Here is a 72,089-nt window from a genome sequence, read left to right as displayed (position 1 = left end):
GAATACAGTAAAAAGACCGTCTTTTCCTTAAGTAAGAAGGAACTCCTGCTGCCTTGATTTGGAACATTAATTTTGTTCTGCCCTCTGACACCAGCTCTCCTGGGCCACAGCTGGCTGTCTGCAGATCTTAAGACTGTCAGCTTCCATAACCATGTGAACCAATTCTTTACAATAAATTAATCAATCTTATTTTTCTCTCCTCTGTTCCTTCTTCCCTCCCTTCCTCTCTCTCTCTCACCCTGTTTGAGATAAATGAAGCTATTACATGATCCACAGGAGAGAATCAATATGTTCCCAGCTTTATACCACAGTGTAGTATCTCTATCTCCTGTGGAAGAAGGTGCTACTGTTACACATTCCTTCATATTCTAAAGATGAAAACACGCTTTGGGGTGGTGATGGCTAGATAAAATAGAGATCCTTTTTTAAAAATATTTTTTAATGTTTATTTATTTTTGAGAGAGAGAGAGAATGAGCTGGAGAGGGGCAGAGAGCGAGGAAGACACAGAATCTGAAGCAAAGTCCAGGCTCTGAGCTGTCAGCACAGAGCCGGATGTGGGGCTCGAACTCAGGAACCACAAGATCGTAACTTGAGCTGAAGTCGGATGCTTAACTGACTGAGCCACCCAGGCGCCCCAAAATAGAGATCCTTAAAATCATGTAAATCCTAGTAGTCTGAGCATCTTCCTGTTCAGTTTTGAGAAGTGCAAAACCCTGGGAAGTTCTCTCTGACTACATGTCAGTAAGGTTTCTAATATGACTTTGTTGTGGCTTCTATCTTAAAGTTTCCCATACAGAACCCTGGTAACCTTCACTTCTTTGAGAGAGAAGGGATTGTCTTTTTAATTGGAATTTTCTGCCAGGTATGGGAGAAAGGAGTTAGATAATTTGGGAAGGCTTGATGTTTTGCTCATGAGATAGACAATTAGCAAGCAGAGTAGGAGGAGGTCCTTGGCAAAGTGAATACCTGCTACAATGGAGGGAAACCCGGTCAGCTGTAGAAGAAAAAGAAACAAAAATATTGCAGCTGTGCATAGAGGCATGCTCCCCCACCTGAAACTGACCTTTTACCACTTCTGGATTTGTGACCCAAAGGTCACATACATCAATAAAACAAGCTTCATTCCAACATATTTAGTTTACCAAGAGGTTCTGAACATTGGCCTTCCCTCCACGTGGATGTTGCTATGATCTCTGAGAGAAACTGGCACATTTAATGGCAGAGCAGAACAGAACACGTCCCCCTATGCTGGTTGCTGAGGTCCTTGGAAATGCGTGATTCTGATTCCCATAAAGTAATTATTCAATTATTTATTGGATTCAAAAAGATACCCCAGTACCCTTACTTATTTGCCTTAGGATGGTTTCTTTTGTGACAAAGAAACAAAAAACAAAACAAAACCCTTTAATATGCATTGTTTAATATACAGCTTTTGAATAACTCCTGAAGATTTAAGCTCGGCCTCTGTCTCCAAGATTTGAACATTTTTCTTCTCAAATCCAAAACAGTGTTAATGATGATACTTCCTCCGTTAACAATAATACTCTGTGGATATTTGGTTTGAAAAATAATGTTGACAATTTTGTAACTTATTCTTTATTCACATTTTGTTGGTTTAAATCAGTATATCTCTTTTCTTTGTATTTCATATTACTTGAAATGTGAAGAAAATACATTATGATTGCTTCAGAACGTTTTGTTCTTACTTTCTCCACTCTCTAATTATCAATAGCCACATAACTAAGTTCAAAAGAATTTCTACGTAGTTTCTTCCTTTCTTTTCCTGAGCTTTTCTAGACAAGGTAAAATTATCCAAAGGGCGCAAGCAGGTAAGTGTCACGGTCCCTCCCTTCCACATCCTTCAGAACAGAGCCGGCTGTAACACGTAATTAGTTACTCAGTGCACAAGGATTCTGCAAAAGTGACTGATAACACTGGGCTTTCTTTTTTTCTCCTTTTTAAAGATCATTTTACTCTTGCAATTAAAGTCTGTGATCCCAGCTTACCAGCAAACATCTGCTGTTCATTGATAGCGGTGTCAGGCACTCCTAAGTCTGCTAGGAAAGCGTCTGTGCAGCTTCCTCCCAGAGAATGTTTATTCTAAAATGACACGCTTCGAGTCCAGGCCTAATAGTATAGGTTTGCTGAAACCAACAAATTAATTTGCCCTTTCCGCATTTCTGAATGGACTCTCATGGCTTCGCGTGTTCATGGTCGAAGTACAGTTGTTTTCTGTATTTAAGAAAATACATATTAATGTGCCTCGTGAGCACCTTGAGAATAAATATGCTTATCAGCATTTCTCCTAAAGCCAATGGGCATGTAATTCCTCATCTAAATAATTTATTTTGAGGGATGACTATGACAAGGTAGGGGCAGCTATCACATGACCTTTGGCAGTGCTCCGTGGAGAAGCAATACCTTTAAATGAATCCATAAATGTTGCCCCTTTCAATTAGTAGCTCCTTGAATTATTGATCGAACACTTAAACTTACTAAAGTACCTTGATGTCGCAATCATGTTGGAGAAGCCAAATTAGAGTGGTGTAGTCAAAAGGCCACTGGATAGGATAATTAACTAGCTGTGTGACCTTCAATGAGTCACTTGACCACACTGAGCCTTGCTTTTTTCATTGGTAATGGAATACCTGCCCCATCCTGCCTCTAGATTACTGTGATGTTCAAATGAGACAAACGATATGAAAATAGATAGAGTAAAGTGTATAAAATATATGTTTCATATTACTCACTGTATCTTTTACTTCCTCATAAGAATTTGATAAAATAATGGGGACTATTTTGTGAATTTGGAGCAAATTAATTATATATTTGTGGTAGGTATGTCTACTATATTTATGCAGTAAGTTTATATCTGTAAATATGCAGATATAATTGTATATCAGTTTTATGGAGAGATTTACTCATCAAGCTTACTCCCAGTAAATTCCCACCCAAGAGCAGCATATTTTCTGAAACTGTACACACCTTCTAAGGTGAGCCATATAAATTCCCCCAAGATTTCCTGGAAGGAGCACCACTATTTCAGGCATGTTGGTCTTGAGACCCATACTGGCTTGTCATTTCAATGGTAGAAACTATGGTATGCTTTCCTTCTGCATTACAAAGCGAATGAATAGAAACTTTTATACATAGGCATAATGCATATTTTGATTGCTTTATTGTCAGAGGGGAAACAGAGAGGATCTAAAAGTAGCTTTAGTTTTGTTGAACGTATTTAACATTACCACACTTGCAGTCACAGACCACGATCACATTTATATGGGATACGAAGAGCATTGCTCATTTGCTTCTAGACCACATGCTTTTTTTTCTTTCTTTTTTTTTTTTTTTTTTTGCAAGCAGCTTGTGGAGCCAAACACCTTAGATATCTCATTTAAAGGATAGACATGTTTGAAATGAGGCATCCCATTTATTTCAAGGCTCTAAGAATAAAGCTGTGCCTGGAAATGTTGGTGCCTTGGTCTCATTTTTGAAAAGATCAGTGACAAAGCTCAAAACTCGAAAATGGAGTTTCATTGGAATGCTGAATAGCTTCACAGCATGAATCCAATGAGCAGAATAGAAACATCCCACAGGAGTGGCCTGAAACACTTGAACAGTGTGAGGAATCAGAGGTCATTCCTTTCAGGGTCAAAGAGGCAGTGATGACTGATTCTGAGGAGAGCACAAGTTCGAAGTTCAACCACTGGAACACACATCCATGATCAGTTTCATAGAGAAATAATCTAACCTTAACTAAGATTCACTGAAATAGAGAGTGGAACACCAGTTAAACATCTGACGTCGACTCAGGTCATGATCTTATGGTGCTTGGGTTCAAGCGCCCTGTCGGGCTCTGTGCTGACAGCTCAGAGCCTAGACCCTGCTTCAGATTCTGTGTCTCCCTCTCTCTTTGTGCCCCTCCCTAACTTGTGTACTCTCTCCCCAAAATAAATAATTATCATTGAAAAAAGATTCACTGAAATAGAGTAGCAGGAGAAAAGCTGAATTATTTAGCTATTTTCTTCCCTAACCTAACCGTGATATAAAAAGAGGGGCAGGGTGGGAAATAATGGACCCTGACCTGGGGAACTGGATTCAGCTGAGTCAGGTGAAATAAAGTGCGAAGAAGGGCATTGTGGCTGGACCGAGCACACATTACGCTGAGAGCTTCTCCAGTGAGATGAGTGCCAGCATGATTTAGAGCAGACAGGCATTTTAGTGAACATAAGAGGCAGAGATAGAATTCATATACCTGAGCACCCAGTATACGCTGGACAAAGGAACAGAGAAAATACTGCTGTACAGAAGGAGGGGCAGACTAGACTCATGGTTCCCTGACAGTCCTTGGCTCAGAGATAAGCTGCAGATATACAGGACCGCACACTACAAGGCCTCAAAGGGAGTGGCTTCTGTGTGAAGGGATCTTGAGAAACTCCCCAGAGCTTCGACAGTGTTGAAAGACACTGACTTGCAGCCAAACCAAATTGAAGAGACCTCACTAAGCACTTCAGTCATTTAGTTGAGACTTCAGAAAAGCCAAATGAGAAGGAAAAAGCATGCCCAGAATATGAGGGAAGAATTATGACTAATAAAAAAAGGAAAAATAAAACCACAAGAGCAAAGAAAAAAAAGTCTATTAATGACAACAGGTTTGCCATTAATTAAACCATGTATTTAAATAAAATTTAAAACCCTCTAAAGGAAAACATATGTTGCATTCTCTACCATACATAATACATAATATGTGATACGCAGCAAAAATGATTAAACACGGGAAGAAGCAAGAATATATGGCCCAAGAATAAAATAAAACAAAACAAAATAAAGTAGCCAATTAGAAAAAACTTCATTTTACAATGAGAAGACAAGGAATTTAAAGCAATTATTGAAATTAGGTTCAAAGACTTAGAGAAAATGTGCTAATAATGAATGAACTGCTAGGGAACCACAGCCAAAATATGAAACCTAGAATACTGTTCTGGAAATTAAAGTCACAGTTCCTCAAAGAATGAAAAAAAAATCATTGAATGGGCTGAGCGATATTTTGAAGACTGTACTTGATGGGGTCTAATAATATGAAGTTTAATAGAAATTACCCAATCTGCAAAAAAAAATTGTTTAAAAAATAAATCTAGGCTTAGAAAATTGTGCTGTAATATTAAGCAGTCTAGATAATTGGATTCCTACTAACTTAGGAGAGAAAAACAGGTCAGAAAAATTATTTTAAGGAAATAGATAAAATATTCAAATTTGGTGAAAAACATCAGACTACATATCCAGACCATGTACCCAAGATCTTGACATCAAAGGAATCAAAAAGAAAAAATACAAAGACAGTTTTATACAGGCATATCAAGTATAACTGACGAAAATCAAAGATAAAGAGAAAATCTTAAAAGCAATCAGAAAATAGATGCATGACAGAGAAGCAATAATAGTCTGAATGATGGTGGGCATCTCATTAGAAATATATATATATATATATTTAGATAATTATTATTAAATATTTAAGAAAGAAATAATACCCATCTTACCAAAATGTTTAAATAAATAAAGGAGGGCACACTTCCCAATTTGTCTAACGAGGCCAGAAGTGACTATTACCAAACCTGACAAGAGTAGTTATAGTAAAGAAAATTTCAGATGAATATCCCTCATTAATATAACTGTAAAAAATTCTTAATGAAATATTAGCTAGAATAAATTCAGGAACATATGAAAAAGATAGCGTATTATTACCAAGTAGGATTTATTCCAGAAATATAAAAATCAATCAGTATAATTCGCCATTTCAAGAGAATTTTTAAAACATATACAATCATCTCCAAAATGAAATAAAAAATAAATGGGCATATGATTAGATAAATTAATGGATAGATAGGGAGATCAGTATTAAAGCTCATATATTAAACATTAAAGGTAGACACTATTTAGTTCTCATACAGGTATTCACTGTAATATTCCTTCAAAATTTCTATAATTTTAGAGATGTTCACAATTAATTGTTGCAAAAGATTGCTGCAAGCATTTGGAGATATAATTTTTTCTTCTTTCGAATTATTTTCTAAAAATAAATTCCCAGGAATGGGATGATTAGGTTAAAAGGTCTGAGCAATAAATGCAACTTGTAAATTAATAGAATTTTTCCTATAAATATTAGTCTTTAATTTTCACATGTGCCTAGTGACTGAGCATGTCAAACATGACTTCCTTATTTAATGGTTATAGAAACTGAATCTCCAAAAGGAGAGTAACTGGGGCCGACCCAGAGGAAAAATCTTTGGGACTTGGGAATTTTCTATAAAGTAGGATAGCAAAGGGAGAGTATATCTTTTCTCTTTGTTTTAAAATTGCTGTTGATTCCTTTCCAATTTTTATAGTATTTTTTATCGCTAATTACAAGATTTGGGGGGAATATGTCAAAAGAAGAGAGAAGAAATTCATTCAGTGACTTTGATATACATCATTGAATTGTAATAAAAATGAAATGTAAAAATAATAAAACTGGTTTTATTGAGTAATAAAGCATACTATTAATTGTTCTTTGAATTATATCATTGAGTTCCAGCTAAAGTCATATGATGTTTTCACTGTAAGATGTGAGGGAAAAGAAACCTGGAAAAGTGGTATAATTTCCCAATACTAGGCAGTCTGTAGGTGCCAGAATTAGGCTTTGAAGCAGGATAGTTGAGACACGAGGCACTTAATTTAATCCCATTTTTGTATCTCCCTACAGCCATAAAATAGCATTCATGGATTAAGAATATTCCAGACTTATTAGTAACACATTCTGAGTCTTGGGTTTAGCTTTTACCTTGTTTTCTCAGCTACGTGAATTGTGAAGCTCAGTATTAGAACAACAATCATATTTTCTTCTGGCTAAGTCTATTGGATAGGTTAATGGCAATTTTTCCCATTTTTAAAAATATTTTATTTATTTTTGAGAGAGCATAAGTGGGAGAGGGGCAGAGAGGGAAGGGGACAGAGGATCTGAAGTGGGCTCTGTGATGGCAGTAACAAGCCCAATGTGGGGCTTGGAGCCCACAAACCTTTGAGATCATGACCTGAGCCAAAGTCAGACACACAAACAATGGAGCCACCAAGGTGACCCAAATTTTTCCATTTTTATCAATGAGTCTAGTGTCCTGAGAGCTTGTATAATTCACTCAAGGTCACGAAATTTGTTTCCATTTGAGACACAATTGAGCCCTTCTGGTTCCTATGATAAACGAGTTAAGGGCTCCATGCCTTTGGACAAGTACGCAACAAATATAGATGTTCAAACTGTTTCAGAAGATAATTACCATGGAACTTTACCATGGCTCTACCAGTGTTTCTTTTATTTAAAAATATTTCCTCTCTCCTTTAATGATACTGGGGTTTGTAACATTGCTGTTTTGTGACATACTATTTATTACAGTACAGCTATTCAGATGAGGGGTGGGTTTTTTTTTTTTAAATCTCTATTTGAGTTCCAGATGGCTTCCATAATTGGTTTATTAACTTTGCAGATGTTGTAGGGAAATTTTAGGATGTAAGCCAATAATAGATCACAGCAGCTAATGAAAGAAAGCTTTTGAATTGATTCTTTATTGTGAGAAAACAATTATATTACAGACGTCAATGTCAGAAGTATGGATCTTGGGGCCTGAGTATTTGATATTTTAAAAACAAGTTGATCAGGAAGAAAGTGATTGGTAACATAGTGATTTATTTAGGTAACTGAAAGAGACAACAGAACTGGGCACAGATGAAAAGCAAACTAGAAATCCTCTAACTTTGATAACATTAATAAAATATAAAAGTCAACTTACAAATGTAATTTACTTAAGAAAAATAGTAACTAGGATGATGCAATTGAAATCTATTCTTACTCAGTCTAGAGGAAAGGGCTACAGTTTGAGAACATTCCCCAAGCAAAAAAAAGAGATAAAAATCACTAAGTACAAAAAAAGTTGTACTGATTCTGTGTGCAAAGAAACTTCTTAATTTGTTTGTACACCTGCTCTATCTCCTGATGACTTGAGTCATAGTCAGGTAGGTAGTAACACTAAAATGTTCTATGTGTATGTATTTATTCACACCATCTGACTGATGTCATTACTTCATGAAAGAAAAAACATGCTAGAGAAAAGAGTTTTAGTAATTTGGATTCCAAAACTTGTGGCATGTCCAGGAAGCAAATTTTATTTTTTTCATGTCTCAGTTTTAAGACGATTTGGTTGGAATGTAGTGCAGATCAAGTGGTGGGTAATAATTCTTATCCCCACTCTCACTCCCTATGCCTTTCAGTGAGATTTAGAAAATAGAGATAAGAGCACCAAAAAATAGTCAAAATTTTCTCATAATTCATATCCCAGAATGAAAACTGATCACATTTTCTTGTTTATTAATCCAAAGATTTATATGCATGTTTTGCAAAATTGATTCATACAACACCTGACATTTAACCTCCTTTCTTTCTCAATGGTTTGTGTCTGTTTTTATTATTTTGCAATTAATTATTCTTCTAAAATTTGATTTTTATTGGCTGTTGTTAGCCAACAACTAGTTGGTCAGTGCCCTCTTATTGGAATTTAAGTTTTTTCAAGATTTTTATAACTTGTAACATTTATAAATATTTTTATGTATTTGTATTAACACATATAAGACAAATTCTTATATGGAGAACTGTAGGTTAAAGCATATGAACAATTTCTGAAACATTGATAAAGACCTAAGTTCCTTCTCTATGGCCAAGAGTAGTAATGAGCAAATACAACACACATCCACATATATTTCAGAATTTGGACAGACCAAAAGTGTCATTTGATCTTATATTTCTGTGACTACTAGTAGCAATAATCTTTTTCTTTGATCTTTCTTTTTTTTTTTATTTAGATCCCTTTGTTTAAGAAATACTATATATTTACTCTTCACAGAAGAGCAAAAAGTTGTAACTTGTACTGTATACTCAAACATTGCTAACTCAGGATCCTTTTTCTTATTGAAAGAGACAGTGTGCATGAGTGGGGAGTGGGGCAGAAAGAGAGAGACACAGAGAGAGAGAGAGAGAAAGAGTGAGAGAATCTCAGGCAGGCTCTACACTCAGCACCCAGCCCCATGCAGAGTTTGATGTCACAACCATGGGTTCATGACCTGAGCAGAAATCAAGAGTTGGACTCTAAACCTGACTGCACCACCCAGGTGCCCCAAGAGTCATTCTTAATCAATCATAATTCCAGTTAGTTCACCTCTGAATGGAAGGCTGAGCTAGATTCAGTTTTGACATAAATTCTGTAAATTGCTATGTAATTTGGGCTAAGTGTTCCCTTTACCTCTATGCCGTATTTTTGCCAGTAGAGGGGAACAATGATGAAAAGTATGATCTGAATGCTTTGAATTTCATCAAGACACAATTGGAATAAGTGAGATAGATCATAACCCAATGTTATCATGATGTCACCTACCGTGAAAGTAAATTTATACTTTCATGTTTCATCATGCTATTTAAGGGTGACATCAGGATATTTTGTTTTATGTATTAAACTAGACCATCACAGTCCTTAGCTATGTTATGTGTAGCCTCCATGTTAGTAAGAGGGACACTGGCTTTAGAAGTTATTAAACACTTATGTGCCAGATAATATGCTAAGGTTTCCACATGTATCACTTCATTTAATCTTGACATGTTGGGTGTTATAATCACGCTTATATGTTAGATGAGGAACTGAGGGTAAGAGTGTTTTAAATAACTGTCCAAGAACACATAGGTAAAGATATGTAACATGGGAGTCAATTCCTGGAAATCAAAATAAAACTGCAATGTGACCTCTGTGTTTTAAGTCTTAAAAGTGTGATTTGAATTCATTGTACTATAAACCTCTCAAAAGCACAGTAAAATTGGGCTACCTGGGTGGGTCAAGTTAAGAGTCTGACTTTGGCTCAGGTCATGATCTCATGATTTGTGAGTTCAAGCCCCATATTGGGCTCTGTGCTGACAGCTCAGAGCCTGGAGCCTGCTTCACATTCTGTGTCTCCCTCTCTCTCTCTGCCCTTCCCCTGTTTGTGCTCTGTTTCACTCTGAAAAATAAATAAACATTAAAAAAATTTTTTTAAATACACAGTAAAATTAATGGTGGGTTAATCCCTTTCTGACACCCAACATAAGCCTAGGTCATCATTCTCCAATTTCAGTAACTGAGTACTCAGACTATATAAAATAAATTTAATATTAGCCTAAATCAATTATAATGAGATAAATAAAGCAATGACTGAAAAAAATAAAATAACCAAAAATAAGTTCTCTGAAAATGCATTACAGTGAAAAGATGTCAACGAGATGATGGACTAGGAAGTTACAGCCCATTCTTTTTCAACAGAGACATGTAATTAACAACAACGTATAGACAGGAAAACTTCTGTGAGAACTCTAGAGATGAGTTGAGAAGCTACAGGATCCAGTAAAAGAAAAAGAAAAACATGAACCATATTAACTGGTCTTTAGGGAAATGTCACTCTTCAGAGAAACATCAGGAAAAATCCAGGTGTTAGGAGAGAAAATAAAGTGTGTGTGTGTGCGCGCGCACGTGCACGTGTGTGTGTTTGTGTGTGTTGTGGCGTGGGAGATAGAGTAAGTGATTTAATTAGAGAAAGTGATCAGGGAAGACTCCATTTAAGCTAAGGCATGTATGAAGTACTAAAAGGAAGCAGCCAAGTACAAAGGGAAGTGATTCCAGGGTGAAATGGAGCACGTGGCCTGGTGCATAGTGTGTCTACAATAAATAAGTATTTTTTCAACCAATAAACCAGGAAATGTTATTAGTGACCCACTTTGTGGCAGAAATATTGACTCTCAGTAAAATCTTTGGAGATAAGAGTATGGGCCTGAGAATTAAGCTGGGTCAAGTTTCTACCTGGTGATCTGACTCCTTTTCAAGTAAAATATCAATTCTCTGGTTTGGTTTGAATACTATTGCATAGATTTTCAGTGATTGTACATATAGTCTCCCCTTCTGCACTCATTCGACACTCAAAATCCTTGCTACATCTTTGATTTTTTTGGTGGTTTTTTTTTTTTTAATATTAGTAATTTCCTTTGGTATCTGTCTTATCTCCTCTACTAGGTCATGAATTCATTGATCTGTATGTAGGTTTTCAGTTTTAGTCCAGTAATAGCCTAATGCATATTCAAATTATAATTTCACTACAATGTTTTGAGACAAGGAAGAAATGCTTGGAGAGGTCAAGTGATTTGCCCAAGCTAACATTATTAGCATGCTTGGCAGTCACAGAAGTGAAAGAATACTGTGGAACCCAACACTCTTGAGTTGTACATGCTAGACTGTCACCTTTCAAACTAAAGTGAAGGGTGTTTGATCAGTAATAATGACAGATAACATTTAGTATGCACTTACTATGCACCAGGTATTGTGCCAAACCATTCATGTCTTGTCTGAGTTAATTTTTACAATACTCCTATGAGAGTAAGTGCTCTTATTACTACTGTTTACAAGAAATGAGTTATTGAAAAAGTTGACCAAGGACACACAGTTAGAAATGGTAGAGTCAAGACTCACACTCAGATCTATCTGATTATCAGGTCCTTACACCTTGGCATTATCTTACAAGTCTATTTTTTAGTGAACTTTATTTCCTCCTTCTACAGGTAGTGGGTGTAACTGTGACTTATGTTGTGACAGGAAGAAGGGGGACTCTGATTCTGTACCTTAAGATGGTGATTTCAAAGTGAGCTAAGACTGAAGATAGAGATGCTGCATTTGTTAATGGTAGCAATTTGGGATTGTTCTCATTAACTTTCAATTCTGCGTCTTTGTTTTTTTTACCATACTCTGTACCTCTCCTCTCTATCTCTGCCAATGTATTGCCCTCCAAATATGGCTTCCATAAACTCATTTCCTGTTTTTAATGGCTTATCTTAAAGCTTCTCCCTTTATTTTCTATTCTGTTTGTGTTTGTCTCCATACAAAAATCATGCTTCCTTTTCCATTTGCTGTTTTTATCTGTGGGTTTAAAAACGAGTCATCTAAATTTTAACTAGTAATTATTCTGTAATTAGACACTTGGATATTTGACTTTCTTGGCCCATGGGAGATCCCAGCCGGAATTCAGAATCAATTTGTATAATTTGCCTTTTACATTCTCATTTAATGTTCTTGAGTTATTAAAATATACACTGTGTGATAACACTAGGAGACATTTTTTATATGGAACCAAGAGTCCTTCAGCAATTAATGTGGTAAAGTATTGTAAGAAAGAGGACTCTGATGAAATTCATATTTATTTACCGATGAACTCTGGCCTTGCTTAATTGTATAAATCTGGACAAATTGCTTATTTCTGGTCATCAGTTTTGTAATCCATCATACTGTTCTGACTCATTTTTAAAGGTTTTAAAGTCAAATGAAAACTATTCTTGTCATAACACAATCTGTGAGAGAATGTAGGATGATGATACCCATTGTTCATGTTGAATATTTATTGAGTACTTCCTGGGTGTCAGGCTGCATAATATATTCTGTGTACATTATCTCTTTTGGCCTTCCATTTGAGACTTGGAGAAGTTTTGTTTCTCAGGTCATTACATTTAACTGAGAAAAGCAGATAAAAATTTCTGCCTTAAGAGAGCACATTGTCTAAATATAGATGATACGATATGCATTTTCACGTTCCGTGATCACTTGGATTTATGGTATCACATGAGAAATGGACAATTCATTCTCTTCACTGAGTCTCAGTTTCTATATCTGTAGAAAAGGTTATACTCTGAGGACCTGATAAACTAAAGCCATCTATATAAATGAACCACCAAAATACTTTGTGCTTCTTAATTTCTGCCACCAACTTGAATCATATTTATACAACCCTTAATAGCTCTTGTTTTGCTTTGCTTGGCTTTTCTTTTGCATTTTTAAAAGATTGTATCTGTGAATGGCTGCTGAGACAGTTGCAAAGCTTCAATCAAGCTGCTACTGTAATAAGACCTGGCCTGGAGACTTTCAGCAGCATTCCATCAGCACACTCACCTAGCCCTTTGCCCTCTACCTGTGCCGGACAGCTGATGACCTGCCACTTTGCTTGTGAGCCCAAGATGAAAGAGCCAGAAAACCACTAAGGAAATGACGTGTGGTCACTAGAAATTAGCACTGACAACTGTTAGGTGGTCATTGTGAAATGAATTGACCCACACATCTGGGGGCCAGAAGAAATGGTGGATCTATGTGGCTGAGTCTTTATGCAGCATATGATAACCAGACGTTTTGCTGATAACTGTTTGAGCCACTTGAAAAGAATTTTAGGGGTATTAGGACTAGAATGGAAATATCTTCTTATGTGATATTTCTGCAAAAAATACATGTCAAAAGATAGTTTAAGTACCTCGTGCCATTCTAAACTTTCTAATAATGCCTTCCTATTGTCACATCGTTCATCCATATCCATTATACTTACATATATATGGTAAAAATATATATGCATGTATGTATAAATATACAGGCAGCATGTGTATATGTATATAGATGTATATATATATACATACATAGGTAGTGTGTTGTCGGAGGCCGGCTCGGGCAGGTCCAGGGTCCCTGAAGGATGGACGGTGTCAGCGAGACAGTGAGAGAGCCTTGGGATTCTTTCTGATCACCAGGCAGGCATCTCTGCTCTGACTGGGGCTCAACTTTATTTTAAGTGTTTTGGAGACGGCACGGAAGTGGCATTTGCCTTAGACAATGATTTCTGACAACAAACTTCTTTGATATGTAAGAATTTCCCAGAACATAGATTTGTAGAAGACTCATGCATAACGTTTACAATAGTGATTGAGGTAGAGGGTTTAGATGCTTATCTTATGGGGAAGGAAGGCATCTTTAGCATACCAGACAATGTTTTTAGCATAAAAGGGTGAAGTTACTTTCTCTGTGAGCAGGGGTCAAACAGGTCTTTCAGGTGATACCTTTGCTCTCATAATCACAAAAAGAAATTCCTCAATAAGTTCCTTCACAGGGAGTAATCAGCATATACAAGGCCAGAAAATGCTCCATGCAGAAACAAATGGGTGGGGGTAGATATTTGCCCTTAACTCTAAATTATGCTCTTTGTCTCAGGGCCAGACTCAAGCCCCTTTTGTTATGTTAAGTCTTGGATCTGCAAGGCCCTTAGGAAGAACCTTTTAATGATCATCCACAATGTTTTTATCTGAAATCTCTTTGGAAAAGGCAGGGACATGCCTTTCCTTATGAGCAATCTGTGTGGGGAATGTCGGTCTGATCTAGAATATTGTGAGGCCTGGTCAATACCAGCAGCCTCATTTCCAACATGAGCCAGTAGTAGCAGAAGGAGATACCAGTTTTCATTTCTCATGGAAGGAGCTGTACAAACGCTACCATATCCTTGCTGTGACTGCCATCCAGAGAGGCTGGTGGGGCTCCCGGCAGTGTGTGTGTATGTATATGAATGTGTCTGTATACATATATAGGCAGTGCATATATGTATATAGATGTGTTGTTTGTGTATACATACATAGGCAATATGTGTTTGTGTGTATATATGTGTATGTGTGTGTATATATACATTTATAGGCAATGTGTGTATGTGTGTGTGTGTGTTGCCCATTATGTATTAGGCTTCTTGCCAGTTCTAAGAATATAAAAACTATAATTAAGAGTTGATCTTTTCTACAAAAAATTTCTACATGATTTTTAGATATACTGGTTTATATGACTTTAATATTATCCATTTAATGGAATTCTTGACCTGAGTATGTAGAATGTCAGGAAGTCTATACATTTCAGGACTGCATATAGAGAAAAATGGGAGTATAGTTTTGAACTATGTCTTTTGGTAAATATTTCGGGTTTTGGAATCCAATTTCAAACTGTATGTTGGGGCAGCAACAAGCAATTCTTTGTACACCAGCTGAGCGTTCTATAATTCAGCTCAATTCTGACACTATTTACCTGGAGATATCATATTCTGCAGAGGCTGCTTTTAGGTAAAAGATTTGAGCTATGGAATCCTGAGTAAGATAAAAGGGCCCACAGTGACTTCTGGGCTGAATACAAAGGCTCATTAAGCAACCCATCTCAAAATAACCATAAACCCTAGCTGACCAATTGACTACAACTTAACAACCAAGCACAGGAACCAGAAAAGGAAAATTCTGTACTTTCCCATTCCTCCTCACTTTCCCCTCTTAATTATAGCCCCCCACAACTGCCTCCTCATGGACAACCTCTCCTTTGTTATCCTGCCCATTACTTCCTTACAATGTATTTAATAAACTTCAATATCTTTTGTTCTGCCTTGGATGAGTATTCTTTCACTGCCTGCACCACCAGCCTCTATCCTATCTGGTCACACCACAGATTCCACAGCTTATGGTTCAGTTCTACAATCATTCCCCCAACCGCCAAACACACACTTCAAACTGTAAACACAAGCCCAGATTGTTTCCTGTGCTTCTGACCAATTGGTTATAGATCAGAGGTTTTAATAATCCTCTCCTTGGGTTTGATTAGTTTGCTAGAGCAGCTCATGGAACTCAAAAACTATTTTATTTACTAGATTGCCAATTTATTATACAAGAATTTGACTCGGGAACAGCCAGATGGAAGAGATGCATAAGATAAGGAATAGAGATGGGCTAGAGAACTTTCATGCTTTCCCCAAGGATTCCATTCTCCCCATTTCTCAGTGTGTTTACCAACTCAGAAGCTCTCTGAACTAGGTCTTTTTTTTTTTTTTTTTTGATGGAAGCTTCATTACCTAGGCATGACTGATTAACTAATCGGCCATTGATTCACCCTCCAGCCCCTCTCCTCTCCCCAAGGTCAGGGGATAGGAATGTAAATTCCAACCCACTAATCACCGGGTTCTTTCCCCTGGCAACCAACCCTCACCCTTAGAAGACCTTGAGGCATTCCAAAGGTCATTTCGTTAACATAACAAAAGGCACTTTACCACTCCTATCACTTAAAGAAATTCCTAGAATTTTAGGAATTCTGTACCATAAAAGGAACAAAGACCAAATATATATTTCTTATTATAAATTACAATATCATAGGAATCATATTTTGAATTATTTAAAAAATGACTGGTTTAGGAAGAAAACTGAATAATGTTCATATCTATAGGTGGAATTGGGGAAGAGAAGGAGAGATTACTGCTTACTTTGTATTTTAATAGATCTTGTTAAACTTTAGTATTTCAGAATATATTATAAGTAGAGAAGATAATTGCACAGTCTGTTTCCATACAAGATATGCCTTGTAATATCTTCGATGAATCTATTTATTTTGTTATTCAAATAAGACATAGATTTCCAGTGTTTATTTTGCTTTGATTCCGAAGAAGCTGACTTCTTTTTAGTGAATGATTATCTCTTGAATTGCAAATAAGTAACTAGTTTACAAAAGATGAACCTAGGCCTCACTCAAGAAATCTACAAAATTTGAAATTGTTCAAATTCCTTCACATTTGCTTGAAGGCTGTAATGGTTAATTTTCTGTGCTAACAGGGTCTCCAGATAGCTAGTAAAACAGTATACTTAGGTATGTCTTTGAGGATATCTCAGGAAGAGATTAGCAGTTGAATCAGACCAAGTAAAGAAGGCCCTTGCCAGTGCCAGGGGGCATCTTCCAATCTATTGAAGGCCTGAATACAACAAAAAATTGGAGGAAGGGTAAAGTCTCTCTCTTAGATAAAGCTGGGACTTTCATCTTCTGCCCTCCAACCTGGGCTGTCTTGGTTTTCACACTTATGGACTCAGATAGGGGTTTTACCTTCATATCCCTGTGGTATAGCCCCTCCCTGAAGAATGTGGTGTAAACCTTAAGACAAGGGAAGGCAACCTGGCTACGTGTACGTGCACAACAGTCCTCAGGACTCTATAACTTAGACCGCCCCCATCCAGACCATATGTTACCATATATGGGAGACAAAGAAGCAAAAATTGTACCCCCCACCCCTACCCTGCTTCAGATCCACTCTCAGCCTTTTGGGTCTTAGGCTGCAGAGCCCATGCTGGCATGAATAAAGCTGCTTCCTGCATAAAAAACCTCAGTGTCTTGACTCTGTGTGTCACACCACTACACCCCCATTCTCAGGCTTTTGGACTCAGAGTTATACCACTAGCTTCCCTGGTTCTCTAGGTTACAGATGGCAGATTGAAGGCTTTCTGGGTCTCCATAATCACATATGCCAATTACTATAACAAACCTCTTTATTATCTATCTATCTATCTATCTATCTATCTATCTATCTATCTATCATCTATCTATCTATCTCCTATTGGTTTGTTTCTCTGGAGAATCCTGAGTAATACAAGCACATAATAACAAATAGAATCACCAAGCCCTGCCTCAGCCAGAACACTCCCTATTTATTATACCAGTTGCCCCAACATCTCTACTGATTGAGATCTTTCTTTTTAAGTTTATTTATTTACTTTGCGAGAAAGGGTGAGACAATTTCAAGCAGGCTCCACAGTGTCAGCACAGAGCCTGAAATCTGAGGTGAGCTGATTTCACCTGAGCTGAAATCAAGGGTCTGACACTTAACTGACTGAGCCAGCCAGGTGCCCAAGATTTTTTTTTTCTCTTTCAAGTGTCTTGGAAATAAATTATATAGCTTTGCAATTATCTTACTAATGACCAAATTCCTCTGCCCTTCTGCACAATAATAAAGGATCCAACAAGGCTGGGTCACTCCAATACATCCCAGGAAGAGCTTTAGCTAATAAAGGAGACTGCATCGTAAGGGAAAATGTCTCCATTCCTGTTCACTATAATTAGATTCATCTACTCCCAGAAACATTTTCATGTACTCTTAAGCCTAATACGGCATTTGCCATAATGCTATAGAATGAGGGCTAAGTCAAGCTGACAGTCAAAAATAAAACAACAATAAAGCTCAATTGCAAATTTAAGTGGATCCTCATGACCCAGAAAGATGTGATACATTTTTAACAGGCCGTACATAAAAGCCATGTGTCCATAAAGAGTAAGGTGGGTTAAAAATACTAAACCCCTGCTTTTCAGTTTGGGAACTGAGACTGCCTCTCTAAGGCACTGAAGTTCTCAATTTCTTTCTTAAAGCAGGGTCCCAGTTAGAGGATTCAGTTCCTAATTTGACAAGGGAGCAGTGATAACAAAAAGTGGCTTTCTTAAGAGGAGAGCAGAGTGGTTTAAAAGCATGAGCTAATGCAGATTTGGGTATGAATCCTGGTTATGGAAATAAGTAGCAGGGTGACCATGACCTTGTTACTTAATACTCTGAAGCTCAATTTCTTCATCCTTATAATAAGGCTAAGAATTCTTCTTTGATAGGGTTGTTGGGAAGAGTTCATAGTAGAAATTCTGTGTAAAGAGCCAAACAGTACCTGCTACCTAACAGCAACTGGCAAATACAAGCTCCCCTTTCAGGCTGGTGTTGAGGTCCTTAGGCATCCTGTCCTCTTTCTTCCATTATATTTCTGGGATTGGCTGAGTCCAGCCAACCTGCAAATTTAATTATTTCTCTGTTGTGTATACCTCCAAGGTACTCACATCACTTTTGAAAGGAGCCGATGTTTACACTGTCTGCCAGGACAGCATTTCTTCATTCTTGTTCATTCAACACTTCCTTTGACAGCTCAGTGGAGAAGAACAGTTTACTCAGTCAGTGGTTTAAACTTTTTCCCCCAAGAAATTATTCAAACATGTTTTGTGCATGCAGACAAACAGGGCAATATTTCTATATTTCCTCCAGCTCTCTAGTTTTCTATTCTTATGCTTCTATTCAGGAAAATGCTTCAGGCCTTCTGTTTACTTGTTCTTTGTTTGTATTGAATGCAAGCCTGTATCTGTGATCTTTCCTATAGCCACAACAGCACTGAACAGTTTTCTGAAGACTGTCAGCCTAATTTCAGTCTATGCTGAATTCAGAAACCAGAAGCTTCCCCACCTCACCTTGGGTGGAAATGGAGGCATTTTCCATCCCCTCATTAGAACACTAACTTGTTTCTGTGAATCACAATGGATGGGAGGGAAATGTCTGAAGGTTTGATGAGGAAGAAACCATGGAATAAAGACTCAGGGATGACTCCTGAGGAAAGAATGACAGCTTGGGAAAGGAAGATGAAGGGAGAAGGGAAAGAGAAGACTGTAAATATGAAGGTGCTAAAAAGTTAGGATGTATGTCTGGTTTCCAGTCTGGCATATAAGGAGCTTAGAAGTTCTCACTCTTGTTGTTACATGGTGGGGTTGGGGGGGGGGGGGGTGGATTTTCTGAACAAAATAAAAATTAACAACTCTTCTTAGATTCATCAGAAAATTGAGGTCACAAGGCAAAATACTGCCCTGAAAACTGGAGACACAGATAAGCAGAGGGAATCACAACTTACTAGAGCAGAATTCTAGGACCAGAAACCCACCACTTGACCCAATAATGGTGTACAGATACAGACAAACTTCAGAGTTAAAAACTCCTAGGCTTAGGGGGACTTCACACCTTCCTGAGATTTATCTGCAGGAGTCCCATTAGATTCTCAGGGTGAAAATAAAAAAATAAATAAAGTTGTCTCTGCTTCAGGCCTAGGGAGGGGAAAATTAGCCATTTGAAATATGCTCAATGTGTTCTGTTTGTCTTAACAAGAGCATGCCTTAAGGGAAAATATTTCACAAAAGCCTGACTACTTTGTGTTTTACCAGAGACTACGTGACCTCAGGGAAGGGAAACTCCAGCCCCCTCTAGTCTTCCTGTCTCATTTAAGTGTGTGTAAGTTGGAGGGTAGCTGAGAAGCACTTGTGGGTGACAACTAGGGGTACAGGCTCACAGAATGACTGAAACCTAATCATAGGACTATTGAATGTTTCCCATCCTCTCACATCTTACCACCATATCAACAGTGCTTCTATATTAGGGAATTCCAGCTGAAAGAACTACACGTGTCAGAAATTATTTAAGAATTGTCTAGAGAAAAACAAAGACACAGGGGAGACAAAGACAAGAGCAACAGGAGAAACTTCAGCCTCTGAAACCCACAGCTGTGGTGAACAGAAAACATGGTCTGTTTCTTAGTCAGATAAATATAAGATGTCACACTAATGGCCTTTTTACCCAATACATCATGTCCAGACTTCCATCCAAAATTACAAGACATACTCAAAGACAAACAACATAATATGAAGAGACAGAACAAGGATCAGAATAGACATAGTTATGGCAGAAATTTTGTAATTATGGATTGGGAATTTAAATAAATATCACTAAAAAAAACTGGAAAAAGACAAACAGACAGATGGATAATGTAATCAGAGAGATAGAGGAAACTCTAAGGAAGATTCTGACTGGTGTGAGGTGGTATCTCATTGTGATTTTGATTTGTATTTCCCTGATGATGAGTGATGTTGAGCATCATTTCATGTTTCTGTTAGCCATCTGGATGTCTTCTTTGGAAAAGTGTCTATTCATTTCTTTTGCCCACTTCTTCACTGGATTGTTTGTTTTTGCGTGTTGATTTTGAGAAGGTCTTTATAGATTTTGGATACTAACCTGTTATCTGATATGTCATTTGTAAATATCTTCCCTCATCCTGTCAATTGCCATGTAGTTTTGGTGATTGTTTCCTTCCCATGAGTAGCTTTTTATCTTGATGAGGTTCCAATAGTTCATTTTTGCTTTTGTTTCCCTTGCCTGTAGGTAAAAGGTTGCTGCAGCTGAGGTCAAAGAGGTTTTTGTCTGATTTCTCCCCTAGGATTTTGATGCCTTCATGTCTTACATTTAGGTCTTTCATCCATCTTGAGTTTATTTTTGTGTATGTGTAAAAAGTGGTCCAGGTTCATTTTTCTGCATGTTGCTGTTCAATTTTATCAACGCCGTTTGCTGAAGAGACTGTCTTTATTCCATTGGATATTCCTTCCTATTTTATCAAAGATTAGTTGGCTATAAGTTGTGAGTTCATTTCTGGGTTCTCTCTTCTATTGCATTGATCTAAGTGTCTGTTTTTGTGCCAATACCATATTGTCTTGATGATTACCACTTTGTAATACATCCTAAAGTCGCGATCATGTTGCCTCCAGCTTTGGTTTTCTTTTTGAGGATTGCTTTGGCTATTCAGGGTCTTTTCTGGTTCCATACAAATTTGAGGATTGTTTGTTTTGGCTCTGTGAAAAATTCTGGCGTTATTTTGCTAGGAATTCCATTGACTATGTAGATTGCTTTGGGTAGTATCAAAATTTTAACAATATTTGTTCTTCCAATCCATGATCATGGAATATTTTTTTTCCATTTTTTTTGTGTGTCTTCAATTTCTTTCATAAGATTTCTATAGTTTTCAGTGTATAGATTTTTCACCTCTTTGGTAATGTTTATTCCTAAATATTTTATGGTTTTTTGGTGCAATTGTAAATGGGATCTATTCCTTGATTTCGCTTTTTGTTGCTTCATTGTTGGTGTATAGGAATGCAACTGATTTCTGTGCATTGATTTTATATCTGGTGACTTTACTGAATTGATGGATCAGTTCTAGCAGATCCTTGGTGGAATCTTTTGGGTTTTCCATACAGAGTTTCATGTCATCTGCAAAAATGAAAGTTTGACTTCCTCCTTGCTGATTTGGATGCCTTTAATTCCTTTGTGTCGTCTGATTGCTGAGACTAGGATTTCTAATACTATGTTGAATAGCAGTGGCAATAGTGGACACCCCTGCTGTGTTCCTGACCTCAGGGGCAAAACTCTTAGTTTTTTTCTATTGAGGATGATATTAGCAGGGTGTCTTTCATATATGGCTTTTATGATCTTGAGGTATAATCCTTCTATCCCCACTTTCTTGAGGGTTTTTATCAAGAAAGGGTGCTGTATTTTGTCAAATGCTTCCTCTGCATCTATGGAGAGGGTCATGTGGTTCTTGCCCTTTGTTTTATTAATATGATGTATCACATTGATTGATTTGTGGATATTGCAACAGCCCTGCATCCCAGGTATAAATCCTACTTGATCATGATGAATAATTATTGTAATGTATTGTTGGATCCAGTTGGTTAGCATCTTATTGAGCATGTTTGTATACATGTTCGTCAGTGAAATTGGTCTGTAGTTCTCCTTTTGGAGAATTGGTCTGGTTTTGGAATCAAGGTAATGCTGGCTTCATAGAATGAGATTGGAAGTTTTCCTTCCATTTCTATTTTTTAAAACAGTAGGTCCTAACTCTTCTTCAACTGTTTGATGGATTTCCCCTGGAATGCTGTCCAGCCTAGGACTCTTGTTTTTTGGAGATTTTTTATTACTAATTAAATTTCTTCACTGGTTATGGGTCTTTGCAAATTTTTATTTCTTTCTTTTTCAGTTTTGGTAGTTTATATGTTTTTAGGAATTTGTCCATTTCTTCCAGATTGCCCAATATATTGACATATAACTGCTCATAATATTCTCTTATTATTGTTTGTATTTCTGAAGTGTTAGTTGTGATATCTTCTCTTTTATCATTGATTTTATTTATTTCAGTCCTTTCCTTTTTCTTTTTGATCAAACTGGCTGGGGTATTATCAATTTTGTTAATTCTTTCAAAGAACCAGTTCCTGGTTTCATTGATTTGTTCTATTTTTCTTCTTGTTGTTGTTGTTCATTTGTTTGTTTTGTTGGTTTCAATAGCATTGATTTCTGCTCTAATCGTTATTATTTCCTGTCTTCTGCTGGTTTTGGGTTTTATTTGCTGTTATTTTTCCATCTCTCCTAAGTGTAAGGTTAGGTTGTGTATCTGAGATCTTTCTTCCCTTTTTAGGAAGGCCTGTATTGCTATATGCTTTCAACTAATGACCACCTTTGATGTATCTCAGAGGTTTTGATCTGTGCTGTTATCATTTTCATTGGCTTCCATGTCCTTTTTAATTTTCTCTTTAACTTACTGGTTTATGCATTCATTCTTTAATAGGATGTACTTTCACCTCCACATATTTGTTGTCTTTCCAATTTTTTTCTTGTGGTTGATTTCAAGTTTCTTAGCCTGTGGTCTGAAAATATGCAGTATGATCTCCATCTTTTTGTAGTTCTTGGGGCTAATTTATGTTCCAGTATATGATCTATTCTGGAGAATGTTCCATGTGCACTTGAGAAGAATTTGTATTTCACTGCTTTAGGATGAAATGTTCTGGCTATACCTGTTAAGTCCGTCTGGTCCAGTGTGTCATTCAAAGGCATCATTTCCTTGCTGGTTTTCTGCTTAGGTGATCTTTCCATTGCTGTAAGTGGGATGTTGAATCCCCTACTGCTATGGCATTATTGTTAATGAGTTTCTTTATGTTTCTGAGTAATTGATTTATATACGGGGGGCATAAATATTTACAACTGTTAGATCTTCTTGGTGGATAGACCCTTAATTATGATATAATGTCCTCCTTCACCATTTTTTACAGTTTTATTTTAAAATATAGCTTGTCTGATATAAGTATAACTACTCCAGCTTTCTTTTGGCGACCATTAGCACAATAGATGGTTCTCCATCCCCTTACTTTCAAACTGTATATATCTTTAGGTCTAAAATAGGTCTCTTGTAAACAGCATATTGATGGATCTTGTTTTCTTATCCATTCTGTTAACGTATGCTTTATGATTAGAGCATTTATTTCATTGACATTTAGAGTGAGTACTGAAAGATGAATTTACTGCTATTGTGTTGCTTGTAGAGTTGGAGTTTCTGGTGGTGTTCTCTGTTCCTTTCTAGTCTTTCTTGCCTTTGGTATTTTTTGGTTTTGTTTGGTCTTTTTTCCTTTTTTTAGTGGTCACAAATTCCTTTTTTTTTTTTTTTTTTTGGTCTGGGAAACACTTTACCTCTCCTTCTACTTTTGAATGACAGCCTTGTGGGATAAAGAATTCTCCCTTGCATATTTTTTTTTCCAATTCAGCATACTGAAAATATCCTGCCACTCCTTTCTGACCTGCCAAGTTTCTGTAGTAAGTTTTGTGAATAGTTCTGCTGTGAACCTTATCTGTCTTCTCTTATAAGTTAAGGACTTTTTGTCCTCCTGCTGCTTTCATAATTCTTTCCTTGTCTATGTATTTTGTGAATGTGACTATGATATGCCTTATTGATGGTTGGATTTTGTTGAATCTAATGGAGACCTCTGTGGTTCCTGGATTTTGATGTCTGTGTCTTTCCCCAGTTTAGGAAAGTTTTCTGCTATGATTTGCCCACATAAACCTTTTACCCCTTTTACTCTCTCTTCATCTAGGACTCCTATGATTCAGATGTTATTCTTTTTGAATAAGTCAGTAAAGTCTTTAATTCTTATATTGTGCTCTTTTTTCTTAGTTTCCTTCTCTCTCTCTTTTTTTTTTTTTTTTTTTTTTTTTTTTCTCTATTCTCCATTTTGTCTTCCATATCACTGATTTGCTGTTCTGCTTCATCCATTCTTGATGCTGTGGCATCCATTCAATATTGCATCTCATTTATAGCAATTTCAATTTCATTGTGACTAGATTTTACTTCTTTTATCTCCACAGAAAGGGCTTCTATGTGTTTTTTTTTTCTAACCCCAGCTTGTATTCTTATCATAGTAATTCTAAATCTAGTTCAGACATCTTGCTTATGTTTGTGTTGATCAAGTCCTTGGCTGTCATGTTCTTTTGTGGTGAATTTGTTCTTTTCATCATTTTGGAGGGAGAGAAAGAATTAATGAAATAGAAAAGAAAAAGTAAAAAATTAAAAACAACACCAAAAATAAAATAAAGGAAGCTAGATCCTAGGTATGTTTTGATCTGCTTGTTGAAAGAAGCTTGATAAAATATAGAAAAAGGGAAAGAAAAAAAAAAGAAAGAAAAGAAAAAAGAAAAAATAATAAGAAAAAGTTTAAACATTAAAAAATGTCTACAATAAAGTAGAATAAAATGAAATAAAGAAAGTAATATAGAAAATTTAAAAATTCTCCAAAATATAAAATACAGTAAAAAAAAAATTATTAAAACTGAAAATAAAATTTTTTTCTCTTTCTTTATCCATGAATAAGAAAAGAAAAAGGGAAAAAATATGAACAGATTGACCAGCGAACAGAATGAAGTACAAATGAGATTTCATCCAGTTTCCCCTAGAAGTCAAATTATGAAGCACTTTATAGTCTGTATACAAAGTAGAGGGAGAGACCTGTGGTGGGCCTCCACCAGGGCTTGGTTGGCACTGTTGGATGGGGTTGATGTAATGGATCCATTCTCCACGAGGTGGCACTGCTAGCTTATTGGGGTGGATTGCAGTGGTACCTGTGAACGTGTATGCATAGGTGTGGGAGAGGTGAAAATGGTGTCACTCAGCTTCCTAGTCTCAAGTATCAGAACTCTGTGCCCTCAGGAACCAGCCACCAGGCATCCCTCCTTTATCTCCAGCTTCCATCTACTCCCTGCTTCTATGCTATCCATGAACAAAGTTTTAGCCTCACAAGTGGCACCTCTCTCTTGAATTTTATCTCAGATGGGGCTGTGATTCCAAACCTCTCACTTCTGAAGGCCCTGTGGCTTGTGCTCACTGCGACCCTCTGGGGAAGGGTCTCACTGAGCAAAGGTTGGGTACCAGGCTTGCCGCTGGGAATGCTCATGCGACCATGCTGCTGTGGAGGCCCAGAGAGTACATCCATGTGCCAGCCTGCCCCAGAAAAATTTTGCATGATAGTGTAGGAGCAGCAGTTCAGGGAACTATGGCAAATCACAACACACAACTGTTGTCAAGCTTCACAACACCCTAGCATCCTTGTTCCAACACCAGCAAAAGTTATTCTCCAGGGTCCACTGCGACCTTTTCCCATGGGGAGGCCACAAGGCCTTTACCAAATGTCCTCCCGGGAAGGGAATCTGCCTCTCCCTGTGTGGCCCGAGGACCCTGGGACCTAGCTATCTGCCCCTAGGGATTCACCCTTCCCACCAGAGCCCCACCAGTTATTGAGCTATGGAATTTCTGACCTTACGCTCCCTTGTTTATAGAGTCCTAATAGTATTGAAATCCTCTCCTTTCCCCCTTTCTTGTTCAGACCCTTGTGGGTCTTCCACTCTTTGTCTTTCTCTCCAGCTGTGTTCAGGGAGAGTGCTTTTCCTGATCTCTCCCCTCTGTCTCTGTCCTCTCTCCACAAACCCAAACAGCTTCCTACCCTCCACGGCTTCTCTCTCCCCAGTTCACCTCTCCATGCTGTGTACCTGCCAAATCCTGTGGCTCAGGTTATGCATATTGTTGTGTTAATCCTAAAATAAATTTTCTAGTTGTGGAAAATGGTTTGTTGTTAATCTAGTTGCATTTAAGGGATGAGGGAAGGAGAGAACTTCCAAGCTGCCCCACCATCTTGATCCCTCCTCCTCTAGTAGGAATATTTTACCTACGTGTAAAGGATTCTTTCCTCTTACTAAATAAGGTCTGCTGCTGCTTCCCATTTTGAAGAAAGATATTATATGAGGAAATTATATTTGAGAATAGAAAGATGGATCAAATTATCTTTGTAAAATTTCCATTCTAGATTGAACTAAATAAGCTTTTAAAAATATTTTATTAAAGTATAATTTTTTCAAAAATAGATCAGGTAATTTTTACTCCTGTTTCTATCTTATTTCTATCTTTATTATTTGAATCTTCTTATGCAGACATTTGTTGTCCCTGTTCTCCAAGTTGCCCATGGATGGATATGAATACATATATTGACGCCAATATGGAAATAACTTTGAGAAGCTTTTTTGTCATAAAGGCATATGTATGAATTCATGTGAATTTAAAGACTTTTGAAAGCTCATAAATTTCTGCTATGGTTTCTGCTCATTTTTAAAAGATCAGAATATTTTCAGCTGAATAGAATGATACCAATATGGGACTTGAAAGACCACAAAGGTGCACAATCCTTGAGGGAAATGACAAACTTGTTGTGAGTTAATATTCAGGAGCAAGTACATTAATAAGATGTAAAAGTAACACTTTATCTCACTTAAAGTTAGACTTTTGATGGTGGGTTGTTTAAAAGTGCAGGTCATTGTTTATAATGAAAACTGCCATAAAGAGTTTAGACTTAGCAGATTCATATTAATCTATTTAATGTATAGTAGCAAAGTTATTTCTTTTCATCAGCTTTGCACTTACACATTTATCTCTTTTGGATGCCAGTCCAATAAAACCTCTGACTTGATGTTACTTTCTTGTGTCCTGCAGTTTTTGCTTTAGTTGGATTAGACCCTGATTATTGCTACAATTTCCTGAGGGCATTGATATATATGCCACTGCAGAATGATTTCCTTCATGAGACTTCTTTTTCTTTGTCCCTTTTGAGACTGGTATCCTTTCCACTGTGAAATGACCTGGGTTTGAAAGCAGGAAGATAACTATACTATCTGATTATATCACCACCTGATAACACCTGCTATGCTTAAATAACTTTCCAATTATGTGACCCTATTCAATATTTTGATGAGGGGCCTGAATGAAATTTTCTCAGTTATCTTATCCACTTCCAAGTAGAACTTCTAATCTTTGAATGAATAGCAAAATGAATCTTTTGGTAACACAAACACTAAAGCCCCTAATTTTGAAAAAGAAGATAGTGGTCTTTAGAAAGGACAAAAACTTCCAACTTCTAATTATATGTGATAAATCATTAAAAATGAAACCATTATATGTGTGTATGTGTGTTTATTCTCTCCCAGCCTTTAGTGAATTTGCATCCATAAATCTCTGATTCATAAAATGAAGGTTTGAAAACCCTTCCCATATCCAAAATGAAATGGAACAATGAAATAACTTAATGCATCCATATCTTTGTTTCACTTTGCTCCATCCTATCTTGTCTAGTTCAACACCCTTAAAAGTACAATGCACATTTGAGAAACAACTATAGCATAGGGTTTCATCATGTAGACTCTTGAGACAGGTAGTGTGTGTGTGTAAACTCCAAATCTGCATCCAAGTGCCCTCTGTGTCTTATTGACTTTAAATGTAAAACATGAATCAGGACAGTACTTGCTTATAGAATTGTTAAGAATAAATGAGATAAGATTATATGAAAGTCTTATTTAAACATAAGTGTCAGTTACTATTAATATCCTGCCATATAATAATTAACATTATTACCATATTTGGTGGCCATCTATTGATTTGCCTGCACAACCTCTCCTCTTCTTTGATAATAATTATTTTATTTTTCTTAGGAAACCCTTTCTCCTTAATGTGATTTCTTAAAATTCTTACTCACAGTGCTCTATCCTGCCCAAGCCAAAGAGTAAGCATGAGACCTAAGTCACTTAGATCTCCACTCTATGTAATTAAAACAAAAAACAAAAAAAAATTACATTTTTATTGATGTGCTGTTTATAAGCCATAGAGTATGAAAATATGCAAATCTTTAGAATGATGAATTTTTAAACCATATAAACCCATGGAAACACCTGAAAATAAAGATAAAAAATCTTTCTTGTATCACAGAAACCTGTTTCTGCCCCTTCCTAATCACTATCCCTAAGTTAACTAGCATTCTAATTTCTATTATTATGGAATAGTTTTGTATATGATAATACACAGTATTGAAACAAAAAAAGACTTCATACAATATGGATGAACCTCAGAAATATTGCTGCCAAGAATAATATAAAAGCCTATATATTTTATGATCACATGTATAGAACTTTGTAACCAGTTTTATATAAATAAGGGCCCTGATTGATACACTCTGTTCACAAAGTACCTTGCTCTGTATTCCTTTCTCCCTCTATTCCAATTTTACTAAATAGTTCAGGTGTAATGTAAGTCATATCTCATTTAAGAAATCTCTAGACATTTGCAAACTAATCATGCTATTTTTTTCCTAATTTATTAAGTCATTTTATTTAAAAAAACAATATTTATTTATTTTTGAGAGAGAGAGAGGCAGAGAGTGAGCAGGGGAGAGTCAGAGAGAGGGTGAGACACAATCCAAAGCAGGCTCCAGGCTCTGAGAGGTCAGCACAGAGTCCAATGCGTGGATCAAACTCACAAACTACGAGATCATGACTGGACCTGAAGTTGGATGCTTAACTAACTGAGTCACCCACGTGCCTCTATTCATTCAGTTATTTTATGTTTAATTATTATTGGGCGTTGTTTCTATACCCAGAGTCTTAAACCCAGGAAGAAGGTAGAGCACTTAGAAATTATACAGGAGATAAGATTCTGGGAAGGTAGTTACTCATATTCTATTTGAACACTAGCAGTGACTGGTAGTTCACTACTTCAAGAGGCAGAGTGTTGAATGGTTGGGTAATTCTAATTATTGATAAGAAATCTTATAAATAAAGATAAATAATGTTATTATAATTCATATCTGTTGATCATAGTTGAATTTTCTGAAATATTACAATGCCTACGCCCTTTTTCCTCAAAATAAATCTGCAGGTATTTGGAAAGTGTTATTATGTCTAAACTGAATCTTCACTTTGACTTTCTGCTCCATTAATTATTCCTTAGAGGAGATGGCCTCTAGCCTCCCTGTCAGCCTGCATATAGACTCTGGATTACATTACATTTACCTTGTCAATGGCTTTCAACTGACAGAACAAAGCATGTCACTCAAGATGTGTTCTGGTAATTGTAGGTTAGGCTAGAACTCTAACTTGATGTCCATACTATGTTAACTTTGTACTTGCTAGGAAATAAAATATAGTAGTATGTTGCAATAAAATATACTGTTGCTAAAATGTGATTAAAGGCAACTCTCTATTAAGATATTTTAAATGAACTTCAAATACAATCCCTTTACCATCGAAAATGAGACTGTGAAACAAGAATAAGACAAAATGTCTTATGGGTTGGATTTATTTTATTTTAGTTATATATTTAAAAAGTAATTTCTGAACTAAGTATATTTAGTAGAAATTATTTATTCCCCAAAGGGTATGCCATAGTGTTCTTCATATTAATAGATGCTATATATTTGTATACAAAAATTTCATTTATGTATAATTTTTAGGAATACATTAGCCTTCATTGTGTAAAGTAAAATTATCCAATACTCATTATTAATATTTAAAATAGAAAGTCAGTGTTTCAATATGATGAAATAATGTATCAATCATATTTAAGACAAAATCTAATAAAATGCAATAGGTAATGTGTGTTTGTGTATGTACGCATTTGTAATTTAAGAGAGGTCATTGGAAGCTACAGTAGTAGAAGCACAAGAATATAAAATAGTTAAAGAAAAAAGAAACACAGACTTTAAGAGGCATGGAATGATATCAGGTAGTCCACACAGGAGTGATTGAACTCTTACAAGAAGAAAGAAATGGTGAGGAAGATTAATTTTCTGAAGCAATAATGGCTGAGAAGTTTCCATTAAAGAGACACGCAAGTCACAGATCTAAAAAAAAAAAACTGATATAACTTCATAAGGATAAATACCAAACAAAATCAAAACAAACCAAACAAATCAAATACACTAAATGTATTTTATTAAAATTGCTGAAAGTGAAAGACAATGAGAAAATCTTGAAGGCAGCCAAAAGAAAAACACACATGACATACTGAGGGTCAAGGAAAATATTCAAAGTAGACTTTTATCAGAAATTTAGTAAATGAGAGATTAATGGAGTGATATCTATGAACTCAGATTTCTATGCTCCAGGAAAATATTTTTCATAATAAAGGAGAAATTATTATTGATTTATTTCAATAATAAAGGAGAACTAAAGACCTTTTCAGACAAAGACTGGGAGAATTCAATGTCAGCAAAGCTGTATTGCAAAAATAATATTAAAGAAACCTCAAAGAAACAAGTCTGAAAAACAAAAAGGAAATCTAGAAAAGCCACATCTAATTTTAAATGTAAGAATATACTTTTATGATTATCCTCATCAAAACCAGTTGTAGTGCATTATGTGTTTGCAGAATGTCAATGTAACATGTATGACAGAAATACAACAAAGATTAGGAGGGAGGGAATGAGATTATATTATACTATTGTAATGTTCGTATGTTAAACCGGAAGTTGTATACTACTTGAAGATACATTCAGATAATTAGTGATATATACTATAAAACCTAGGGAAAGTATTAAGAATTCAAAAGAGGCTTAATATAAGCCAGTAGTTGAGTTACTATAATGTTGCAAAATATATGCAATTAATTTTTAAAAGTCAGTATAAAAGGAAAACAGAAAACAAACATCGGACAAAATAAACAAAAAATAGCTACCAAGAAAATAGACTTTTATCAAACAACACTAATTAAATTAACTACCAATGGTTTAAAATATTACTTAAAACTGAGATTGTCAAACTGGGTTAAAAAAGCAAGACCTAACAACTATAAAATACCACCATGCACCTGTTAGAATGACTGATAGCCGAATCAGGAACAGCATCAAATTCTGGAAAGAGTGTGGACCAAGAAGAGCTATCATTCATTACTGATAGAAATGCAAAATAGTTCAGCCCCTTTTGATGATAGTTTGGCCATTTCTTAAAAAACAAAACAAATATTTACCAAATGATCCAGAAATCACACTCCTTGGTATGCCGACAAACAAATGAAAATTGCATGCAAAAATGTATAAGCTGTTTTTATAAGCCCCATATCTTGGAAGCAACCAAGTTGTCCTTCAACATATGAATGGATAAGCTAACTGTGGTTCATCCATAAAATGGAATATTTTTCAGCCATAAAAAGAACTAACATAACTACAAAAAGAGAAATGGCTATTAAGTCATGAAAACATATGGAGGAAACAATATATATTAAGTATAAGAAGTCATGAAAAAAGATTACACACTGTACAATTCAAATTATGACATTCTTGAAAAGGCAAAACCATACAGACAGTAAAAACATCAGTGAATGTCTAGAGGTTCTGGGGAGGGACAGTTGAACAGGTGGGGCACCAGGGAATTTTAGGGCAGTGAAACGATTCTATATGATACTATAGTGGTGGGTACATGTCATTAAACCTTTGTCAAGACCCACACAACATACACAAGGATTGAACCCTTTTGTGAACTATGGATATTAGTTAGCAATGTATCAGTATTGATTTATCAGCTATAAAAAATGGGATGTACTAAATATAAGATGTTAATAATACAGGAGAAGGGGAGGGGAGAAGGAAAGAATTTCTATAAGAACACTGTAATTTTTGTTCAATTTTTCTATAAGCCTAAAAATGCTCTAAAAACTATTAATTTAAAATGTTTAAAAAATTTTTTTAAATGTTTGTTTATTTTTGAAAGAGAGAGAGACAGAAGGTGAGCAGGGGAAGGGTGGAGAGAGATGGACACACAGAATCGGAAGCAGGTTCCAGGCCCTGAGCTGTCAGCACAGAGCTTGATGTGGGGCTCGAACTCAAGAATGGTGAGATCATGACTTGAGTTGAAGTTGGATGTCTAACTAACTGAGCCACCCAGGCACCCCTAAAAACAGTATATTAATTTAAAAAGGCAAGATATAACTACATGTTAGTTACTAGAAACTTAGATTGAATATGAAAGCATAGATAGATTAAAAGTAAAAAGGATGGAAATAGACATACCATGCAAACACTAATCAAAGCTGGTGTGTCTATATTAATATCAGGCAAAATTAATTTAAAGACAAAACATATTATCAGAGATTAAGGAAGGGGACATCATATAATAATAAAATGTTGAAGGCAACAAAATGACATAGTAATCCTAAATGGATGTGAACCTAAAAATGTAACTTCAAAATGCATGAAACAGCAATAGATAAAACTGAAAGGAAAATGGGACAGATACAAAATTCAAGTTGAAAACCTCAAAACTTCTCAACACTACATGTTCAGTAACCAACAGAATAAGTAACTAGATAAATTGGTAAGAATATAGAAGAGCTGAACACTACTATCAATGAATGTGAACATTTCATCCAATAATAGCAAAATACTACTATTTTTTTCCACAGGCACATGGAACGTTCACCAAGATACAACCATATTCTAGGTCAAAGGTCAGCAAATTTCTTCTATAAGGAGCAAAATAAGAAATACGTTAGGCTTCGTGAACCATGGAATCTCACTCACCATAACTCGTCTTTGCTGTGGTCATGTGGAAGCACCGCTGGCAGTACCACAACAGCTTGATAAATTTTCTGAAGTTAAATATGCACTCACCATTCAACTCCATAATCTCACCCCTCTCTACATATTTACCTTGTGGAATAAAAATCTAGGGGCACCTGGGTGGCTTAGTCGGTTAAGCGTCCGACTTTCGTGGGTTCGAGCCCCGTGTCGGGCTCTGTGCTGACTGCCAGCCTGGAGCCTGTTTCAGAGTCTGTTTTTATCTCCCTCTCTCTCTGACCCTCCCCTGCTCACGTTGTCTCTCTCTCTCTCTCTCTCTTAGAAATAAATAAAAATATTTAAAAAAAAATCTATGTTCACACAACAATCTCAAATGTTTACTGTAGTTTTATTCATAATCACCCAAACCTGGAAACAATAGAAATGGCCCACAACTTGGGAATGACTACATCCACCTGGTAGAAGAACACTCAGCAATGAAAAGGAACAAAATCCTGTTGCCCTTGACTGTGTAGATATATCTGAAACACACGGGGCTAAAAATAAAGAAGCTAGTTTTAAAAAGGCCATATATGGTATGATTCCGTTTATATGGCATCCAGGAAAGACAACACCCTAGAGACTGACGTCATATCAATGATGCCCAAGGGCTGGATGTGGGGAAAAAGGTAACTGCAAAGTTCCAGAGGGAACACTTGGTCAGTACTGGAACTGTTTCATATCATTATTGTGACACTGATTATAATAATTAATATGTTTTTTAATGCTTATAAGAACTGTATATTGTTTACCAGTAAATGTCCTGTGTATAAATCTTATGCTGCATTCTAGAGTCCCTGAAAGATGTGGGTGCTGATACTGTGAGTGAAGACATTGTGAAAGTTACCTCCATCCGCCCGAAATACATGTTAATTCAACTTCAACTTCAAAGAGAAATTCCCTCTGTATTTGTTTCATGAATTAAGAGTTCTTTAAAGAAAATTTAAATTGAATGGCAGAGTTCCCAACATTCTGTACTAGATTCTAGTTTATAAGAAAGAAAAGACTCAGCTTATCAGATAGTTTCCAAATCTTATTATCCTCAAAGACATCATAGAATTTTCTGTAAGAAGCTGCTTCTGCTGGGTCTGTCACTTCTTTTGGGGACTGTTGCATGACCTTTTCTTTCCTTCTTTCTCTGCATTTGATAATGATATTTCCAATGATAGTTGGAAATCCATCTCATGAAAGTGATGATACAATATTTAAAATGAAAACCTGGTCACTTCATTGAAAACGCCTCACAGCTCCCTGTGTTCCAAGGTAAGCATTCTACAGATGATCTTCAGGTGTCTTAGGTGCTCCTACCAGGAGCAGCACGATGTGAATTGGGGTCCCTCCCTTTCTCTGAATACACTAATTTCAACAGAGAAACTCCTCTTTTGTTTGTTAAATTTAGATTTTCCCTTGGGTTACTTAAAATACTCTACCCTCAGGATGAATTTAAAACCACAAACTCTCTTTGATAAGGGATGTTTTCTTAACATAACAAATAGGTCTGTTGTGGTTTACCTTATTCTCTCCTCTCCAGGGCAACATTTGCCCCCCACCCCCACCCCCAACCTATGTTTTGTGTGACACTACTGAACAACCTTTGCTCTTTGTAGTCCCAATACCTGGGAACACCCTTCATCCTTTCCTGCTCTTAGTTAACTTTTACTCAGACACTTACGTTGATTTTAAGAGGTATCTGTATGGAATGCCCTTGACACCCCAAACTGGATTAGTTATTCCTTTTCATAATCCCACTTTATATGTTGCTTTGAGCATATTTTCTTTTTCTTTTTTTTTTTTTAATGTTTTTTATTTATTTTTGAGAGTCAGAAAGAGACAGCGCCAGCAGGGGAGGGTCAGAGAGAGAGACAGACACAGAATCCAAAACAGGTCCAGGCTCTGAGCCCAGGCTCAATGTGGGGCTCGAACCCACGAACTGTGAGATCATGACCTGAGCCGAAGTCAGACGCTTAACTGACTGAGCCACCCAGGTGCCCCTGAGCATATTTTCACATTGTGTTGTACTGCCTCTTAAAGTGAGTCAGGTCTCAGCTTTGGGGTCTCTCTTTCCTCACTGCATCTGCTCCCTTGGGAATCTCATTCAGTTTCATCTCTTTTTATATTATCTACATGCTGATGATTCACAAAACTATCTCATTTGACATCACTAAAATTATGCCTTGCATTACACATGTCTCACTTAAACTCTCCAGTTGTATATGTAATAGGTATCCCAATTGCAGCTTGTTCAAACTGAACTTCTGTACAGTCCCACCCCAAACCTATTGCTTCTGAAATATTCCACTTTTAAAATAATGGTAATTGCATTAGCCTGGTTGTCAGACCAAAGTCTATGAACTCATTCCTGAATCCGTTCTCTTTACCAATGTCTGATATATATAATATAATCCCTTTACTTTTGCTATGAAAATATACTGCTATAGGTCCAGTTCTACTATTTCAGTGTAATCCCCCGAAGACCAGTCCTCCAGCCAATTACAATGCCAACTGTGGACAAAATTCAAAAGAAAAAAAAGCCTGATTACCTGAAAATTAGGTAGAACAAATAAAATAGGCAGATTGTGAGAAGGAAGTTTAAAATGTGAATAAATGATCAGTATGAAGCTAGATTAAATTTGTGAACTTCCTTCACTTGTGGCTTCATTACAAGGGTATGATATGCCCCAATAATGGAACAAAGCAGCATGGCTGAAACTCCAGTAGCAACTATGCCAAAAGAGTTACAGAAAGAAAATGATAGAAGCCAGAAGGTGAGAACTGTAGAGGCGAGAGCCGGAGAAGATGATATTAACTCTGTGTTTGGATCCATTTAATTTCAGCCTTATTCCTGAAACTGGCAAACTCAGGATAGCCCCAAAGCATCAGATCAAGGCTTTGAGAATTGAAGTAAGATTTGCATCATTCTTCCCAGGCTGACCCTAACTAACTTGCTTGTCTTTTAAGACAAAAATATCAACACTTTCTAAAGGATTATAATAAAACCTAGAGTTTGCACAAGATGTCATTTACAAAATCAGACTTTATTCACTTAGCTTATCCATGTTGTCACAAATGGCAGGATTTCCTTCTTTTTATGACTAACTAATACTCTGAAGTGTGTGTGTATGTGTGCATGTGTGTATGTTTGAGTGTGTGCATCACTATTTATCAATTCATTCATTAATGGACATTTAGGGTGTTTCCATGTCATGGCTATTGTAAATAATGCTGCACTGAACATACGAATATAGCTATCTTGGGGTGCCTGGGTGGCTCAATCAGTTGAGTGTCTGACTCTGGCTCAGGTCATGATCTCACTGCTTGTGAGTTGGAACCCCGCATTGGGCACTGTGCTGACAGCTCAGGGCCTGGAGTCTACTTCAGATTCTGTGTCTTCCTTTCTCTCTGCCCCTCCTCCACTTATGTTCTGTCTCTCTCTCTCTCTCTCAAAAATAAATAAACATTAAACCAAATTAAAAAAAATAAAGAATACAGATTTCTCTTTGAGATAGTAATTTCATCTTCTTCAGATACACCCCCAGAGATAGAATTGCTAGATCACCTGGTAACTCTATTTTTAATTTTTTGAGAAACCTCCAAACTGCTTCCCATAGTGGCTGTACCAGTGTACATCTCTACCAAGGTATATAGGGTTCCCTTTTCTCCACATCCTCACCAACACTTACTATCTTTTATGTTTTTGTTGATAGTCATTCTAACAGGTGCGATGGTATTTCACTGTGATTTTGATTTGCATTTCCCTGATAGTGATGTTGAGCACGTTTTCATGTATCTATCTGATGCTGATTTTCTTTATTTCATTCCTGATATTACTGATTTTTTCTTCTTTTTTCCTCTATCAGTCTTCCTAGATGTTTGTCAACTTTTTTTTTTTTTTAATGTTTTATTTATTTCTAGGAGAGAGAGAGAGACAGCGTGAGCAGGGGAGGGTCAGAGAGAGAGGGAGTCACAGACTCTGAAACAGGCTCCAGGCTCTGAGCTGGCAGTCAGCACAGAGCCCGACGCAGGGCTCGAACCCACGAACCGTGAGATCATGACCTAAGCAAAAGTCAGACGCTTAACCGACTAAGCCACCCAGGTGCCCCAATGTTTGTCAACTTTTAAAAATATTTTCAAAAAATAAGTTTATTTTCTCTATTTTAGTGTTGTCAATTTCATGGATTTCTGATCTTATCCTTATTATTTCTTTTATCCTACTTATATTGGCTTTATTTTGCTCTTCCAGATTTTGAGGTAGAAGCTTTGATCATTGATTCTACACTTTCCACTTTTTTAATGTATGCATTTTAGTATTATACATTTCTTGCACAATACTTGTTTTGCCGTATCCTACAAATTTTGATATGTTCTGTTTTCATTCAGCTTACAGTGTTAAAATGTTCTTATTACCTATTAAATATTCAGAAGTTTATTACTTAATTTCCAAATATTGGAAGATTTTTTTTCTACCTCTGTTACTGATCTCTGGTTTGATTCCTTTATGGTCAGAGAACAAACTCTTTATGGTTTTAGTTCTTTCAAATTCACTGAAGGATGTTTTATAGCCCCAAACAGTATATGTTCTTATATATTCCATTAGCTTTAGAAAAGTATGTATATTCTGCTAATAAATCTATAAATGTCAATTAGATTTTGTTACTTAATATTGCTGTGTTCTTCCGTATTAATTTCTCTGGTTTTCTACATATCTGTTTTATCAAGTGCTGAGATGAGGTGTGCATGTTTTCATCTATTGGTGTGGAGTTTTCTACTTTTCCTTTCAGTTATGCCGGTTTGTGCTTCACACATTTTCTACAGTGCAAACATATTTAAGATTATGACTCCTTGGTAGACTGGCTTTTTAAAATATAATGTAATATGTATATAACAAACATACTGCTAAAGTCCACTTTATCAGATGTTAATATAGATTCTCCTGCTTTCTTTGACTAAGGTTTCCATGATATATATATATATATGCATATGTATACATGTATACATATATATGTACATAAACATTTCTTTTTTTTCTTAGGTATTCAATATGCCTATATTATTACATTTAAATTTAGTTTCTTTAAGATAGCAAATAGTTGGGTCATATTGTTAAAGATCATTTTTGTTTAGTGTAATTATCAATATGTTAAGACCTAACTCAGACATTTTACTTTTTATTATATGTTTGTCCTCCTTTCATTGTTTCACTGCTTCTTTTCTCGCTTTCTTGTGGGTAACTTATAATTTTATTAGAATTTTATTTTAATTCACCTTTAGTGTTTTTATTTGTATCTGTTTATATATCTCTTTTTCAGTGGTTGCTGTAGGTATTACATTATACGTACACAACTTATCAAAGTCTACTGATGTCATAATTTTACCAGCTTAGGTGAAGTGTAGAAATCTGTGCCTCCCTTTATATTTCTCTGCCACCCCAAATCTATAATTGTCTTTTCCAGTTCCCCAGATTCCCTCTTACTGTCTTCAACTCCACTTTTAAAGAATGATGGTTCCATGAGACAGCACTAAATTGGGATAACAAAAGCATGTGTGCACCTCAGGCATCGTCTTGCCGTATCTGGACCTGTGTGCCAATTTTGCTTCATGCTTAGTTTCTTAAAATACTGCCTTCTTTCCACTTTTTAATAAGAGAGAAAGGGTTTGGTAAAATAGGCATTACTACTATTAGGAAACAGGATTTCAAGTTAAAAATAATGAGAACATGAGATCTGGGTGTCTTACCAGTCTGGACAAAACCTTACAGATATTACCATAGAGAACAGCTCCACACTGTGTCAATAACTGAATCAGCCCTTCCCCCCTGTGCTCACTTCTAAGATTCTATTATGATGGAAATGGGCTGCGAATGAACTCCAATTGCATCCAAACTTCAAAAGCTATTTCATAACTGCTTTTAATCTGACTATTTAAAAGTATAACCTCCAGATAAGATTCTCAATCTGTCTCCCTTATAGAAATAGAAATTATTAATAAGAAAAGAGCAGTTATCCCCACATTCCCCTTATCACATGGCTTCATGAAATTATGCTTCTCTTGGGTGTTTAAGATAGAGGGTGCATGTCATCATAATTAAAAATACACCCCTCCTTTTCTTATTCATGCCAAAAAAATTAATCCAGACATTGCTTATTGATGGCTTACAATCAAATGTGCAAATAATATGCTTAGAGAACATTAAAACAGGTCTTAATAGGGTGGCAATTCATTTCCTTTTCAATACATATGAAAAGAAACTTTAATAGTAGCTCCCTTTAATGTATTCACCATGAAGAATGAAAGTCCACACTAATGTAATTTAAAAACCTAACCCTGCCTGCAAATTTCAGAGGCAGGATTTAAAAAAGCAAAAGCTTATGTAGCAGAGACCTCTGGCAGTGCTTTTCCTGAATATACTGACTAGATCATTAGCTCCAGCTAAACATTTTCTTCTCTTGACAGTAGTCCATGCCTCTTCTCCTATGCTAATTTTAATAGAAATTGTTACTGTGAAACCAATAAGAGTTTCATTCTTTTGTTTTTGTGTGCTAGTTACCAGGCCACTTAGACCACAGGTGGGTTTGCGGGAATCAGTCTTGAAGCCTTAGTTCTTTGCTTCTGTGAGTGGCTATTTTGAACCTCAGTGGTCTAGTGATGTGTTAGACAAAGTATTGGACTATCTGAGGTCCTCAAGGCAAAGGATCCAGCTATATATACCTCTTTCTCACCTGAACTTGGCCTTCCAGATTTTGCAGCATCCAAAATGGCGCTAGTAGTAAGTAATACAGAGTCCTCTGTCTTGGGAGGGAATAAAGGGTTAATATTTTATAGCACAATGAGCACAGGGAAAATTGGCAAAGGGCTGTTTATCGGGGAACAAAAACCATAAAATGACTCTTGAGGAAATCTGCTCTGGAAAAATGTATCTTATATACTTTATACATTTACCCCTGCTTTTGTTTGTTTGGTCAAGTCTTATTGCATTGTGGAATATCAATGTATAATGAAATAATGTACTTTTATTTATTTTAACAATATTTTCCTGATTTTTACTATTCATTTTTAAACAATTTAATTAAAAAATGGTTATATTAAGGTATACAACATCAAGACGGAGTTTTGAAATACCTATACATAGTGAAAAGATTACTATAGTCAAGCTAATTAAAATATACATCTCATGTACTTTTTTTGGTGGGCTAATGAGCTTTTAAAATGAAAAATGCTAAATTAGGAAATCATCTACCTTTCATTAAGAAATCATCAAGGCTCAGGCTTCTGCCCTGGTAATTAAAACTTAATAAGAAATATTCATGATAGTTATAATTCCTTCATTACCTTTGCCAATGAGTCTGTGAGTGGCTACTGATATCCAAAGGTTGGCTTCCACTTAATTATTGTGGTCTTTTCATTAATACCACATTTTTTCAGCCCAAAGTGACAGCTTGGGCTGTCACTATTCATGAGTCATTTCCCCTATATGTGAGATGTAGCTCAAGATGAATTACCTTAAGTTTCATTTTACCAAGGGCTTAATTTTAATGATCACCTGCTGCACAAATAAAATAAGAGAAGAAATGAGGCTCTCATTATTGATAAAAGTTGCATGTGTTTTTGATACAAGTTATACTTAGCCACTCTCCTTGAAGTTTTCTGTAAATTTTGAATGAGCTAGGTAGCATGGGATAGAACAAAATCACAAAGACTGCACAAAGAAGTAACTAACAATACACCAATATATTTGAATTGCAGTGTCTTGTTTTAAATTATTTACAGTGGTTTATCATTGCATTCCTGTTATTATGTGTTCGTGTACCTCGGTGTATAATCAGGTAATAATATTCTTGAAGGCAGTTTCTAGAATGTCTCAGTATTTTAAACTCCTTTCATTGTCAAAAACCTAGTATGAACTCAAAACTGGTTCTTTCCTACAAGAAAGTTTAGGTGAATGGGAAGATAAAATGGATTAAGGTAGATGGACTAGGACAAAAGAAAAAAGATAGGCTAGTTGCAAGAATAAAGAATGCTCTGGAGCATTTAAAGGATTAGAAAGGAATTAAACAGGAGGATTTACTGAAACATCCACTTTTAAACAGTTGTGGATACTGTAAGCAGATTTCTGAATACACATAACAGGGCATATAGAGCCATTTACTTTGTAGCCCTGAGTAAATAATGCATTTCAAAGTTAAGTATGCATGTATCACTTGGCCTTTTGGCTAAGATGAAGTGTAATATGGATGTATTTTTTACCTCACTTACTTTTACTGGCTTCCAGATGTACCAATATCTGTAGTAGTGCTAGTAAGCATAATAAATGATGTTTACAGGATAAATTGTCAAACGTTTGTTGGTGGCAAGAAGGGGAGACTTCCCATTGCATCCAAAAGTTTTGTTGCTTTAAAAAAGAAGAAGAAATATTGTGTCCTACAGGATGATATACAGTTATCCTAATATTAAAATCAAAGTTGTTTTGGGGCCAAGCCCACCTTGCATGATGGATGAAGGTGATGTTCTAAAGATTTGATGCTTTGTCATTTCTTATTTCATAAATATTTTATGACACCTGAATTTCAGGGCAGGAAGAATTCAGCATCTTGCTTAGGCTTCCTGGAACTGATGACCTGGGAATGAATGAGACTGTCAGTCAATCAAATAAGAATAAAATTAAGGGAAATAAGACATAGACTTTCAGATTCTCTGATTGTAGTATTCACTGAAGTTTCTTCCAAAGGATGGAATTAAATCTCCTTGATGATGCACAAGATGATGAGAGAGTTCTGCTGCCTTTGTGGTTCTTCCTAGTTGTCTATGATAACCCCGAGGCAGGCAATTCGTACAGAGAAATGGGAGAACATGAAATGCCTCATTAATTACTAATAAAGTATGGAGATCTGGTTATAGAACACACAGGGTGGGTGGGGCACCTCTTGTTGCCGTTCTCACCTTTTGCCTTGAACACATCATTGCATTGCTGTACGGCTGGGGCACACCAACACTCCTTACCTGGATTTCAATCTTTGTAAGTAGCAAAGGAAAAGTGTAGGGCAAGGGAAGAAAGAACGTGGTAATTGTGGCAGAAGAAATCATTTTTGTTTCCACCATCATCATCTCTCAAATAGCCATGAAGACTATTTATAATGAACTCGCTACTAGTTTCTGGTAGTGCTATGCCTGGTTACAATTGCTGCCTCTGATCCCTGCTCCATACCTAGTTGGCCAGTATTCAAAATTTAACGAGACTTAATTATGTGCCAGGAGTTGTGTTGTGTCTTGAGACTATAGGAGAAAACAAAACAAAACAAAACAAAACAAAACAGTTTAGTGATTAAGAGCTCCAGATTCAGGCAAACTTCTTAACACTTCAGTTGCTATCCAAAGTTGAATATGAGAAAATTAATATATTTTCTGTATTTTGTATTTTTTATTTAAAAGTAAATTAGCACAATGCAGGGAGAATTAAATAATGAACCTAAAGCATTTATAAAAGTGCTCCTAATGTTTATATATTGTCAAATGTTGTTGTATTATTGTTTACCAAGGGTTACCTCTATGTTAAGCACTATAGAAAGTGCTGGAATATAAAAATTTGTGCATCTAGTCTTTATGTGCTTACCTGGGATAGAATCAAGGATAAAAATACTTCTCTATAAAATGTAGAATGATTTTTTTTCCTGCTGGGTTGCACCTGTAGGAGCTTCCGTTGGTGACAAGCATCTAAGTCCTAAAAGACCTTTTTGGTGAGATCATTATGGAGTGTCTTGAGCTGACAGATCCTCCTGGCTACCCGGGGGCCTTCATTATGTCTGTCTTCATGCATAGCTTTACCTATTAAGGGAATAGAGGACTCTCCCACTGACCAGCAGCACCAATGGCCAGACAATGCGAGGAGTCTTCTACTCACAGTGAAATTTCTTCTCAGATGCGGTATCTGATTTCAGGAGGCTTAAAGTGAGGCCAGTAGACACATAAATCAACACAATGAAGAAAGAGGAAAGAGCTACATGAGGAGTGTGTGATATGAAGTTATTCAGTGTCCCCTCACCATTCAAATGTGAAGTGCTGTTCAAGGATTGGGTTTTAAAATCCATCTGTTTTCTTAGAAACATGCTCTGCCTTTTATAAACTATTTGAAGTAGGCAATTTACCGCTCTTTAAAAAAATTTTTTTATGTTTATTTATTTTTGATAGACAAAGCATGAGCAGGGGAGGCACAGAAAGTGAGGGGGACACAGAATCTGAAGCAGGCTCTGACTGTCAGCACAGAGCCTGATGCAGGGCTTGAACTCACAAACCGTGAGATCGTGTCCTGAGCGGAAGTTGGATGCTTAACCTACGAAGCCCCCCGGGAACACGGGCAACTTATTGTTCTTAACCTCAGCTTCCTCATCAGTGCAATGAAGGTGATCCCAGCACCTCCACTTAAGGTTATTCTGTGACAATGTGCAGTGTCTTCTATCTACTACAGTGTTTGACATATAATAGTCTCTCAGTAAAGTAAAGCAGTTAGAACAACACAATGTGAATAGGTTAGGAACTTTTGAGTGTGTTTTTCTCTCTCTACAAAGGGGAGGTTAAAATTATAAAATATAATTTTTAGGTACTTGGAGGATGATTCTCATTAAGTATCCAGACTTGATTTACGTCTTGCTATTTTGCAAATTTCATGAAGCTTCTACTGTCAGGGATCACCAGGCTTTTACAACCCAAATCTGTTTTCTATCTTTCCTCTCCTTCATTTTGATTATCAATAGAAACAAATTCTAAAGATAAGCTCTTTTTGGTTTTCAATTATTTTAACTATTCTTGTCATTCAAAGAGCCATCTTAAATGAAAAAAATTAATAAAATTATAGATAAATAGATAGGTGACAGCTAGGTAGATGCAACTGTTTAATGAGAGGCTATTAAATTCCCCCACGCTTTACACTAGCTTCATCTACATAACAAAATAGTGAGAGACTAAAATGGAACAGGTAACAACAGAGAAAAACTGTACCAAAATTGTTTTGAGCTCAGGATGGTATAATCCTGCACTTATTCAAAAGAAAGCCCTGTTTATGTTGTTTATAAAAAATTATAAAAAAAAGGATAAAAATTAAAAAAAGAAAACCTCTTTCTTTTTCTCCACAGAAAATCTCTTCTGGTTATTCAGCTGTTAAATTCCCTCAAGCCTTATGAAGTTACTATTTTATGATAAAGAAGCAGGGGTACACGAGGCTAATTATGTTGTTGGTTTCAGTCCAACAGTGACTTATTCTTGCAAGTTATTAGTGAGTTTATTGGATTGCTAAATCAAAAATTTATTAAAATACACTGTGTTTTTCCTTGGTTTTGTGAAGCATCAGGGTTACAGATGAAAGTACATAAAGCTATAGAACCTTTAAATGAAAGATAATAAGCTTGAGCTTCTAGTTAAAGTAAAGCTAGATTTCAAATTAGCAAAGATTTGGCTACACATTTGGACTTCTTAGCAAAATAACGCACTTCCTGTGGAAAGGTCCCATTTTGATAAGAAAAGTTGCCTTGAATTAAGGTGAAAATATGGAGAGTGTAGGGAAATCATCTGCTGTCAAATGGCCTAGACAGAACTTTCTTTTCATAGTCCTGATGCCTAAATGGCAGGTAGTTCTAGCATCGTTTGCCTGGGAACCATTCTCTTAATTCTCATTGGATTCCCATTTAAAGCTCTTCTTTATATCATATGAAATTCATCACTGGAGATGAGAACCCACCAATAGAATCTGAAACAATGAAAATTATTTGTAATATAAATGTGTCGTTTCCTCACTTGGAGTGACCACCTCTCCTGCTCACCAATTCCTATTGCTATTTTAACATTCAGCTCTATTCTCTGTGAATTCTTTTCATGTGTACCCTCATTCCCAGTAAATTCATACGGTAGACTCTGTTCCAACAAAGTAAGTTCTTGATTTTGTGCTACCGATAGTTCTTGCTTGGAATCTCATGGGTAACAATTTGTCCTCCCACATGAGCTGAACATTATTCAATAGCAGAGGCAGTGATGTCGCATGATGAGTAAAATTGGCTTCAATTAAAATATCAGACATCCCTGGAACTTTCTGAGAACACTCTATTTTCTATAAATGGCATCTGAAATAAGTATTGTGACCTAATCTATGGGCCATAGTCAGAGGAGGCTGAAATATTTGCAACTAAACTGAAGGTATTTCCTTCATTGGTGTCTCCACATAGTAACCAGTTTGCTAGCCTTAGATTTAAGGTGACAAAGAGAGGACCTGTATAAGGAAACAGCAATAAAGAAAACAAAGTGTTTGATGACTAGGTAGCAGGGCTTTAAGTGTGCTAGAGAGTGGAGGGAGGGGGCAGAGCAGATGGAGGGGAGAGCAGGTGAGAATTACATCTGGGTGAAAATCATATACACCTCCCAATCAATGACAAAGACTGTCAAACGTTGACTTCCAAGAAGGGTGCAGAGGTTTCTGGGAGAGAAGCTTTCTTTATGGAAGAGGAGGGATCATTCTAATTATAGCATGGAGTCCATCAGTCGGCTGTGTTCCTGTCTGCACAGTTCATCTCTAACTTGAATGAGAAACAAAGGTGTTCAAGTTGAAAACAACAACAGTTATGCAAATGAAACAAAATAGAAATCTCTGGAATACTTTGGGGCATCAACAGAATTTCCTGAGTGCTACTATCACGGACTATGAGCCAAGAGGGAGGAGGAACTATTTGCCTTCTCACAGTAACACACCCTACAGCTGTGGAAGAAACAGAAAACCTGGTTTTCTTAGAGGAAACAGCAGCACCTGGTGGGCAAATGATTACTCATCAGGGTATTACAGTCACTTAGGGATTCCATAGAGCGACAGCAGTGGGAACCAGTGGAAAACTGACATCTTGGTGAGCACATTATTCATCAATGTGGGGATCCCAGAGATGTTTGGCTGGGGTAAGGACTTTATAGAGGATCAGACTTGATGAAAGTTGCTTTACTATTATTACTGTAACCTCACAAGCACCACAGTATGTTAAAGCATAAATCATCTTCGATTTTGGGCAAATCTTTTAAACTTTAGGGAAAAAGACAGGGTAAAGAATATAAAACTCTTCTCAGAAGAATAGTTGTTTGTAACTTTTGAGTATAAAATCAGTAAGCACTGGATTGACTCAGGCTCTTATTATAGAAATTAACAATTCTTACAGATATACCAGAAATCATTCCAAGAAGATAATAACTTTTGCCTTGGACAATTATTTTAAACATTGATATTACTCAGACAATAATTATAGGGTGTGTGATAAATACAGGGGGACTTTTGCTTTTGTAAGGCAAGCATCTTTTGGACAAGGATAAGAGAATGAAACTAAGAAATGTCATCACTCCATGGAAAATATTCTTGCTTGTTACGAGTGATATTTTAGATACAGAAGTATTTAATTTTCCCCTTAAACCCAGAGATTGAACACTTAAGATTTTTACAAGGAACAAATTCTAGAATGTATTCAGAATAATAACTGAAAAGGGCAGAAAAGAGATGTGAATGAGCTGTCACGGATGCCTCTAGGAAGTATGCATGGTTTTCCCTTCTTAAAGGCAACTATGTCTTTCCGCACGTATCTGTGGGCAGAAAATGCAGTTGCAAGAAAACCACATTTTCACCATCATCGGCATCATGAACATTTAATTCAGTACTTAGTATATGCCAAGCACTGTGCCAAATGACCTACTTATTCATTTATTTGATTCTCTAAACAACCCCATGAATTCAGTAGCTTTAATATCACTTTTCAGTTGAGAACATTCAAATAAATAACATGTACAAGTTCATAGATGTGATAAGTGGCAGAGCTAGATTTTGAACTCAGGTATTCTGACCGCAGAACCTGTCTTAATGAGTGCTATATCCTGTCTCCCAACAGCTCTTGGTTATTTCAATCCAAGTATTATTGATATCTATCCTGGAGGAATAATGGAATTCATGCTTCTTGGTTTACATTTGTCTAGATAAGGGATCCTGCTCTTGCCCCTCATAGTCATAGCTAAGCTGTTCATGAACTTGCTTCATGTGAAAATAAAAAATAGTGCTCAACCAAAACAGTTTGTCTCCATTTCTGAAATGACAGTTACTTCCATAAAACTGCAAAGCTAGAATGCCTTTCTGGGGGATATTAACCCCCTTTATCTCAGCATGAGTAGCAGTATCCCATTTGTTTAAAGTGGTCTTTCTATCCTGTTAGTATTTACAAATAGGCAGTCTCCTATCTTCCTCAATGCTGCCATCATCTCCCCACCCTCACATCCCCAGCGATCTTTGTTTTTGAGAATCTAGCAACTATGTAACTTTGAAGAACTGAACTCACAGTTTCTACCTCAGGAAGAAGTTACTTAGTGTTTGTCTGTTTGTTAGTTTAGTTGCAATCTCAAACCCAGATGACGATTATGCAACTTCCTTCCTCTCTGTCTCCCTCTCTATCTGCATTCTTCTTTCTATCCTTTCATATTCCCTTCCTTCTACAAGCAAACTGTGTGCCAGGAACTGATGGAAACTGGAGTTTTGATAAAGAAAAATCTGTATTCTTTGCATCTGACAATATAATAGGAAGGAATCAACATAGAAATCCATTATTGTAAATGCAGCAAAGACATTGTGTAATGGGAACTCAGAAGGAGTAAATGGAATAGTATCTTGGTAAACCAGATCTTGGAGGGAAAAAATAATATGTAGTGTTTACCAATTTCCAGGTTGTGAATATTTTCACCCTGGAAGTCCTCAAACTATCAAAATCACATCATTGATTGTGAAGTTGGAAAGAGATAGAAATATTTTGTTCTCATAAGCCTGTATGAGTCACTTCTATCATGCTTTTAGCTGTAGGTGGTTAACCATCTATGCGTGTTAAAGGAAGCTGTCACACTGGAGTTGAGATTTGATTTGTTTCTCATGTCTCCTAAACTCTTAACTCCTTGATTTGTGTCTTTACATCCTTTTATATCCCCCACTTTACTCCTGTTTATTATAAATATATGTTAATTTCACTAGATACATATATATGACTAGGTTGAACTAGAAAACCTATACATATGTATAGAGATATGGATATAAATATAGATATATATTCTCAAGGGACAAAATAATTACAAGCACCCTTAAACTACTGTATTGGTGCATGAAATGATAAAACTCGTTTGATATCCACTCATGAGTTCCGTATTAATTCACTTTCTTTGGTCTCTCATTACTGCTCCACATCCCCTCGTTCCTCCCTTCTTAACTCTTTGTTTCTTTAATTTATATTTTTTTAATCTGAGAGAGAGAGGCAGAGAGAAAGAGAAAATCCCAAGTAGGCTCCACACTCAGTGCAGAGCCCAAACCCTGGGATCATGACCTGAGTGAAAATCAAGTTATAAAGAAACTCTTTGTTTCTTTATAATTGCTGCTGCAAATGTATACCATCACTCTGGATGCCCGTTCTACCTCTGAGCCCTTTATAATCTCACAAAATAACTCCCATTCCTTCTCTTTTGGGCTCAAGTTCAAACAACACAAAGCTCTCCTTTTTGGAGGGAGCCACAAAATGCCACTTCTATATCTTTAACAACCCGCTGAACTTTTTCATGTGTGCTCCTTGTCTTGTTTATTTCCGACTTCTCAGAAACTTTGTTCTGGGATTTGTCAATACTCTCTCATATCTTCAAAACACTTGTTTTTTTTTTTTTTTTATTAGTTGTTTCCCCACACCTATAAACAAGCTTGACTTTTTTCTCCTATGTGAGGTTCTTCTCCAATTGGATATGTCCTCAAGCAATACTTCTAGCTTTCTTCTTTCTTGCAGTGTATACTTTTCAGGAGAGTTTTATAGGCTATTTTCCTATCTTTCTCCTTTTAACATTAATCCCTTAGATACTTTCTCACTGCGCTTTATCTGCACTCCTCTGTGATCACTGATTTCTTGAAGGGTGCAAGGTGCGCCTAAGGAGGCACTCCTGAGACTACTCTATCAGGATGCGTGTTGATTGGCTCTTTGCGGCTTATTTTCTTGACAAGTGCTCTACGCTGCCATTTTGCTCTCCTACTTCCCTGACTGTGTTTCTGTCTTGTTCTTTGGCTTCCTTTCCCATCCCCACTCCATAAACATTTCCCCCTTTAACTCCTCTTTGTGGCAAGTGTATTTACTCTATAATTCTAATATAGAAGCTCTATAGACGTTTTAATGTTTGACATTTAAATGTTTAACTGAAGGCATTCTCGTGGGTGTGTGGTGGAATCATACATTCCCACTGATGACTAATGATGTTGAATACTTTTTCATGCACTTTGTGGCCAATTTTATGTAAGAATATATAAATATTCCTCTTTGAATTGCCTTTTCAAGTCTTTTGCCCATCTCATATTGTATAGTTTGTATTTCTTTACCGATGTGGAGGAGTGCTTTTCTACGTTCTGAAAGGCAGCCTTTTGACAGATGTATGTCTTCTTTTTCATTGCCTTGCCTACTCATTTTTAATGGTGTCTCTTGAGAAAGATGATGTTTTAATGTTAATGAAGTCGAATTTATTTTATTTAAATTTATTATAGTTCTGTCAGTGCCCTATTAAGTAAAGATATTTTACTGCAGTATTGTAAAGTTAGTGTCTTATGGTATTTCCTGGGCTTTTGAAAATGTACACATTCATGTCTATGATGTGTCCCATATTGATTTTTGAGTGTAATGTGAGGTGGTGGTTGAGGTTTACTTTTCATCCATATGAGTACTGAATTATTCTGACACCATTAAGTTAAAAACTATTTTCCTCTGAATTGTTGTGGTGGAGGTCATCTATGGAAGATGTGACCTCTGGGTGACCTGCAAGCTGGCAGTGGGCAATCAGAGGCTCCTCACCCACCCCCTCTCCTATCTTTGGAACTTTAGCTCTGCCCATTGTTTCAACAGTGCGAGCTGTTAACTAGGATGCAGCCTTAAGAGAGTGAGGTATTGTTGAGACAGCTAGAAGGTACGCACAGCTGACCCCAGTTAAGGTCTATATATGAAGTTTTACGATTCCGGAGAGCACACTGGGAGATCGCCTCATCTTACTGCCAAGGGAAGCCTGGTAAGTAGGTTCCCTTGCTTTTTAAGCAATATGAAGTGCCCAGACTCTTTCTTTCAGGTGCTCCTTACCCTCTGCGTATGGGTTGGAGCGGGAGAGGGAGCCAACTTGTGTACCAACAGTTGTTGCTGCATCTTTTAAAAAGCAGACCTCTGGCCTCAGGATGTAAAGTTCTAAATATATCTGTCAGATCCATCTGGTCCAATGTGTCTGGAACTTAACGGAGGACCATGGGGGAGAAGAAGGGGAGAAATGGTGGGGAAAGGGAGAGAGGCAAACCATGAGAGACGCTTGAATGCTGAGAACAAACTGAGGACTCATGGGTGTGGGGGGGAGAGGGGATGGGCATGGAGGAGGGCACTTGTGGGGATGAGCACTGGGTGTTATATGGAAACCAACTTAACAATAATCTATCTGTAAAAAAAAAAAAAAGAAAAGAAAAGAAAATCAGACCTCGGTGGGTTCATTCCTAGTGTTCCCCTGGTCTATTTTTCTGTCCTCACTGTCAAGTTATTTTGTTTATGGCGGCATTACAAGGATCTTGAAATTAGATAGTGTAAATTCCCCGATTTTGTGTTGCTTTTTCAGGCTAATTTGGGAGTTCTAGGTTCTTTCATTTTCAGTATAGATTTTATAATAAATTTGTCAGTATTGATTAAAAAAAAAGCCTGCTGGGATTTGAATGAGATTAAATTTAATCTTGAGATCAAATAGCAGAGAATTGACATCTTAACAATATGGAATCTTTCATTGCATTAACATGGATTATCTCTACGTTTATCCTACCTATGTTAGTTGCTTCCAGCAATGTTTCATCTTTTCTCCAGGGTAGAATTCCTGCACATCTTTTACTATAATAATCCTAAGTATTTTATGTTGTCTAAGTAATGACAAATGACGTATTTCAATTTAATATCCCAATTATTGCTAGCCTACAGAGATAAATTTATACTGATTAATGACTTTATTTCTTGTGACTTTACTAAGTGCACTTATTAAGCTGTGGAGTCTTTTTTGTACATTCATTAAGGTTTTACACCTATATATAACTATTGACTGAAAAATATATTTTACTTGTTTCTTTCCAGTCTGTGTTTTTTAAAACTTATTTATCTTGCTATACATAAGCCCTTTGTGTAATGTGTAAAAGACATGATGAAAGTGAACAGCCTTGCTGTGACCCCATTCAGAAGAAAATTTTTAATATTTTATCATTAAATATTACGTTGGCTGTAGGTCATACATATGTGTGCTTTATGAGATTGAATAAGTTTCTTTTTATTTCTGGCTTGCTGAGATTTTTTTTAATCATAAATGTGTGTTGACATTGTCAAATGCTTTTTCTACATCTACTGAGCTGGTATTTTTATATAGACTTTATTCTGCTAATGCAGTAAACTATATTTATCTAATTACAGATATTAACTTTGCATTCCTGGTATAAACTTTTTTTCATTTTTATATAATGTTCATTTGATGTGCTACTATTTTGTTAAGAATTCTGCATTTAAATTCATGATGAATATTGGCTTGTAATTTTATTTTCTTGTAATGTTGTCTGGTTTCGGCATCAAAGTTATTCTATTATCTGGCCCCATAAAAATGAGTTGGAAATGGTTCTTACTCTTCTTTATTTTTGAAATAATTTATGTAGAATTGGTATTATTTCTTCTATAAATATTTAATGCCAAATTCTGGTGAGTCTATCTGGGCTGGTAATTTTAATTGTGGGACACTCTTTGAATACAAATGTAGTTTGTTTAGTAAGTATTAAGCTACTCAGATTGTGTATTTGTGTGTCAGTTTTGAAATTAAGGCTTAGAGAATATAACTGAATTTTCTAAAACTTTACGGTTAACAAAGCACAACTTCATTTTAAGACCAACAAAACTTTGGCATTTTGAAAATGACAATTTTAAGATGTATTTATCTAGTAAGGCTTTATTATACCAAATAGAGGTGGACACAGATAATGCGGTATTTCCCAAGGGAAGAGGAATTACGTAAAAAATAAAACTCCCCAGAGTTTGCACAAGTAACCAATCACTGACAGGATGTCTCCTTTGGACTGACCTTGATATAGATGTCAAGAAGCATCCAACTTCCCTAGTGAGACTTTAGCTGAGCCTGACAAATGCACACCGGGCTAATGTACAAAGGAGCACATCTATATAGTTGAGATGCAGTCAAATAATAGCATAGTTAAACAACAGAGGAATGGAATGAAAAATTTAATATACCTGCTCCTCTTTCAAAAAACCAAATCATTACACCCTACCTGTGACCATTTACCTCCTTTAACATAAAGCCACTCTCCAGCTGCTGAGCATCTAAATATTTTTTAAGCTCATTTAGTCTCTTAAAAGAGTCAAATGTAATTCAGATATAGTCATTGGAAATAGTTTGGAGAATACAAAAAAAGAGAAAACCAACCAACAAAAAACCCTCAAAATCTTACTTTCAAACTTAATGCCAGAATATTTTCTTAAGAAAAGTATGTATTTATAATAAATAAGTAGTATCATACCACATTCATATTATATATTTTTAATTAGTATGCTATAATGTTCCCATTCAAGATACACATTTTTTGTTTTTTTTTCTGAGAGAGTGAGCATGAGCAGGGGAAGGAGGAGGAGCGATGGGGGGAGGGAGGAGAGAGAGAGAGAGGGAGAGAGAGGGAGAGGGAGAGAAAGAGAGAGAGGAGATTGGAAATCTTAAGCAGGCTTCATGCCTCATGTGGAACCCCATATGGGGCTCGATCTCACCACCTTCCGATCACGACCTGAGCCAAATCAAGTCAGATGCTTGACCAACTGAGCCACCTAGGCACACCAGAATTTCTTAATAACAAAATATTATGCTGTCTTATAGCTGCACTAGAATTTGTTTAGCCATTACTTGCTTTGATTTTGGTTTGCATAAAATCTATATAATTCTTTGATATATTTTCTCATTACTTTGATAGATTCCTATAAAATGAAATAATAGGTTAAAGGGTATAGATTTTCTTAAGGCTGTTGATAGAATATGCCTGATCTGTTTCCTACAGAGTGATGGGAACATTTAAATTCACAGTACATTATTGTGATCACTTACAAGTGGGCAAGTAAATTTTTTTACAAATTGATCACTTACAAGTGTGCAAGTTAATGGAGGTAGCATTTTTTACAAAAATTTTTGAACGTTTGCTAGCTAAATATACCACTATTTTGTTTTAAGTCTTTAAATATTCATAAAATTAAACATTTTAAATATATTTTATTTATATATACTTTGTGTAAATCACATTATTCCTTTTTCCTACTTACCTATTGACATTTTAGTTAATAATACTTGTTTATATATAAGCTCTTTAGAGAATGATAGATTTTTTTCTGTAATACTTTGGCAATTACTGTCCTTGGCTTTATTTGCCATTTCATTTGGTTTATATGTTTTGATATGAAAATAAGTGTATCAGTATTTAAATTTTTCAGTTTCTTTCTTCTGGTTTATATAATTGCATGTGTTTTTAGAAAATTTCATATAGTTATGAAAGCTATGTACCTATATGTTGGTAAGTGTTTTACAGGGTTTTTTTTAATGTTTAAAATTCAGTTCATCTGGTGTTTATTTTGGTTTCCTAAGTCTTACTATAAAGGAATTTATCTTTTCACTCCCATTATTAACTTCAAAACTTAGTAGCTAATAAAGTAGAACTTAATAGGTAATGAAGTTGATCAGTGTATCTTGTTTTCATTCTTTCTTTAAAAATATTAGTTGTGATTCTCCAGTATCTTAGAAGGGCACTAATTTCCAGATCTTAGTACATGGCAATTAGTGATTGCATATTTCTGTAGTACAAGGTAAAGAAAGTACATATCTACAGGGTAGAACTGTACCCTGTAGGCTGGAGAACAATCAGAGAAGAGAGAAAGAGAGAAGCATATTTGAAGTAATGAGGGAATAATAGAAATTTTATTTTCAGAAGTGATCTTGGAGCTGCTGTTCAGAGCTTTGCCCAAACAAGTATTATATATGATCTGAATCTCATCATTATGAAACTGTCAGCAAATCAAGAATGTGGAAGGCTCTTTAGAACACTGACCTGGAGTGTTCAAAGTATTTGATATTATGAGAAACGTAGGATGCTGGGTGATCTAGTTTAGACGGTAAAGACTAAAAGGACATAACTGGCAAATTAAACGTGTATTTTTACCAGATCTTGAATTAAAAAGAAACATGGAGGCATCCGGGTGGCTCAGTCAGGTAAGTATCTGACTCTTGATCTTGATTCAGGTCATGATCTCTCAGTTTCGTGAATTCAAGCCCCACATCGGGCTCTGTGCTGACAGTGTGGAGCCTGCCTGGGATTCTCTCTGTCCTCTTTCTCTGTCTCTCCCTCACTGACACTGTGTCTCTCTCTCAAAATAAACAAACATTAAAAAATTTTTTGAAAATAAAAAAATAAAAATATGGTTTTTCAGACAACTGGAGATTGAAACTAGATGGAATATTATAGGATAGGGTTGAATTAACATTGATCTTTTCATGTATGGTAGTTGTGTTGTAGTTTTGTAGGAGAATATCCTTGACATCAAGAGATGGATTCTGCAGTATTCTTCTTGAGATGTGCATTTGGAAGTGTTGCTATGGATACACCCTACTGTTAAATGGTTTAGTATATGGAGTATATCCATAGGAAATGGAGAGAATGGAGCAGTTAGTAAATCTGGGCATGTGTATTGTTATTATTCTCTAACTTTTTTATTGGTTTAAAAATTTTCTGAATACATACATGCATACACATATAGGGATAATAGCACTAAGCTGGTATCATAGGCATGTCATGAGCAATAAATGTGCTCATTCATGTAAATAGCTTACTACTATGTTTGATAAATTACTAATATTTAATACATGTTTATAAATATTAACAGAGAACCTTAGTACAAGAATATTGATAATAAATTTTCCAATGGATGATGATGGTGGTGGTGGTGGTGGTGGTGGTGGTGGTGGTTTAGTCCAAACCTCCATCTGATGCCCATATCTTTCTAAAGCAATCCTGGTATATGTTTCCTTCCTTACGTTTGAATGTCTCTATTAAGTGTGGCTCATTAGTTTTTAACTGCAAGCCTTGCATAAACCCATTCTTGATGCCATTTAAAAACCCTTCTCTTTGATGAAGTATTAAAAGCATTCTTCTTAATTGAAATTATATTTTTCTTTTAAAGTCTACAAACTAACTTACTGCTTATATTACTGATCTGGGCATTTAGATGTGCATGCTCCTCTTGTTTCCCCTGCCTCTGACTACTGTATAATAGTTCACAGCATTCCATTCAGTACTCATTTGTAGTAGGAATGCAAATACAATTTTAGAGCATAAAGAAAAATGCAGCTTAAGAGGAATTATCTATATGATTTCAGGTGTTGCCCTTAAAGATTGTGCCCAATTGTGAAAGTAGAGTTTTCCTAAAAAGTCTGAAATGTAAAGTGAGAAAAATCATGTGACTTTAAAGATCCCTCTGATTGCACTCTACAACCCAAAGTACAAAGAAGGACTGATTTTTTTTTCTGTGTACTTTGAGTTCTAATATTCCCTGCCTTCTTCCTTACTGCACAGATATTTTCTATAATAAAAATTGGCCCCAGAATAGGATTAATGTAGATGAGATTCCCTCAAACACAATACCAACGATGATCCATTCAATTTAAGTTTCTACTTCCATGGGATTTGCAAGGAAAGAAATTTAATTTTTTCTGAAGACAAATGTATTAATATTTAATAAAAACAAAGTCAGATGACAGTGTTATTAAGAAATAAGAAATGCACATAACATCTTTCTGTATTTGAATAAGACAACTGAATTGAGCAGCATTAACTCCTAAACACAAAATGAGATGTGGGTAGGAAGAAAAATTTCAGGCAGAAAAAAGTGCTTATTGAGCTAAAGTGTTGAATGGATTTATATTCTGGAAATAAATCAGATTCATTTTCAAAAAGGTTGTTCTTTCAGATATTGGTGAATATGGATGTGGTTACCAATGGTCTAGGAAATTGGCAAATATGTTTGGTATGAGTTACCTACCATACCTCGAATAAAGGTTGTAAAGTACATAGTGGACAATTAACTTTTTCCATCTCTACTCCTTCGCATTCTGACTTCTCCCATACTCCGTATAGTTTACTGTTAGGTGGTTTCAGGTTAGGCCTGGCCTTGCAGAGCATTCTAAACCTTTGCTATAGTACTCAATTCAGAAATTGGCATGCAAGACAAGTTAGTACATCCAGATTTGTCTCTGCGACTTGTGTCAATCAAGTAGTTGTATTAATTAGGATAGACTGCAGCAATAATTTGAACCTGACACTTCAGATGCTTAGCAAAATAGACTTACAGGGCAAAAGAAGTCTAATTTGGGTTGGCTCTTACACTTCTGCTCTTGACTTTACCAGGTGAAAATGTGGCCTTCTAGGTCACTGCACCAGCAGGAAAAAGGGTTGTAAGACACACAAAAAATATTTTTAAGAGCAAGACCTGAATGGACATAGACCATTTTCTTCCACAACTCATTGGATAGCACTCAGTCACATGGTTCTAATAATGTGAAAATGAGGCTAGACAATGAATTTTCCTGTCTGCCTAGGGGGAAGTGGGATGAGAAAAATATATTTCTCTCAGTGCTCTTTCCACAGAGATTAATAGTCTTGTAAGAAATGAGCCTGTGTAACTAGTGTCCATTTTTTCCCACCAAATATGGGGGAGAGGAGCCTTCAAAAGAATAAAAACAGATAAAGAGACATTGTCCTGATTATATCATTTGAGTCTTACATACAACTTCATAATTGACTCCTTTTTCTAAGTATTGTTTCTAAGTACAGTTTGGATTTCTCCTTGTTATAACCAAGAGTCATCACTAATGTAAAGCTTTTAGACTTTTAGACTCAGGGGCCTAATGCTTCTGAAAATTAGCTTTATTAATCAATCCATAGGAAATAATTAATTTAAAATTATATCCTTAACACTATAGTGCACCTGGTAAACTTCTACTCATCTGTCAAGCTTTATTCTACTGTCATTTCCTCAATAAAGTGTATTCATCACATTCTGTGGTGATCACAGCTCCATTAATTCACAGCAGCATGGCATGGGAGATAAAAACATAGGCAGCGAAGTTAGTCTCCTTGGATGTAAGTGCTGGCTGGCCCTGCCAATTGTCAGCTTTGCAACTTTGACATTGTGTTTAATCCCTTTTTACCTCAGATTCCACTGGCTGTAAAGTAGGTATAATTTAAAGTTATTTTAAGGAATAAAGGAGTTAATATTTAGGAAGATAGGCAATCATAGCACACTTCAGGCAAACTTTAATAAATGTTAGGTATTTTAGTGCTGTCATTATTATTTTACTTTTATTAGGCTGTGAACTCCTTAATAACAAAGACAGTGCTTATTAACTGAATGTTTCAACAGTGTTCAGAACATGCTTTGTACCTTGTGAATACTCATGAAACTTTAGTTGAAAGGATCACATTTATAGTAACTGCTTAGTAATAATTATAGCAACAACTAGCATTATTAAGCTCTTACTATGTGCCAAACATCGTCCAGTGTCATGAGCATACCAACTCATATCATTAACAACAAAAAGGAGTATATCACTCAGGGTAATTAACTTCCTATTATAATAAAAAAAGAACTTTAATGGTTTAAATATCTAATACTTTAGTTACCATTGGCATAAAATTTCACTTGGATGTTGCTCATTGGTGAGGACTCCTAGGCAGCACTTCCAATGGTACTGACTCAGGGTTCCAGGCTTTGAACCTGGTACTCCGCATCCTTAACAAGGGCTTCTAAGATCACTGTGGAAGGGAAAATAATTAGAGGATTTTCTTTTATTTTTGAACATCATTCTATTGACCAACACTTGTCACCTCATTGTACCGTAATGAAAAGGAAAAAAAAAATCAAGCTTAATTTGTGATTATTAGTAAAATTGAAGCATTTGATAAATAGGACTTTTAAAAATCTCTTTGAAGGGGAGACCAGATTAATACTCAAACAAATGAAAAATAAAGACCATTATAGCTCCGCTTAGGAACATGAATGTACCCTGCAGGATAAGAAAAGGTTGGATTGGTGGGGGAAAAAAAAGGGGGAAGCCATTTCAGGTGATGTGTGTGGTGCAGTTAGAGATGTAGAGGAAAAATTAGCAGGTGAACTTCCTGTCAGAAAAGCCCAGACCCAGCACAAGTCAACCCAGCCATGAACACAGCACACAGCCATCATATGCGTTCAGCAGCTCATATGTGCATTCTTCTTTCTAGAGAACACTTTGGACATAGGGCTAAGAGTATTGCTTGGTGCAGTTTGAAATGGACTCATTTAACCTGGTTGTCAGGTAAACAGGTTCTTTATATCTGAATCCCTTCTACTTCTTTCTTCTTCTTTCCTCTGTCTTCTTTCTTCTTCCTTCTTCTTCTTTTTTTCTTTCACATGACTATATTCTACACAAAATAGTATACTGATGTGGGTTAGGATGTCATTCTTGGCAATATTTTCTTATAATTTCAACCTGTTGCTCCAATTTTGAGTCCTAATTGTTTTCACAAAATTTGTTGTTGCCTCCTCGCCTCGATTATACTTCACTTGAAAATAGAGACATGAGGGGCACCTGGGTGGCTCAGTTGGTTAAGCGTCCAACTTCGGCTCAGGTCATGATCACACACAGTTTGTGGGTTCGAGCCCCGCATCCGGCTCTGTGCTGATGGCTAGCTCAGAGCCTGGAGCCTGCTTCAGACTCTGTATCTCCCTCTCTCTCTGACCCCCCACCCCCTTGCTCATGCTGTCTTTCTCTCAGAAATAAATTAAAAAACATAAAAAAAAAGAAAATAAAGACATGAGTCATTCCACAGTCCTAAGCACAGTGCAGTAAGCACAATCATTTAAATGATACTTCTTTATCTCTTGATTCACTAGATATTTTTATAGATACCTGACACCACAGTTCTTTTTAAATCTCTGTACATACATAGGCTTCTACATAGAAGCACATAATCTCCAAATCCTATTTATCTATCTGTCTGTCTTTATGTATTTTTTTCTATTTGTTTTCATCTTTTCTACTGGTGAAGCAACAAAAGGCTAAGAAGTTGTGACTTTTCAAGTCATGGATGGGTCTTGGTCCCTGTACTCCGTCTTGTGAGATATGGGGCACAGCTGACTATTAGCAAATGATTGATATTTCCTACTTTTCCCTGTTCATACAACCATCAGTAACCCACATTTTACTGAATATGTTGTTCCAGCAACATACGCTTTTCTTTCACTCTTCTGCCACATTTGAAGGTTGGGTGACATGTTAGCTTGTGTGGGTGTCCAAGCCTGGCTTAAAATTCTAGCACTTTCTCTCTTCAAGTTCTAAGGCATTTGAGATAAGTGTAATAGCTTCCTAGGAATACATCTGCCAAATAAGGGGATTAAATAACCAAAGAAATAGAAATGACATATCATGCAAAATCCAACTCAGGTCCAATTGAGGTGTCTCTAAGAAACATCTTTTAAGAATAAATATCTAGTCCATAGTACATTTGTATTTTAAAGTAAGTGGTTATGGAGATGAATGGATTACTTTATGTGATAAAATAATTTGCAACGTTAAGTTTCACTCTTAATCTGAAATATGTTTTCTCTGAGGTTCAAAATAGGTTGGTTCACAGTATTCTACTCATCAAAGAATTATATCTTTAGGCCTCTGGATTAAAAAAATTGAGATCTGTATTTCCTCTGATGAGTCAATAAGGTCTGACTGAGGGCATCTGAATTGAACTAGGGGAACTAGTGTTGAAAATTTATGATTTAGACTGGAGGTGTATTTTATCTTCACTACTGCTGGCAAAAACAGAGTCCCGAGGAGATGGTAACAAATTGGACAAGTGATGCAGCTTTGTTCCAAGGAATAATATTTGACTAGCAGCTTAAATAAATGGGACTAATGAAAAACCTATAACTGCAGGGACTCTTGTGGGGGCCAGAAGATACCATCGCACTAATTTTCTTCATTGCATCATGGTTCAGGTTTGCAGCATTAGGCTAATGGATAAGTCAGGCAGTGGATAAGAAGAAATAGTGAGAAAAGGGCAAGATTTTCCTGAAAAGAACTTTTCAGGAAAGAAAGGAAATGAGTTAGGAGGTTGCTGAAGTTTGCCCTTTCCCCTGGTGTGTGTGTGTGTGTGGGTTTGTACAGTTTCCTCCATTATCCACCAAGGATACATTCTAGGACTCCCAGTGGATGCCTAAAACCTCAGATAGTACCAAACCTTGTATTTATTATGTTTTTCCTATACATACATACCTATGGTAAAGTTTAATTTATAAACTAGTCACAGTAAGAGGTTAACGATGATAATGATAAAATAATTTCAACAATAAACTATAATAAAAGTTATGTGAATTGTGGTCCCTCTTCCTCTCTCTCTCTCAAAATTCATTCTCATCATACTTACCTTTCTTGTGATGACATAAGATGATAAAATGGCCACATGATGAGATGAAGTGAGGTGAATGATATAGGTATTGTGATATAGTGTTAGGCTAGTATTGACCTTCTGACCATATGTCAAAAGGAGGATTATCTGCTTCTGGACCTCTTGACTGAGGGTAATTGAGACCCCAAAAAGTCAAACTGTGGGTAAGGGGGACTACTGTATTTTCAGCAGGTGTGATTTCCTCTAGCCTTTAACTCACAGCTATTTCCTGGTCCATCTATTTGTGAACAGAGTAGAAGTGTTAGTTACATTTATTCAATATATGTAGAAATAGCAAGCCATCACCACCTAGCCGGAAAGAAACATATCAGGGTGCAAGCTCTCCGTTTTTGTACATCAACTATTTAAAACTCAGAATGCAAGGCTGAGGATCAGTGATAAGGATGTTCACTGATCAAAAGAACTATAGTTTGATAGATAATGCTATTGCTTGATGTGTGTGATAGTAATTAGCATGATAGTGATAATGGGAAGTATCATTAACAGTTGGATTTTTCTTAGACTCTGCTTTAAGTCGCATGACTTATTTAATCTTCACAATGACACTTGGAAATAAGTACTATTATTATCCCATATTTTATAGAAAGGAAATGAAGCCAAATAAAGTTTCGTTTGTCTCAATTCACAGAGCTTGTAGCTATCAAGGAAAAATTAATAGTGATAAAAGCAAGAACACAGCTCTAAATTGCAACAGCTGAGACTTCTGCAAAGAAAATAGCACCAACAAGCCTTGTGAATTTCTGTAGTTTCCACCCCTTCCTCCAACACAGTAGCTCAGATTTTCCCTGTGAATCCTTTTGAGAAGACAGACCATTTCAGATCCATGTCTAACAGACAGATGGAATTCTTAGTCCTTATCCTGGTGTCTTAAGGCTATGATGTTACATATACCCTGAAAAATTCTGATGGATTTTTTTGGTGTTATTTACCATTCTGCATAGAATGCGATGTGGGTCTAAATCTCTACTCATGGAAGAGAGACTCTGACACTGTGCCCAACTATCTTGTTCCATTTTGACCTATTTGATGGCCCTGCAGGAAAGAGAAAGTATAGGCATTCAGAGGAGTTAGAAGGTTTATCCTTTATATGTGGTTGCTGTTCTTCTGAGCCCACAGGAGACAGACTACCAAGAAGCAGCACTCTTCAGGTTACTCCCTCCAAAGTGTGATTCCAAAATAATATGTAAATTACTATTTTCAACATGTCTCCTTTCCTAATATTCTTCTTGCTTCTGTAGATTGGCACATTAGAGGTTAGGCTTTATCTCACAGCTATAAATACAACACCTTGGCATTAATATAGATTACATGCCAGTATGAGATCTGGCAAGAAAGGTACTATCCAATAAATCTGATGAGAAGAGTTAAATTTCTATCCATGTACCAGCATTGGCAATTACATTTGATTGAAAAATGACTTGTTCTCACTGGCACTAGAAGTAGCAGATTTCAAGTATTCATATATCAATAAATAGCTAATAACAAGCATTGTATATATCATTAAATAATCATAACAATTATTCTTCTTCAATAGGACTAGAGTACCTTGTACACTGCAGCTGAGTAAATCACTACCCTGGATGGTTTCCTGTTTTACTCTAGAAAGCAAAGACTATAAATAAGATAAGCTGTTAGCTGTCATACAACTCATATCATTAGTAGAAGGAATATTTATGGAACCCTAAGCAAACCTAATATGATAGAAAAAGGATGAAAGGAAGACTGCAATGGCATGGATAGAAATACTAGTAGGAGAAATAGCAAGTAACACAATAGATGAAATAGAATAATATCTAACCTGATTTTGAATGAGCATTCTTCCAATCAACAGATGTGGTGATGCCTTGAAGTTCACTTACACTTGATTAGATATTTTGGTGGAAAAATATGCCCTGAGTTCTAGTACAGGCTGAGCTACACAGATTTTAATGTACAAAAGTCTGTTTATCTCAGAATAAGAATAAAATATTTAGTTACGTATTAATATTTATTTGAAATTATATTCAGACATAGATTTATTCAACTATTTATTTCTATAATCTAGAAATTATAGTAGTTTTAAGAAAGGTGGAAGTGAAGAGCCAGAAACACAGACTCACATTCATTGGAAATCCAACCTTCTTATGTGTTCCTTTACTGCCCTTCATGTCATATATCATGCAATGTCAAATGGACCTTGTGTTTCAAAAGGATTTCTGTAACTATGGAAATCAATTAGATTTTTGGTTGTGTTAGACTGCATGTATATGTTTGAGGACCAATATTCAACTCTTTACAATTGCCAACGGGACTCAGGGGAAAAACTCACCTATATGCTGCTTACAATAGACCCATCTTAAGTATAAGGTGGAAAAGGAATTAATACAAATCATATAAAAACTTAGTTGAAGAAAGCTGCTATAGCAAATTATATCAGAAAACTCAGATTTTAAAGTAAGAATCTTTATTATAAACAGTGATCATTTCACAATGATAAAAGAGTTCATTTGCCAAGAAAATATAATTCTAAATGCATAGCACCTAATGATATAGCCTTTAAATATGTAAAGCAAAACTATATAGATTTAAATAGAAAAATTGATCTATCCATAATTCTGGTAGAAAACTTGAGCATAGCCTTCTTAGTATGTGACAGAACAGTCAAATAAATTCAATAAAATATGGAAACTCTGAAAACAAACTTGATATTCCTGGGCAAACTTTGAGGACTGAACTGAACAAGTTAGAATACATATTGTTTTCAAGTGCACATGAGATTTTTTAACAAAATAGACTACAGGTCAAGCCATTGCTCAATTCTCAAGAAACGTCACATAATTGAAACACTAATGTACTGATAGAGAACTGCCAAAAATTTGTAAATTAAAAATATATGTCTGAGTAATTTATAAGTGAAGGAAGGTATTAGAAATTAAAGGTTGTAGTTGAATGATAATGAATAGTACATTGCAATAAAAAGTGGAATATTCAATATTAAAAGAATGCAGATAAATCTGTGAATAGAGGAAATTTATAGTCTTAAACAAATAATTTAGAAATTAAGAAAGCCTGGAAAGTAATCATTTAGCAGTTCATCCAAAGTTTAGAAAATGACGTGAGGCAGATGTCTCAAAAGAGTAGGCAGAAAAGAATAAGGGTGATAGGAGTAGAAACTGATAAATAATAAAATATGTAATGGGAAGAATTTAAAAATCTCAAAGTTGTTTTCTTTTTTTTAATGTTTATTTAATTTTGAGAGGGAGAAAGAGGGAGAGAGAGAGAGAGAGAGAGGGAGAGAGAGCAAGCAAGTAGGGGAAAGGCAGAGAGAGGGAGCCACAGAAACCAAAACAAGCTCCAGGCTCTAAGCTGTCAGCACAGAGCCTGACATGGGGCTTGAACCCGCAAACTGTGAAGTCATGATCTGAGCCAAAATTGGACGCTTAACTAACTGAGCCATCCAGGTGCCTGTCCCAAAGTTGGTTTCTTAAGAAAACTAATAATATGGATGAATCTATGGCAAAACTGCAAGGGAGACAGAGTGAAAGTTTAAGAGGGCATCTAGTGAGCCAGGTAGGGGGCAGAATGTTTGGGATTAGCTCTTAGGTGCTCATTTCTAGAGTCTTCCATCCACACCATGTTGACTGCTTGCATCCACAGATAGCTGTCTTTCGCTTGCTGTCGATATGCTTCCAAAAGTCAGACCAGTTTAGAATGTTGGTGTAGGCAGTTGGTTTTTAATATTGATTTGGGGGGAAAAAAGAAAAGAAAAAGAAAAACGATCCAATTCAGAGACAATTAGAGCAAACATGACATGTATTTGTGATTTCCCAGATCTGAATGAACCAGTTTATGTAGCAGTTTTGCTTCTAGTACAGGGGCTTGGGACCATTATTGTTAGAAGGAAAAAGTAAATAAGGCTTGTTAGAGGTCTGTAGGGATGAATATTCTAAATTCAGGACCTCAGTAAAGGAATGAACAGAAGAACTTGTTGACAGAGCAGCTACTGGAATCCTGTCAGTCATGTTTCTAGGTCAAACCTATTAAATTGTTGTCATGTACATGGATATAGGTCCCAAGCTTATATGTTTTTTTCGTGTCAAGATTTTCTTACGTGTTCCTAGTCAAAAGAAGCCTAACTATATCATGGTAATCATGTAGACAATGAGATGAGATTTGGGGGTCATTCTGAATGTAAGGGGCAGTCATTGGAAGAGATTTCCTTTAAAAGATCATTGGGCTGTTGTGTGGAGAATGGGTTTAGTGAACATGAATGGAACCAGGAAAACCAGTCGGGTAGCTGTATCAGTGGGCTTAGTGAATGTACCCAGCCAACCACCAGTAGATAACTGTAAATAGAATTAGTGTGTCGAAGTCACTCTGACCCCATGGCTATGTCAGATACAGGGTTACTTTCTCAAGCTGTGTTAACTTAACCTTCCCATCTCCTAATCATCCTGGAGCATTTATTTTCTCTGTGAAAATGATTTGGGAAAGAACACTGCTTTTTTTTTTAAGCAGAGAAGAATCTGAGAACCAAAAGTTCTAGTGTTTATGGCTAGAGAGACATTAAAAATCTTTCAGCTATAAAAATAATTACCCAAAATCAAAGGCATGAAAATGCCGGCTGGTTCTTATAAATGTGTTTTAGGTCATGTAAATCATGTTAGAAGTTATAATTAGAGATTCATTTTTTCCCCTGGGAAGGCTACATGCAATTTTCAGCTGCAGAAATTCCCTTTATCTCTTGAGCTCTAGGCAACCATCCCTGCAGACTCTAATCTCTTCACCTATATTACATGTAAGAATTGTTGCCGAGGTCAATATCTTTAGGGATATAAAATGTAGGAAGAATTGTCTCCTGTGCCTGATATGTGTCTTCTGTTAGGAATATTAGTCTGAAATAGTTTAATAGCGGATATTATAGAACTAATTCTGAAACTCCTTTCTGATGGCTAGAAAATTGGTAACTCTCATCCATCAAAAATTATTTTCTAACATAATTTTTCTCCAACCCTGCTGTAAAGCTTTTAAGATTATTTTAAGAAGCATCTTTGCAGCTACATTCATCATAGGATGTGAAAGAACGAAGTTTTAATATCGTTTCTTGGTGTGAACTTCTTGGTCCTTCTTTATTGTAAGTCTCTAGGTTATATCTTATTTGTGACGTAAACTCTAAAACAACTTTTAAGAACTATTCCATTTTAGGATAGAGAAAGGTCTTTTCCATATTCTTATTTTATAGGCTTCTGATGTGTTTATCTGCAAGTGCAGTAACTTGTGAGCATGACTTTGCCCTGTCCTGAATAAATACTGAACATCTATGTACCAGACAGTGTGTCAAGTTCTAAGTGTACACTTGCCAACAAAACTGAGGGGATTCTTACTCACAAGGAGCCTTCAGTCTAGAGTGAACAAAAGTTCGTTCACCCCAACCCCCTCACTCTGCTGAGCTCCTGATAAGATATAGGGAAGATGCCAGTCTCTGCATTTAAGAGCCTTTATATTGAAGGTGAAAGTTTGATATTTCCTCTGTGGCTTTAAACTTGCATATAAATTGCCTGTGGGCCTGGTATCAAGTTTGAGTCTGTGAGACATTGGCATCTGAATGGTTTTTAAAGTGTGCTAAAATGTGGCCCATAGACTTTGGCTTTTAGTTCCTACTCTGTATTACTTGCTTTAATGTATGCACATGTACTCGTGTGTGTGTGTGTGTGTGTGTGTGTGTTTGCCTGCACCCTCTGCCTTTACAGTGTCCCCTAGGAGCAGATTCATATGGCTCATGCACAAATAAGGGAATTGAGACTAAGAAAATAATTTGTTCCTGGCCAAGCAACTGGCAAGGGGTGGACTAGGATGGTTGTCGTCGTCGTCGTCGTCTTCTTCTTCTTCTTCTTTTTTAATGTTTTGTTTGTTTCTGAAAGAGAGAGAGAGAGAGAGACAGCGTGAGCATGGGAGGGTCCAAGAGAAAGGGAGACACAGAAACAAGCTCCAGGCTCTGAGCTGGCTGTCAGCACAGAGCCCGACACAGGGCTCAAACCCATGAACTGTGAGATCATGACCTGAGCTGAAGTTGGACGCTTAACCAACTGAGCCACCCAGGTGCCCCAGGATGGTCTTCTTCAACAGCCTGCTCCCCGACCAGCACTCCCACCTCACCTGTGTGTCTACATCACTGATGGTTTGGCTTCTACCGCTCTCAGTCCCTTCTATTTATCCTAGTGGGGAGGACAGCTTTCACCCACTTCTTAGACCAAAAATTAGACTTTCAGTGCCTCCAGCTACTTACCAGTTTGGTCCTTAAGGAGAAAAAAAGTGGGGGAATTAAGGTTAGATGTTGCTCACATTGAATATGTGGATATTTTTGTGTGTTTCTAATGCTTTATGCTATATAACTAAAGTATATAAGCCCACAAACTGAGAATACATAGTGTTATGGACTGATTTTTGTTCCTCCATACCATAGTTCATATTTGAAGCCCCAATTTCCAATGTGACTGCAGTTGGAGATAGGGCTCTTAAAGAGGTAGTTAAGGTATAATGAAATCATAAGGGTGGGTCATAATGCAATAGGACTGACACCCTTTAAGGAGAAGAAGAGAAACGGGGGGATGCACATGTATGGAGAAAAAGTCATGAGGACACAGTGAGAAGATGGCCATCGCAAGCCAAGGAGAGACCTCAGTAAAAAACAACCTTGATGACACCTTTGTCTTGGACGTCTAGCCTCCTGAACCATGAGAAACTAAATTTCTGTGTAAGCCTGTGGTATTTTGTTGTGGGATCACTAGCAAACTAATACACATTGTGTTAACACTACAAAAAGAAGTGAGACAGAACAGCTGTCAGTTGGAGAGAAGAAAAGAAAAATTTCCAAAGTACAAAAGGGAGGAGATAAGTGCACAAAATAAGGTAGAAGAGATGTCATGAAAGGCAGTCCAGTAGCTTCATAATTATTAGTGATAATTAACCTCCCTCATACTGTGTTTAACCAATGTCCTCTCCTATGGGTCACTGAGAGAGTAAAGTTCATCCCTCAGTTTAAGCTCTCTATGTGGAGTCTGACCTGAACCAAAATCAAGATGTTCAACCAACTGAGCCACCCAGAACCACCACTATTCTGATGTGACTAAGAGATTATCACAGCCTTAATATCTGACCTATGGTTCCCCCCCAACCATGTGAGTAAGCCCATGGTTCAAGAGTGGAAAATATAGCTGAGCTTCCCCCTACATGATAAACAGAGGGGACACTACCACATAGAAGAGTAGACTCTTTCACTTGGAAAGTCATCAGCCAGATCTTCTGGTCAATCTTTTTGAGGTCCTGGGATACTTCTCTGACAGGTCTAGAGTGTACTAGATACCAAGGATTCAGTGGCTGAAAATTGAAAGGCCTTTCTAGTAGGGTTTGTAGTAAGGAAGTCTGATATCTCATTGACCAGAAATCTGTTTTAGTACCTGTGGCTGACCCCATAGGTCAGTCATCATCTGCTGGTCATTGCAAACTCTGCTTTATCTAATGACAATATTCTTATTAAACTATTTCTGGTGTCTCCCACCATGCACCCCAGCAAACTGACTATACCGCCTTATTTCACTCACAAAATTTGTGTGATAAAACATTGGTGGTGCAATGCAATATATAAGGCATTCATAGTCTTCACATCCTTAAGGCTGTTTCTTCACTTGTCAAATTGGGATAATAAGAGCTACCTCTCATGATTATTATGAGGTTTAGATGAGTCTATATGCTAAAGTACTTAGTGCCTTGTATATGTCAGTTATCCAATAACTGGAACCTAATGATACTGTGATTATTCAAAATGGACATATACATGAAAGCTTCTTAGGAGAATGATATTAGCAAGATGCTCTACAACTATGGAACAGGCTGCAGCAAACTCTGCAGGAGAATACCAAGGTGGTACTTCCCAGATGTGGACTGCTGTTCTGAGCTACAATGTCTAGTCTCTCTCCCAGTTCACCAGGTAACACCAACTGGTATCCTGTGGCAGATAAATCCCACTGCTTGTTCCCCATCCCCCTCACCTCTTTGTAAATAAGGACCAGAGCTAAAGGTAGAGCAATTCTTTTTTATTGTAATTTCAAAGGAGGGATGGTTCCCCAACAAAATCCCAAAGGTTTATTTCTTTTTTAAAATTCACTGTTAACCAGAACTTGCCATTGCTTTTCCCAGGGACTGCTATAAATAACCATCTAGGGGAGATATTTGGGAGTACACAAGATGTAACCTAAGGAAGAATTCATTCTTTCTTAAAGCAGAACTCTCTTCTCATTTCCCCTCTCTGGGGACATGATGAATAATGTGTGAGAGTTCAGGAGTAATTAAGAATAATGGCAGTGTCAACCTTAGGACAAGTGATAAATCTTAGTTTGTTTATGATTTAGAAATTTTATTAATGCTTCATCAAAAGACCACTTCTGAGTTGTAATGAAAGTATACTAGAGTAATTCTTTAGTCTCAGAAATGGAGAAACAGAGTTGCAAAATTTCCTCCCAGGAGGCATAAATTAAACTTTGATATTCCATAGATTATTTCACAGCATGTGCAATTTCAAGGCTTTTCCATAATATTTAATTTACTTTTAAATATGTGTATGTCCTAGGTACCTAATGTCTACACTGATGATATAGCTCCCACACTACATACTCCTGGGGAGGTGTCACTTACACATAATTACCAAAAATGTGATCATTACAAAAATAACATTCCATGCAAAGTGCTTAGGCAGCACAAACATTGTGGTACTTGAATTGGTCTTTCTAAGAAAGGAGATGATTTGTCCTCAGCCCTCGAGATTCTGATTTAATTGTCTTGCTGTGGGACCTAGCTTAGGTATCAAAGTTCCAATGATGACATCTGTGCGCAGCCCCAATTGAGAACCCACTACCCTAATAGGTATCTGTCCTGCCAAGCTTCTTATTCTTGGCACTAGCTGCTTTATGGTCTCTTTCAGGGAAAAGACAATGGAAAATTTTCATTTAGGTTTCAGGTTTTCATCATAATAGAACACGAGATGCAATACCCAAGGGAGAGAAGGGTACTAAAAACTACCTAGATATATTCAGAGACCAGGCCTTTATCATTTTGAATCTCAATTCCTTGCTGTGGTTTGCTCTCAGTTGGATACTCCTGACCTTTAAAATTAACAAGTGCAGAAAATGCTGGAGAGAAATAGGTTAGGGAAGTGATTCTCAAACTTAGTTGAGTATAAGAATCACCTGGAAGACAATTTTTTTAGTTTATTTCTTTTGAGAAAGACAGAGACAATGTGAGTAGGGAAGGGTCAGAAATAGAGGGAGACAGAAAATCCCAAGCTGACTGCACTATGAGTATGTGGCTAGATGTGTGGCTTAAACTTACGAAACCATGAGGTTGTGACCTGAGCCAAAACCAAGAGTCAGACTCTTAACCAACTGAACCACCCAGGTGCCCCTGGAAAGGCTAGTTATAAGCATACTTCTGGGACCCATCCACAGGGGTCTGGTTTAAGTTTGTGTACAGTAGGCCATAGAAATAAATATTTTTAATAAGCTATTTCGTTGTTATTTGAATAGAGAATCTAAGAACATAGTTTGAAAAAAAAAAAAAAAAAGGTGTACTGAAGCTTGAAGAATCTCCAGCAATGCCAATCAAAGGGTTTCCTGGATTTTACACGTCTCTGAAAACATAAAGAAGAGAGTGAGAGAGAAGAGGAAAGAGGAAACTTGGGCATAACAGAAAAGGGACCTTCTATATGTGCCAAAGTATGCCTTGGTTTAGAAACAGTACTTTAGTGTTGGAGACAACCTCCAAGGTGAATCTTTGATTTGCAAAGTTGTGTTTGTAAATAGCTTTCTACAATTAACTGTGGCAGGGTTTTTATATTCAGTGAACAAACAAGGCTGAAGGCTTTCTTTAAGAGACTACTTAGGGAAGGGGAATAGTGAAGGTCTATTCCTACCCATGGTCTGCAGAGGAAGAACAGGTAGTTGTCAAAGAAAAATTGGGAACCTGGATTAGCCAGCCTAAAATCTTCTAAGGAAAAAGTTATGGAGATCTCTAATCCATCTGAAATTTTTATTATGTTGTTCAATCTAAGGTGGCTGGTATTAGAAGTGTGGGTAGAAGATCACAGAACTAGAAGACGTGAATGATTCTTTCTTTTTGTGCCATGTATTTTAGCAAACAAGTCTGAACTTGTTTGATAAGATGGTAAAGGTATAGTTGCTGTACAAGTAACCATAATGACTTTATCCATTTAGCACAAATCTCCATCTGCCTATTTCAGAAATCCTTACCTTCTCATGGCACCCAAAGCCCTTCATCATGAAGTTCCAAATCACCTTCCTCTGGAGTTGTGCCCCACTGGGTACTTCAGGGGACCGGAGCCTTAACTCTTTGCTATGCCCTGAACATAGTAATTTCATTCAGACCTTAGACCATTTTTCTTGCTGATTCTTCACCAGGTAGATTACTACTTCTGATCTCTTTCCACTGAAAATTGGCTTATTTTGCAAAGTCAACTCCAATGATACAATATAAATGAAGCCTTTCTTGAATTTTTAATAATTGCATGATTTGTGGAGCTTCTATTAGGTAACAGATATCGTGCTGTGTTAGATATATTTTTTACCTTAATCCTCATATTCATCTCAAACAATGAAATATTATTTTTCTTATTTTAGGATGGGGACCGGAAGTTTAGACAAGTTTTATTTGTTTACCCCTTAGCATCACTAGGCTTACAAGGGATGACTTGGACTTCGGACCTGGATCTGCAGATACAAGAGTCAACCCTCCTCATCGCTGTCCTCTATGATGTTTATTATTACTCCTTCCTCTATTTGTACTTCTCCAAAAGGACTATGCCTCTATTACCTATTTCTACTTTAAATATAATTAGTTGGCCACAGGTCTGTTATCCTTGTTCTGGTACACACAATTCTTTCTCATCCCCCACCTTCTCTCTGTCTTGGAGAAATAACTGGATCCAAAATATATTCATTGAACTCAAATGAAGAAACAATGGCTAAGACTTTTGCTTATGGCTATGATGTAATAGCCTGTGTTAGAATAACTCACATTAACAGAAACACAAACGAAGTCATTTAGCTAGAAGAAAAATAATCTCAGATTGAAAGATAAAGCAAGTTTTTAAAAAATGAGGCTGCACATAGATCTAAATAAATAGAGACTGTTTAAAACAGTGGCAATAATGGTTTTTGAGTTTTAATATATGTTGTAAGTAAGGGTCATAAAATCTTTGCATTGTTGGGGAAGTGGTAAAACTAATAATATTTATATACTCTGACAAGACAAGAAGAAATGTAGAAGTGAATTAAGGAAGTGTATAACAGCCAAGTTATTAGAGGGGAAATGGAGTGATTTTTAAAATTCATAATTATTTCAAAAAAAGGCAAGACTATGAAAAAATATGTATATTACTATAGAGCATAGATTATGTTGGTAGATATAGCCCAAA

This window comes from Hyaena hyaena, unplaced genomic scaffold (genome assembly GCF_003009895.1).
Source record: "Hyaena hyaena isolate Hyena2069 unplaced genomic scaffold, ASM300989v1 scaffold_677, whole genome shotgun sequence".
NCBI lineage: Eukaryota > Metazoa > Chordata > Mammalia > Carnivora > Hyaenidae > Hyaena > Hyaena hyaena.
Note: the sequence above shows the minus strand (reverse complement) of the source record.